General features: G+C 40.5%; 3 protein-coding genes across 6 annotated transcripts; 1 reads left to right on the top strand and 2 right to left on the bottom strand.

Annotated features, from left to right (window-relative positions):
- Nucleotides 1–223: 223 nt before the first annotated feature.
- On the top strand, nucleotides 224–11,506 carry fez2b (fasciculation and elongation protein zeta 2b). Of its 3 annotated transcripts, XM_044377124.1 has the most exons (11): nucleotides 224–650; nucleotides 4,111–4,219; nucleotides 4,472–4,588; nucleotides 5,533–5,674; nucleotides 6,932–7,059; nucleotides 7,421–7,570; nucleotides 7,853–7,933; nucleotides 8,408–8,483; nucleotides 8,633–8,698; nucleotides 9,141–9,168; nucleotides 9,635–11,506. In XM_044377124.1, the coding sequence occupies exons 1-10, from the start codon at nucleotides 343–345 to the stop codon at nucleotides 9,149–9,151; spliced, it is 1,188 nt and encodes a 395-aa protein (XP_044233059.1). In that variant the 5' UTR covers nucleotides 224–342; the 3' UTR covers nucleotides 9,152–9,168; nucleotides 9,635–11,506. The 3 variants fall into 3 exon arrangements, with proteins under 3 accessions (XP_044233059.1, XP_044233058.1, XP_044233060.1); XM_044377123.1 differs by lacking the exon at nucleotides 9,141–9,168 and having other exon boundaries at nucleotides 225–650; XM_044377125.1 differs by lacking the exons at nucleotides 7,853–7,933; nucleotides 9,141–9,168 and having other exon boundaries at nucleotides 228–650.
- si:ch211-57i17.5 (usherin) lies at nucleotides 10,452–18,063 on the bottom strand. Its single transcript, XM_044377126.1, has 6 exons — nucleotides 17,965–18,063; nucleotides 17,177–17,352; nucleotides 16,825–16,929; nucleotides 16,453–16,524; nucleotides 16,184–16,357; nucleotides 10,452–14,821 (listed from the first exon to the last, which is right to left on the bottom strand). The coding sequence occupies exons 2-6, from the start codon at nucleotides 17,231–17,233 to the stop codon at nucleotides 14,732–14,734; spliced, it is 498 nt and encodes a 165-aa protein (XP_044233061.1). The 5' UTR covers nucleotides 17,234–17,352; nucleotides 17,965–18,063; the 3' UTR covers nucleotides 10,452–14,731.
- Nucleotides 18,064–22,606: 4,543 nt separating this feature from the next.
- LOC122965514 (estrogen-related receptor gamma-like) lies at nucleotides 22,607–44,941 on the bottom strand. Of its 2 annotated transcripts, none has more exons than XM_044329640.1 (8): nucleotides 44,552–44,941; nucleotides 40,298–40,549; nucleotides 39,998–40,155; nucleotides 38,468–38,584; nucleotides 32,339–32,449; nucleotides 30,824–31,006; nucleotides 24,598–24,867; nucleotides 22,607–24,475 (listed from the first exon to the last, which is right to left on the bottom strand). In XM_044329640.1, exons 1-8 carry the CDS (start codon nucleotides 44,605–44,607, stop codon nucleotides 24,231–24,233), a joined length of 1,392 nt encoding a protein of 463 aa, XP_044185575.1. In that variant the 5' UTR covers nucleotides 44,608–44,941; the 3' UTR covers nucleotides 22,607–24,230. The 2 variants fall into 2 exon arrangements, with proteins under 2 accessions (XP_044185575.1, XP_044185576.1); XM_044329641.1 differs by having other exon boundaries at nucleotides 40,298–40,537.
- Between the last annotated feature and the right edge of the window lie 9,563 nt (nucleotides 44,942–54,504).

Genomic DNA, 54,504 nt, shown 5'->3' with positions numbered 1-54,504 from the left:
AAAAAAAAAAAATTTATTTGAAATTTTACACACACGCACACATAGGACCAAACGCATGATCCCCTATGGCAACCCTAGCAGTCTAAATATAGGTGATTTTTAATACTTAAACGACACATAAACACAGGCTGGCTGTTTGCCAGGCGGAGATCATGAATTAAAAGGTTTGTTTTGCTCCATCTGAACGGGGAGTGGCGTCCACACCGACGTCACACCGGTCCGCCCACCCCTCTCTTTCTCTCCCACCACTCTCCCTCACCGGCTCGTCCAGTGTCTGGAAGCCGAAAACAGAGCACAATCGCGGGGGTCTAACTGGCTGTCAACCGAGCTCCTACGGCAGTCATGGCGGCGCCGTTAGCCCACTTCGATGAGGACTGGCAGGATTTTAACGAGTTCAAGCCGTCGTTAGAGTCGCCAGACCAGCTGGACCAGCTGAATTCTAATGTGGCCGATTCCTCGTCGGGCCTAGACGATTTCTCCGACCTGGACAACAGTTTCTCCGGCGAGATCTGCAGCTTCAAATCGATGGAGGACCTAGTCCACGACTTTGACGAAAAGCTGACAGTGTGTTTCCGAAACTACAACACCGCAACGGAAAACATTGCCCCAATTAAACCTATCACGGAAGATAATTACTTGAAAGATGACGAGTGAGTGTGCATTTTGATTCAGGTGTTATTTACGTTAACTTTTAATCTCTTCGCTAGCCAGCTAGCTAGCTAGCAACTTTAGCTTCACCAGGCTAACCTGACGTGCTTGTTAACCAGTGAGAGGGTCTTAGTTTAGCTTCAATCAGTGTTGTGCAAAGTTAGCCAGCTAGTGCATGTTGGCTTAACGAGAATACATCTTAGGCAGCTTGTTAACAAAATATATTCCTCCTGTTTCATGCAGATAACTTAGACTCCTGAATTTAAGTAAACATTCAGAATTGGAAATGCAGTTTTACAAGTAACACATACTTAATTATCTGCATATTATGACAACCCGTGAAAGGATACATCCAGAGTTAGCGTTTTTCCAATGATGTTATATGTGTTTGTGTTTGTGTGTGTGTGTGTGTGTGTGTGTGTGTGTGTGTGTGTGTGTGTTGAGAGAGGAGGGGTCATGCCACGTTACCAGTACATGAAATCAAGTACTGGTTGATGTGTGTTTACACATGCTGCATGTCATGTATTTAAATGGAGATGCATATTTGGAATTTATGAAACAGAACAGATTTGACTCGCCTTTCTGCTAACAGACACTAAATTTCATGTTTTATATTTGCTGTTATTACTTTCTGAAAGGTTATACTGTCAGCATCTGCTCTTACCACCTTTAACATCCCTTAAACAGCCCTTGTTATCTCAGTTGGAGGTCTTCAGCAAACTGTTGTATCTCTCAGGCACACAAATGTCACAACTACACGCTCACAACAACATGTTATTACTTCACAGCAGTCAGTCACATCAATCCCATGCCGAGCATAGACACTGAAACGACAGAGCTGCATTAATCACACTCCTCTTGCCTTCTGCTGCTTGAAACTTTGCAACATGGTGACACTGTTAGATCTGATCACACACTGTGTATGCCAAAAGGGAAGTTAGTCATGCACGCACACATCCACACAAAAGTGTTGCCTAAATCTCGGACTTGACTGAATTAGGACACGTGGGACTCCATTACCATAGACACAAGTTATGCACATTTTTAGTGTCTAGTGTAAATTATGCATGATCATGTAGTAAATTAACAATATACATATACATGTGGACAAAGATAATGAAATTGTGTTATGTAAAAAGTGTGTTTTTGAAAGCATAATGCCACCTAAAATGTCAGTTGTCATCCATTTAAGATGGACTTTAAAAAGCAGTGGGTTAGGTCTGCAACTAATGAATATAATGAAAATGGCAATCGTTTTTGTGATTAATCATTTAATTGTTTGGTTTCCAAAATGCGACAAATGCCCGTCACAATTTCCTAAAGCCTAAGGTGATGTCTCCAAATCATTTTTTTATTCAACCCACAGTGCAAAACCCAAAGATGTTCGGTTTATTATCTCATAAGATGAAGAAGAAGCAAAACCTCACAACTGAGAAGCTGGAATCGGGAATGTTTGGTATTTTTTCATGAAAAACTGTAACTTTAAAGACTACTACATCATCAAAAGAGTTGCCAATTTAATTTTCTGTCGATAAATGAATCATTGCAGCTATGCAAGGCTTTCAACCAGTGCATTAGTAATAGTGTCATGCTAGCCGACTTAAATTAATGCTAACATTAAATAAATATCAAGGAGATTACATCGATTACATCATAGATATCTGCCAGGTTTGACAACTCAGGACTTGTGACTGATCTCGAACAAGACCTCTGTAGCTTGGATATTGAATTTTGCTCAGTAACTAAACTCCAACTTTGCCACAAACAAAATCATACGTACCAGAGAGCTTCTCACATCAAAAACTATAAACACTCTTGCTTAATTATGCTTTAAATGTTAGGAGTAATAGAGGAAGGCTGGTCAGATAGGGGGAAAGGATCCACGGTTGTTATAGCTAAAGAAACACAGGAACGAGGGAATAGAATAATTGGACAGCAGCCTGGTGAAACCCAAAGAGCAGCGGCAGGCTCAGTGAGTCTTTTCTGGATGACTGCACTTTTGCAGGACGTGCCCAGGCGCTTAACAACTTCTCCAGCAAGACCATGGCTCAGACGAACAACGGGGATGACAAGGAGGAAGTGAATGTGTGTGTGTGTGTGTGCATGTTTTAGTTAAGAAAGAGAGAGCAAAAAGCGTTTGTGTTAAAGCCAAGTTGTGCATTATATGCGTGCAAGATAAAACAACATCTGCATAAACATATTCAAGCAAGTAATCCAGACAAATTGGCACAGTGTCGAAGCAGAAAGAAAAAATAGGTTCTTTGAAATCTAGACAAGGCTTATTTTTAAATGCAAATGCTCTCAGTGCAACTGAAGCTAATGGTGTATTTTGGCATGGACTCACGTGCCAGAGACAGTGTCATTGCTTGGGGCACAAACAACGTTTCCTGCCAGTCTTTGCCCTATTTAGAACAACCCCTGATCCCCCCCCCCCCCCCCAAGTCCCCAAGCTGTGCATGAGCACTTCAGGGAGAAACATGCAAGTTACGTAAACATTTGTCTGTAAGTGTGTGAGTGTGAGAGAAAGAGAGAGAGAGAGCACGAGAGAGAGAGGGGAGGGGGGGGGTAGGTGGTGGGTATGACGATGCAGAGCCACTCTGACACATGGGTTCACAGCATCCATCCTCGCACTGCTCACAGCGATCAGGGCCAGGAATAAAAAACACAGTGATTTGCATGTGCGCTCGAATTTCATGTTCTCAACAAACTTGATTTTCTGTCACAGTGCCCACTCGAACAACCAAACACAAGCTGTTGAGATTTACAAAACACCGGATGTTTGGAGCTGATACCGACTTTTGGCAAAAAAAAAAACGGATTTTCCGAAATTTAATACATATACTACATCTTTACACGTGTTTTGCAAGGATTCCTCAAATTTGGTAAAAAAGATGACGGAGGCAGAGTATTTCACAGTTGAACAAAATACTTTATTTTGTTAAGCAGATTCCACGCCACCATCTGCTCAACTGTGATATGTTGTCTGCCAACTTTCAAGCCGCAGATTATTGTAAACAGTGCAGTCTGTTGGTATAACGATGATACTGTTTCCAAATTGGCAAATATTAGCCAAACTTAAATAAGAACATATGTTTTGACCACTCAGTTCTTAAACTGTGGGTGTGACAGGAATACATTCAATATGGTCGACCAAAAAGTATGAGGACCTCTGCTTTGAAGCTGAAGCATTTTCATCATGTCTTAGTGGGGAATACTGATGTGTGACTGAGGGGTTGGCACATTCGTCAGTGGTTTCAGGCGGCAGCAGGAACACGGTGAAGTGGTGAGGAGGAAGCCAGAGAACAGGACATAAGTAATGCTGTGTCACAGCAAAAAGAGAAGAAAAGTGTTATCTACTGTGAGCTGAAAACTCCTCACTCATCCTCTGTCTTCTGCTTACAACTTTGTTCCTCTTATTCTCCCATCCTCATTAACTCACGAGCGTCGCCTGCTGTTTTCTAGGGTGTGGAACGCTCTGACAGACAACTATGGCAACGTGATGCCCGTGGACTGGAAGACATCGCACACTCGCTCCCTACACCTGCCCACCCTCAACCTCATTGAGCATGAGGTACTACACACACACACACACACACACACACACACACACAGGCATCAAACTAGTGTAATGTTCTCAAGCACACAGTTCCCTGCACACTGTTCGAAACGTTACTGCCCTGATGAACAGCTGAGACACAGATATAAGAGGTCTGGGCCTTTGTTGTCAATCTGCTTAACCACCTGTTTGTTGTCTCATTCAAGTTGTCTTTCTGTTTCTTTCTGTTTCTGCCCTCCCTTCCGTCCTTCCATCCCCCGTGATCAGAAGTTGGACAACCAGTCTCTGGATCTTTCGGACGATGAGGAGCTGAGGGAGCAGATGGACATGCACTCAATCATTGTCTCGTGCATCAACGATGAGCCACTTTTCACTGCCGAACAGGTGATGTTTCTCACAGTGTTATGTGTTACATTCACTCGGCTGTTTTGTTGCCTAACTGCTATCTATTAATGTAAAAACAACTGATAATCGGGCTGAGCGCAACTAAAGAGATCATAAATAAGATGTCTGCACCGCAAATCCTTTAATTTACAGTAAGCTACTTTGTTTTCTAAGCTGAAGGCCTTTCTTATCTGCAGCAGACTTTGACACAGTGTCAGGATGTGCACATTTTTTCTCAAATTTTGCTCTTCAACCAGACAAATCAAAACAATATTATCTAACTAACCTAAGCCAAGTCATTACTCAAAATTCTATCCTGCTTGTGCATTGATGTTTTCTATTTTAGCCACACAAATACATGCATAACAGTGTCATTTTGGCTGGGGTGTCTCTTAGGAAACCCATAATAGTCCAAATTTGGTTTTTATAAAAAGCAATCTGCTAACAGATTGAACTGACAGCCTGGCAAAACTTCTATGTTCCCTAAAACAAATGATTTTTTCAGGTAAGATTGTAGTTTAGCTACTTAAAGCTGTTTTATCTCTAAATATCTAACAGTGTTACGACTTACATCAGGCTCAGGCGCCACATACACACATTTGGTTTGACTGCACCAAGCCCTGATACTCTTCCTGTGTCTTAAACACTGGCTGCAGTCAGACATGCAGCTCAGACTTGAACAACCTTAATCTTGTGTCTGCTAGAGCGAGCATCAAAGCTTGCGGAGCGATCTGCCACACTGCTCTGTTGTTTGTTAAAACCGAACAGTTAGACAGAGACTTTGATCATTCCGGTGCCCGCCAGGCACCGAGGTAATATTATAATGGAAAACAGAGTTTCAAGCTATAAATATCCAGGTGTAAACTGCAATAACAGCTGGAAAAGAACAAACACATGAGCATTTTTCATTTATCTGTGTTTTTTTTTGGGGGGGGGTCATTTAGGTGATTGAGGAGATAGAGGAGATGATGCAGGAGTCGCCAGACCCAGAGGACGATGAGAGTCCTTCCCAGTCAGACCTGTCGATGCTCTCTCAGGACCTCCACGCTCTGAAACGCTCCGGCTCCAACACCAGCTACGAAGACCGTGAGTACCAGTGTGGTTGTGCACATTTACAGAAGAGAGATGGAATAAAGTAAAGCTTTCAGTGTACAGTTATGAAATTCCCGTCTGTTTGAATGTATTTTTGTACCTTTTTACACTCGGGTGCCTTTTGGCTTTTATCTGAATCACTTAATGATGCGCTATATGTCCCACAGTCCAGTCCATAAAGAAACAACTACACGCGCATCCATCCACGCGATAACATTCTTATGTAATGTGTAACAAATACAAACAGACAGCAGTTGCATCGTTCCTGCATGTTACATAATCAGCGGTATATATTTGGCTCAAACACAATTTTGAACGACAGATCGGTGAGAATTTGCACGCCGCTAGCCTGAAGACTATAGATTTTGTTTGAGATATCTGTATTTACAATTTAATGGTTTACATATTGTACAACTCATAATGAGAGTCACAAGGTTTATGCGCAATGTTTACAATCACTCAGGCATTTACTCTTGCTCAGAAGGTTAAAATGTAACAAGAGGCAACAGATGGTGCCAGAAGACATATTAAAATGTATTTCCTCTAAATTCATACAGAGCTGTGACTAATGATTATTTGCATTCTTTCATGTCTTCATTAATCTGTCTAGTATTTCTTGATTATTTGTTTGATTTTTAAAACATAAGAAAAAAATCAAAACAAGGCGGCATCATTAAATGTCTTATTTAGTACAATGAACAGTCCAAAACCCAAACGTATTTAATTTACTGTAATGTAAGACCAAGAAGAACCTGGATCCATCAAATCTTTGGCATTTTTTGCTTAAAAAATGACTTAAACAATTAATCGATTATCAAAATAGTTGCTGATTAATTTCAATCAACTAATAGTTGCAGCTCGAAATTCATATCACTTCAACCTTTGAGCTTCCTTCTATACTTAAGACCTTAGAATGCACAACAGCTAATGTACTTTGAGCTGAATTGATTTGTTGATTGACAGATGATTCATTGGAAACGGTTTGATAAAAACACATCATTGACGCTATTTTTTAAAACAAGAAAAGGCCAAAAATCTACTGGTTTCTGTCTTTCAAACAGAAACCAGCTGTTAGTGAAGCCTATATCTTTTGGATTTTGGACTCTCGGTTAGACAGTGTAGAGGTGGAGTATTATGTCTCCCAAAGCACAGCTCGATTAAACTATTATTTATTGTGAATACACATCAACTCTACCATGATATCACTTCAAACCCATCCACACAACAACTACATCTTCACACCATCCTCAGGTCTGCGTCAGCTGTCCGTGTCTGAGCTGACTGAGACTCTGGAGGAGGTGGAGACGGCCATTCGTCGTTACAGTGAAGAGCTGATCCAGGCTCTGGCCCTGCGAGACGAACTGGACTACGAGAAGGAGGTACTGTGATTTGTCTTCTGAGTTTTGTGAAAAGCCAAGAAGCAATCCAAAACATTCACAAAGCATTCAACTGACATAATAATATAACAATGCTCGGATAGAAATAACCTTTAAAAACAGGACTTGAACATCTGTGGCGCTCACGGCGTTCTGTAGGTCAGTGAGGGTCAGCGCATCGCTAGCAGCTACAATTTAACCTTTATTTTTGGAATGTGTTGACTAATACGCCTCAATGTCATGACTTTTTCACAAGGTCTTTGAGAGTAAACAAAAATTGAAGTTCTTGAAAAGCACTGTGCAGCGTGATCCTGAAAAACCAACATAAGTAAAAATGGAGTTTTGTACGTTTTTTTGTATACAGGTGAAGAACAGCTTCATCTCGCTGCTGATCGACGTGCAGAACAGACAGAAGGAGCACCGCGAGCTGCTGCGGAAGAAGAAGAAAATCCGAAGTACGACTACGACTGGACCCAACGGCCAGAGGACAGCCAGTACGCACATACCGGGCACGGTGAGTCATGTGGTGACGCAGTGTGGGAGGCATGAACACATATGCCTCCATATGCATGATCACCATGACGATCAGTGAAAGAGAGACACGTGTACACATAGCCGCACACTAAGCCGAGACGCATGATGCATGACCTCAAAATGACAGTTTGCATGGGGAAGCTGCTTTCATATTAGCACCGAGGGTTTGTACCGAGCCTTTTCCTTCTTTCCTTTTTTAATATAGAAACCTCCTTATCTGTCTTTACTCTCTTTTTCCTTCCTTCCTCTCGCTCCCTTGTAGCTCCTCACTCTGGAGGGACTCTCCAATGTCATTCAAAATGGCCTCCGTCAAACTTTTGGCAGCACAGGAGGGGACAAACAGGTGCCCCCTCTCTTTCTCTCCGCTCACATCTTTTTTTTTTTCCTTGCAGATTTATTCCTGTCCTGTGTTGTTTTGTTTTTTTTTTACACTTTCATGTTTGTTTCCTGTTTTAACAGATACCACTGGCATTTGCTGTCATTTGTTCTTCATTATTTTCGTTCTTCTTCTTCTTTTTTTTTTTTGCTTTATTACAGTCATTGCTATTTTTGTAATCATTTGAATTCAACACAGCATCTCTCTGTCACCTGTCATTTTTATTTTCCTGCTTTTTTTACTGTGTTGCAATCTTTGTGCCTTTTTGTTTTAAGCCAGGAGGATACTATTGCACTATCACTGCTTTCTTTTACTCCACATCAGTATAAATTTGCTCTAATAGGCCTCTGAAAGGTAGAAACCAATCACTGAGGCTTTTAAAGTGCGAGACTGAATGGAAATATGTGCTGCATGTGTCTTACATGATCTTTTTGTTTCCAGTACCTGACCACAGTAATCCCTTATGAGAAGAAAGCGGGCTCCCCCTCTGTAGAAGACCTCCAGATCCTCACAAAGAGTGAGTCAGCAACTCCCACACAAACACACTCCTTAAACCATAGTCACAAATTTAGATGTGGTTGGCTCCTACAAAGTTTTTTTTGGCAGTTTTTGCCCAAGTCTATGTTATGTTTCCAAGATGTAATGTACCGCTTTTTCCCCTGTTAGTCCTCCATGCCATGAGGGATGACAGCGAGAAGGTGCCCGCCCTGCTAACAGACTACATTCTCAAAGGTAAAACACTCAGCCTTCCTCAGATCTGTTCTCCATACTTTGATTTCAGGAGAAAAGTGAATAGCTGGGCAACATCAGTCATGTCAGTTTAGCTGTAATTAAAAAAAAAAAAAAACCCTGAGAAGAATGGAAATGTTTTCTTAAGCTGTGTCCTAAATTTAGGTGTGTCTGTCACAGCCAGGTGACTTCTAAATGTGACAGTTCCACCTTAACTTCACACATCCTGCCCCCTGTTGCTTGAACGAGGAAGTACAAAATGAATTTCTCTATTTTCAGGAGGCTGTTTTAGTAGAAAACCAGAATGTCAGAGGGAAGAAATCAACACAAACAAACATAAATAAAAGGGAGGGAGGGGGGGGGGGAATTTGCTTTTCTTGCCACACTTCACTGTTGACCTGTACCTTCCTTGTCTCTCGTCTGTGCTGCATTGTCCTTTGGGTAGCTCTGGTATGAGAGCAGTGGAAACCGAGGTTTGTGAGGCACTGACACATTAACACAGATTCTTCACCTTCAGCCTTCTATTCTGAGCCTTGTCAAAAGCCCCCTCTTCTTTCTTTCTCTCTCAGTTTACCTACGTAGTATCACTATCTCCACCCCCCCCACCCAAAAAAGCCAGCCTCCCCTCACTCACTCACTCACTCACTCACTCACTCCACACTGTAGTAGCTATCGTGCTGTGCAGTGCTTGTGGCTGCACTTACCCCCAAACAAATGAATACACTCATGCACATAACCCCGCCCCCCCTTTACCGGCAAGCTTGCAGTAGCAGCTGTTCACGTGTCTGCTTCTCACCTGTAGCTACTGTTTCCTTTCTCTCTCTCTCTGACCTTACATTTTCCCCCCTGTGGTAGTTGCTTTTTCATTCTCTACAGCTCTCCTTCATGTGCTGTCAAAAACGGCATTGATGATCGACTCATCTGTTCTTGTCTCCACAGTTCTTTGTCCCACATAAAGCCAAAGGAGCAGATCCTGTTTCCAGAACCTTCCACTGGAGCGTCAGAAGAGGGTTCTGGTAATCTAGAAGAAGCAGGATAAAAAAAAATCCAAACTATCCTCCCTGTTTTTCAACATATAGACTTTCTTTCCTTACAACATTTTTTTTTTTTTTTTACTCTGCCAGGTTGCTGTTATTCCTCAGATTTTAACTCTAGATATAACTGCCTGTTCTTTTCATTTGTAATCTTTTTATTGCCGGAGTGCAGCAACCCTGTACATCCTGACTGCATGATGATTTTTCATTAGATGCTAGTAATCAGTATTAGTCTAAACACCTCACTTCCTGATCAGCCATTGACTGTTGAATGGTGAAGGGTTGAGAAATAACCAGGTTGGTTTGTTTTTTTTTTAATTTCCCTTGGCTTCATCAGCAGGCCTGAGTGAGGGGAACTGCAGTCCAGTCTGTCTGTTTTGTGCACGCATTTGCATCTGTGAACTTCACACTTGACGAGGAAAACAAATCCTGGCTGAATCTCCGGTGCCAGGCCGCTCACGGTATCAGGCGCAAGTCCTGTTTTCCCTGTAGGGAAACCTTTGCTTTACTGGCATTTGTTTGATTTGATTGCATAGGATGTCTTGAGGTTCGAAACTCTGCTTGCCGAGGATCAAAGAGCAAACCCTTTAATTTTAAAATCCAAACCTGTCTTCGCATGTTGGTTTTGGGTTTATGCTCAATATTAGCTGTTAGCTGAATGTCGAAATGAAATATTTTGTATACGATTAAGTGAAATTGCACAGTTTTTGAGAGCTTTTTACTTTTTAAAAAACAAAAAAAAGGGAAAAAGGGGAATGACTTAAAGTAATAGCTGGATGAACAAACATAAAGCATATTTTTGGATAAGGAGTTTGTTTTTAGTGAGATTAAGGACTTGCCAGTCACCACTTCTGTGACCACATTGCAACATCATCTGTAAATGCTGTCCATTGACCTCTGAGCCCTCAAGTAGTGACACCCCATCCCCAACGACTTTATCACTTCCCCGGGAGTTGTCATGTCTCCCGTATCACGTCAAAAAATGACCTAGCTAGTCACATCAGTAGATAGATGTGTAGTTATGCTTTTAATATAAGTTGTGGGTTTTCTCTACCTGTCAACCCTTTAATGTTATGTGATTTTTAGGGATCTTATGGTAGCACTTTAGTCTGTCAGTGACCTGGTCCTGTAGTAGTGGAATATGTAGTGGATGTACTTTAGAGTACGTCTCACTAGATTAGTGTTAGATGATGCTTAGAAGATTTAGGCAGTGGCGCAGAAAACAAGAATTGTTGTCATGCATCTTGTTGCATTTGTTTATTATTATTCATCATGAGCATGACAATCTGTACACATAGTTGTTTAACAAGCTTAAAGGGGCATTCCACTGATTTTACACATTATACAAGCAGCTCACGTGTCACGGGGAGGACGACTCGGCTTGTAGAAACAGTTGTATAATGTTTTCTGTGGCTGTGGAGTGTCAAAACGGAGAAAATGACCGTGGTGATGTCATCAGGGTTATCTTGAATTGGGTTAAATTTATAAAAGCAAAGCCTGCATATGACAAACTCAGAGAGTTCAGTTTCAAGGATGTGGGTGTTTTTACCAGGCAGGCAGGGTATAATAAAAATATGCTATCACTTTGCATTATGGGAATTGTAGGAGCCAGTGTTGTTGGAGGTTTCCCCATACACAGGGCTAAAAGTCAGGGTATCTGAGCTTCTTTCTCATCGATTTTTGACCTTTCTTTTTTTTTTTTATCACGTCACTTGCAAGTCTCCCAACCTCATGGAAATGCAATAATAAATCAGTGGAGCATCCCTTTAAAAAAAAAACCATGTAACACCAATCTAGCACTGCTTGTCTGCCAAGTTGAAACACTGAGGTTCAGATCACCAGCCACTACAGGTGCACCACACACTGTCAGATCAGGTCTAGTCTAGCTCTCAGGTACGATCATCAGTGTTAGCAGTTTGAAATCTTGTTCCGAAAGGTACCGAGTCTTTGTTTGTTTCTGACAACATCTTAGCAGCTAGACTTGGATTCGCTGCACTTTTATCTTTTCACGCTCTGGTAAATAAAAAAATAAAAAAATACCTGGACGAACAGATGGAGGTAATCGTGGTCGCCTCTTGACTAAATCAGGGTAGCATTACATTGTTGATTTTGACATGATTTGTTGAAATGTAATTTAAATGCTCAAAGTCCTAGACTATGATTAGTAGTAGTATTAGTAGTAGATGTAGTGGTAGGTGTAGCTAAGGCAGAGACCTCTTTAGAAGCTGCAGTAGCATCTGCTCGTTATAGCAGTCGAGTGATGATGGAATTGATGCGGTTGTGACATCTAGCAGCAAACTAGCTTATTAGAAAATCAGTGGTTAATATGTAGGAATAGGAGAGAATGTCTTGCTTCTCCTGTTTGATTACAGGTTGGTTGCGGATTTAAAGCATGACTCGTGGCCAGAGAAAAGGGCGTAAGAGGAGGACAAGGGGTGTGATAAAGGTTTTGGATGTTGGGGAAGATTGCACAAAGGGATGCTAAAGTTTGAGGGGTCCATTTATTCTTTTATAAAGGAAGGCAAAAACTCGTAGTGCTATGTTTAACTATTTCTGTGTGACCGTTGTTTTGTCAGCTTTGAAAACATTCACAACCTAGCATGTGCTGCATGCACTTTACTGCTGCGAATACATTTCTGATGATGATTTAATTTGTTTGTTTACAGATGTATTACACTAAAGGGACAGGTGCACATTACAATGAAATGCAGAATATCTCAAAAGCATTAAATTAAAACTGTTAATCAGATAGAGCAGTAAAGATCAGTAGGCATGTGGCAGTGAAAACATCCCTCACTTGATTATAATCCGATATTTCAAAAAAACTTCAATGAAAATGGTTTATAACACCAATTGTGTAAATTTATCTTGTTTTATAATGAAATGGCAGTCAGCATGGAGGTCACTGAAGGATCTCGTCTCAGGCCAGAACCTCTCATCTGGTCCTCTTAGCAGACATATCAGTGTAACTACAGTTTAGAGATTTATATTTATATATGTAGAACTAAACAAGCAAGGGAAAAAAAGAGGCTGCCTTTGTAAATGCCTGAAAATTTTGTACATTAAACCAACTCCTTTTTGTTTTTAATGCAATATAATTCCCCAGTTTTGGGTTTTATGTTTACTGTCTCATGTGGTACTGCAGTATATTAACTTATTATGTAAATGTTTCTTTTGTAACCATATTATTGACTGTAATGGTACAAGTGTTTTGTGCCCGCATTGCATTGCAACTCATTTCAAATAAATTAATATGTGAAGACTTTTATGTGGTTTGGGGTCTCTGTAAGGTGTCTGTTTACGTGTTGAGAGTAAACTGTGAGTGGCATTTGTGTATCACTTTTTTATTAGATCCATTCTGAGCCAACAAACTGTACATGCATATCAAAAGGCGATATATAAAACTGTCCAGAAATGCCTGTGTGACCAAAACATCATAGCTCTGAAAAAATGCAATTTAAAAAGAAACCAATGGGTTTTCATCATGGTTTAATTATCCCAAAAGACCCATATTTGACCCATAAAGGAATATTTCATCCATCATTTTGTCTAAAAGATCTTTTTTTTCACTGGAGAGTTTTAATTAAAATGACTTATATCATTATAAAACAAATGCTTTAAAGTTAATTTTTTTCACCTCCTACAATAAGAGATCTTAGAGAACCTGTAGGGTGAAGATAATATGAACCTGAGGTAGTCAAATAAAGTGGACATCTTCAACAGTTTGTCTTTTTTTAGTAAATAATTCCCTCTTTTTTTATTGACAGTGTTTTCTTGTTCATCTACAGTGGAAGGATAGTAACAAAAAGAGGGAATTTAGTAGTAAAAAGATAGAAACTTTGAAAAATATCAACTTGAGTTGACTCATTTGAACTGCTGAAGGCTCATTAGCGTCTAAGAAACTTAAATACATTTTTGCACAGAAGGAGGGCTGTTGGATTTTGTCCCCCATCACATACATTGAAAGTGTATTAAGAAGGGATCTCTTAATGGTCGGTATGAACAGGCGGAATGATTACAGCAAGAAAAATGTGTCTCAATGCTCAGTTGGTCACATGACTATTGTTTTAAGACAAAATGTGAACCTATCTTTTAATATTGTGTGAATTTGCTTCACTTCATCTTGCTAATCATCATCTATATCAACAGGATGGATACCACCAGACTGTCCAGACAATATTTGATCATTAATGTACAGCATGGTTTAAATAAGCATCATTTTCTGTTAGTATGTAGTCCTCTCAGTTTTTACTGGAATGGCACTTGCAAGCTGCATCCATCAAATATATTAAATTCCTGTGGGATTCACCAGACAAACAGTGCAAGTTTTGCAGTTAAACCCTAACCCAGTTTTTGCTATTCCATTACTAAAAAAACATCAAAATTCATATGAAGATGAGCAAAAAGGTTGCCAGTCATGAAGAGCTGGTGGGAAATGAATGAAATGTGTCTGTAAAATAAAGAAGTATGTTACTTGCAAAATTACCAGATAAAATTATTCTCTTTACAGGAAGAAAACATGGAAATAAATTAAGTACAACAATACATGTTCTGCTGTGTTGCCATTTCTTTGGTTTCTTTTGTGTTTTTCTCAGTGCTGCTCTGAGTCTGTATTTGCTGATGAGAACCTTTGGATGTCAAACACATCCGTTTATTTCTCTCAAAGCGCTTGCAGGTGCTTCCTCCTTCCTCTAAATATAAAAAAATCTTTCTTCTAGTTGTGTTAGAATGTCAGCATTTTCCACTTCCTGTAGTCTGTTTGCCACAGTTATTCCATTGATTTTGTCACGATGTTATGTTTGCTGCTCTTCATTCTTGGTTGTAGAAGAAGAAGAAGAAATGTCTTCCACTGTGGCTGACATCAAGTTTTAACAGTGACGCTTTTAACTGCTCTGGGTTGCAGACAAAACAAGGTGAATTTTATGTGAGCACGAGTCCTTGCTTGTCAAAATGTTAAACATCCGGGGCGAGTGTCTTGTCAGGTTGAAAGGTCATCCTGAGGTCACAGGTTGGTGTCAGTGAACATGGTGTGCTCCTTCCTCACGGTGCTGAAGCCTTTGATGGTGTCGACAAATTCCTCGTCGTCCATAAACTATAAGAGAGAAGAACGCGGCTTGTTAAATGGAGACCTCGTTTAAAGTTGCTTTGAAGTGTTTTTACCCCCTCAAATATTTGATGTTGGACTACCTTAGAAATTGTTAAATTCACAATAAGTGTTTTTAATCAGCCTTAAAGGGACAATTCACCCCAGAATCAAAATTACGTATTTTTCCTCTTACCTGTAGGGTTATTAATCCATCTAGATCATTTTAGTGTGAATTGCCAAGTTTTGGACATATTGGCTGTAGAAACTCAACAGCAATGTCTCTTTCCAGAAATCATACAACAGACCTTGTTGTGAGCAGTTTCATGTAGGAACTATTTTCTTTCTATCAAACTACAACCGCCAACCATGAGTAGATGCATGCCTCTTTCTGCGTGGTGAGACAGTTGGCACGTGTAGTTCAGTAGAAAGCAAATAGTTCCTACATGAAACTGCTCACGACAAGGTCTGTGGGTTGTCATCAGTAACCGCGTCATGATTTCTGGAAAGAGACATTGTTTGTAGTTTTTCAAGTGTATTTTTTGTATTCGAGAGAAGGCAGACAACTCTGCGGCCGATATCTCCAAAACTCAGCAACTCACACCAAAACAATCTAGATGGATAAATAGCACTACAGGTAAGAGGAAAAATGTGCATTTTTGATTTTGGGGTGAACTGTCCCTTTAATTATATATATATATATATATATATATATATATATATATATATATATATATATATATATATATATATATATTATTGTTAATTACTTTGAGCTTCAGAATTTCCCTATTTAAAGTGACTTTAGCAACAGTGGTTTAACTATAACCCCCAAGCAATTAACATTAGTGTTAGCTTGTTGTCCTTTGCTGTTATTAGTAGCTAAGCTAAATTATTTGCATTCTACAAAACAGGGAATGAACAGCCTTTTCGCAAACATTTTCTTGTTCAATATTGCTATTAAATGCTATATAGTGCTAATATGTGTCATTCACTTATACTTCTAGTTACTAACAGGGCTGTTTGATCATAAACATAGAAGCCAAAGTAGATAATTAATTTAGTTTGGTGTGAACAGTAACATTTGCACTCTGTTCCCTTAAACACAATGAATTCATTACACCCCTGTGTGTTAATGCGTAGCTTTTTCACCTATTTGTTAGTATATTGGTGTACAGTTGTGAAAAATGTGTCAGGCTTGTGTTTAATGTTATCAAGACACAAGTTCATAAAATAAAAAATCTTTTCTCCGAGAGTAGAAGTATAACAAAATGCTATGAAACAACCCGGCAACATACAGTTCATCTAATCAGATTCTCAGTGGTTTCAGTGGTTTGAACAGGCTCAGCATACGTTTTCAGGCTCTCTCACCATCCCACTGTCATGGCCTGAAATATTTGGGTCCCACGCTTCATCATCTCCTGTCAGCGACTTCCCGTCCATCACCTGGCTGACGCTGCGCCTCAGGGAGTTCACACTGAGGATCCCCGGTTCACCCTGCGGAGGGACTTCATCAGTGGGCTCACATTTAGCTTCCAGCACGTCCTAGTGGGAACGAAAAAAAGAGCAAACATAATCTATATCATGAGTATAGGCAGGGAAAAAACATAATATATGCTTGAGGAGGCTTTGATTTTTACCTCTATCTTCATGGTGAAGCCCTTGAGAGTTACGCTGGTGGAGACGCCCGTTGTGTCAGGCACAGTGTCAAACTGAAAAGGAGCGTGAGTAAAGTTTTGACAATGTGCAATGTACTGTTTATACTGTCTCACTGGCAAAATGTATGAGATATTTGTTTTTTCACTATAATTAGCACTTCTGACATTTATTAGTCTTATCCAGTTGTTTAGTGAGAATTATGAGGCTCATAAACCATTAATTTGACTGGAACTATCCAACAATACAAAACAAAAACAAGATGTTCCCTAATCAAATGACATTTTGGCTTATCATCTTAGGAAAAGCACAGATGTTACTGGTAAGATTAATGACGGCTCTGTCTGCTTTCTCACCAAAATGGAGTTGCTGTGTGGATAAACAGCCATGGGGCTCCTCTTCTGCATGGGCAGGGCCACCAGCGGGGGTCTCTCTCTGGTGAAGGGGGGTTTGTTCAGGGCCTGGTGCAAGATGATGAGAGGAAAAGAGAATATAGTTGATATTTCATTATAAAAAAGAGATCAGGGTAGCTACATACACACTGAAGAGCCTTTTGCTGCTGGTGGTTGAAATTTTATTTCTCTTACTAATGAAAGAAGAGGAATTTTAAAGGTCTTTAACATTCACACTGACCTGTGATGATGGGATCGTTTCCCAGCTCCCCCTTGACAGACTTTATAACACAAAATAACAGACACTGTCTCTTACCTTATGAAGCATGACCCCTAAAACGATGGCCAGCAGTAGCAGGGCAATGCCTGCCATCACTACGATGAACCACAGCTCCCGGTAAACTGGCTGGTCTCCCTGGCCTCCCTCTGCCCTCTCACCACCCACTCCTCCACCTCCTCCTCCTCCTCCAGGAGGAGTGGGGCTCAGTGAATCTAGAGGGAAGAATAAACTCAAAAATAGCATGCAACTTTTTTGTTTTATCGTGACTGTTCCCATTTTTTTATAGTAATAATAAATAATCGTCCAATTATTAAAATATTGTTGTTTTTTGTGATTTAAAGTCTCTATGTGTCAAATCCTCTGTACCCTACTTATGCAGACTTCTACAGAAGTTTACACTTTGCATTGTTTGAGAAAGAAAGGTGATCACACATGTACTGCAGAGGAGATAACACTGTAACTGGAGACATACTTGCTTGCATGGCCTAGTTTCTAGCCTGCAGATATCACCACAGCCCATAATCAGCCACTCTTATCTATTTATATTTCTTCAGACTGAAAGTCTTAAATATGTCAAGTCTCTAGATGTATATTAGTGGATTAAACAGTATATTGGTATTCTGTGATGCTGGTTAATGAGTATAACAGTAGTACTCTTTCATGCTCCTCTCCAGCATTTTCCAGGAAAATGTCTCTTTGAGCCAAATAGAATAGAAACCTGTTTGTGCCTTCAATGAAGTAGGTTTTGCAAACTGACTTATCACTAACTTTATATCCAGGAAGGGACTAGTGAAAAAAAGAAGTGTGTCCACTCAGAGACTCACCAGTGCTGCGGTCCGTGGTTCGGCCTGTGGCGGGGGTGCTGGCAGCCCCTCACTGTGCGATACATCGATCAGAAGGGCAAAGACCTGCTGGGCGTTTAGGATCACACCTGTTGCCCCATCAATATTTTACACCTGATACTTTTACTTGCTGACTTGCTCTCTCCAACAGCACACAGATATGGTGAAACATAGAACAAAACAGAAAGTTAGTTTCTCCTGCTCCAAACATAGTATTTCCTAGAGAACATGAAACATAGTATGTAGTATCTGAGCTATAACAGCCTCGAACAAACTGCATGTGCGTTCCTGTAACCCTCCAAATCTCCCATAAACCTTTGCTTTTCTTCAGCAGTGCCATGGTAACAGCCAGGTGTCACGTTTCAGTTTACCTGAAGAGGCATGGTAGTAGCCATATCACCCGTCTGATCCTCAGGTGTACTGTGTGTGTCCTTTCTTATAAGAATATGAGCCTCATACTGTATGTAAATATGTACTAATATCAACTGATGATATGTGAACTCCACCAGTGTAAAGACAGTGCTGAGTTGTCTATATAAAATATAATTCATTATAGTATGATGTAGCATAAAGAGACTGTGACACATTTGCAAAGCGTGGTATTTCAGGCTGTTATAATAAGAAGTGAACCTAAGTATGTTAGGAAGCATCTGACCTATTGAAGTGTCCTTGAGCAACACACACTCTCCTCTCCCGCTGCAAGTGAGTGTGTGTGTGAACAGAGGATCTCTCCACATGAATTCATAAAGTGTCACATTTTAGTTATTGCTATATTTCAAACAGATGCATCATTTGAGTTTTTATGTCCTGCCATCATGATAAATGTTACAGAACGGCACAGCAGCATGGCTCTGTCTCCTGTCTGTGTGTTGACACTTTTATGAACACAGTCATAATCTCAACAACAGTACAAAATGTAAACTTATCACGTAAGACACAGACCACTATAGCTAAGTGCTCCACTTTAAGAGTTTATGTGAATTTTTTGTCTGCATACAAAACAGAAAAATATGTAACTTAACAAAGGCTACAAGCAGAAATTCTGTGTATTTGTTCCTCTGGCTGTGACCTTCCAATATGTGAAGACTGTTACAAATACTATCTGATTAGTAATGATTAATTATCTTAATTGCCTCATTAGCTAAATCAGTCATTTCATAATGAGAGACTGTAGGACATTCTCTTTTATTTCAACAATGACATTGAAGCTATATAAGCTTTTATGTTTTATTCATATGACAAGTCTAAATCCACATGTAATGACCAATATGGATCCGCTGCCAATATTACTGCAGTATATTCATGTGTTCATGGTTTGTCTTTGACTCCAGCAGCCCTGCTGACATTGCTGGAGGTCATGTATAAGTGGAAATATCTACAACCCTTAAGTGTTTAACTGAATGCCTTGTTTTTAGCCTGTTAGATCAGAATTTTAATTTTCAGTTACATTTACACTACCAGTCAAAGGTTTTAGGACACCCACATTTTTCCATTTTTTAATGAAATTTAAGCAGTTCAACTCCAGTGAATAACCCTAAATGTTACAAAGGTAAGCAGTAAACTGAAACATTTGTTTTCCATTGTAGAAAGAATGTGTGTTCGACTGTTATATCTGCAGAAACTTAGATTAAGTTTAGTTAAACAAAAAGATTCCATGAATTCTTTTCTTAAACTCCAGTTGTTTGTACATTGAGACATTTTGTAAATTTCAATAAAAACTATAAAAATGGAGGTGTTTTAAAACTTTTGACCAGTAGTGTGTTTATTCAAAAGTAATGGATGACATCTGACCTTTGACCTTTGACAAAACTCAGGTAACAAATGAACATTTTATGATAGATGTTCCTTTCAAGCGCCCTCTCTCTCTCTCTCACTTACCAAAGAGTTTTTCACCTTGTATGGGCTTCGACTGTCTCTGAGAATAGCATGACCTCATTGTCCAAACCTGGTGTTCCTTGTAGTATGCTCTATGACCACATGATGGCGCTAAGCAGCTGCTGCATGTTGTGTTGTTGCAGGCAGTGTCCAGTACAATCAAGTCAACAGCATCAGAGAGGGAAATATCTTTTATTTGTCAGCTGCAGTGCTCCTCCAGGTACTGTTGCGCTACTGTCATGCTAACGCTGTAAACAGCCGCACATGCATGCATGTTCAAAAATACACACATGCAGCTGACACCAACTTAACACTCGTCTTTCCTATCAAAGACATCGAGCTGATGGCCCTGATGTGCAAAACTTTCTCCACGTTGTCCTCAAGTGACCTCTAACTGTACACGTACAGTTGTCCGTCTGCTGTGGGGGAGTGATTGGGAATGACAGGCAAGAGGTAGAGCAGCAGCTTTAGTAACATTTTGTCAGGGTGTTCATGGAAGCGCCGCAGGAAGGCATAAAACTTTTAAATGTGCGAGCAGCTCGTGTGGAATCCTGGGATGAATTGAGGGGGTTGGATCAAGACCAGTTCCAAACATTTCTTCTTTGCCCTGAAAGTTGATGAATTAAACATGATTCTCCATGTTGTGCTGGACAATGGACAATGTTTTATTTCAGTCTCATCATAAATTTCTCAGACTCCTGATCCAGTGAAGGAGCGTTTTCTCTAGAAGCAACAATCTCCTTTCTGAAAAGTTGCATAGTACGTAAGAAATAAAGTTTATTTTATTGACTTTTTAATTGATAAATCATTTTTAGGATGAGAGAAAAACAGTTTATCGGGACAAAAACACACTTTTGTGGATTCAGGAAATCATGAAAATTATTGACAACATTATCTTAACAAGTCAGGTTCATTGAAGGCTACAAGATGAAGCCCTGTGGGGTCATTTGAATGCAACACAAGGACGAAACCTCGATGAAAACTACATTTTCTGCACAATCATACAAAAACAAGTGATTATTCAGTACTTTCTCTGAATCTAGTCTCCAGCTCTGGACATTACAGCTCTGCATAAGAAGGGCCTCAACATTAACTAACAGCTCATTTGATTTATTTTTACAGATGAGGTCTCCTCTGTCTAATACCCTAATCAGCATTCATACCTTGCCGTGATGATTCGGGACAATGCTTTTTTATTGAGGAAGTGATCTCACCCTTGAGTGCCAGAATCAGCCTTTTTTACAGCCCATCTCCTCGGGGCCTCATCCATCACCAAAGTGCCTGGGCGACACGGCCGCTAGACACATACTAACTCATTTAAGGAGAGGGACATACGGGGATATATCACTCAAGATCACTAACTCACTTACTGACGGCTGATGTGCTGAAAAATCTCCGGCTTGCTCCAAATCCCTAGTGTGTGATTCGTGAGTGTTAACCACACGTAAATACGGAGATTATTTAGCTTCTGCTGACAGATAAGGAGGGATAAAGGACAAATGGATTCACTTCAATTTTGCTTTGTCTTTCTATCTCTCCATCCATCTTTATGCCTTATGGTCTGTTTTTCTGGCTCCCCTCTTTTTCTCTCCTCTCCTAACTCCTAGAACAAATTCACAATACAGTAAAATGATATTCATTTGACTGAAATTGACATATTTACATAACGTTGTCCACTCAGATAACACTAAAAATGGAAGATACCCAAATGTAATATAGAATTTCTTTCTCATTGCGCATATAAATAACATCACATGCTTCATGTTACAGAGCCAGTCGTGTCTGATTGCCACTGAAAGCTGTGTCCCTCCGGTTAATACTTCCTTTATCGACTGTAAACTCAATCAAAAACCATGTAATCCCAACAGAATATGTGCTTGTGCAATCACCAGTCTAATAAAGGCAGAGCATTGCTCATCACAGACATGGGTTCAAATTACATTTTCAAAAGGAATGGCGTAAAACATGGTGTTGTGATTGATCAAACTGTAAGAAATATTGGCAACACTCTATTTTAACCACCTTCTGTTTCGCATTTATAAGAAATGTACTGTGTAAACAATTAGTAAATGGATTTTAAACACAATATAATGTGACTGTAAGTTGATATAAGGTCACATTTTATGTATTTAATTTTAGCATATATGTATTTTTCAAAATCTCCAAATGTATAAAGAGATAATAGTATCATATTCATTGACAAAGTACTTATTATAGTTCTATTTTAATGATTATTTATCTATAAATACAACTTCATGCTCCATAACAACAGAGAAAACTCCAAGGCAACAAAATGCTGCTGAAAGCCTCAGTAAGAAATCTCGTAAGTAGACATTGAATTAATAATGTTTTGTCAAACTATTATTTATGAACCTTCAGGCTCAACATGTCTTCTTATCAAACTATTATTACCTGTCGCCAAAAACTATAAATATATGAGGAGGAGGAGGAGTCTGTTTCTCAGGATCACTGTATGATGAAAGGATGAGTCGGCTGCTTCGGCCTCCGTCAGCCTCAACAAGCATCAGATGACCAGCGCTCCCCGGAGCCACTGTTAGACTTCATTACAGTACGGCTGTTAATTATAAATCTCCATCCAACTGGGCTCTGATGGCCTAAATGTGCCTAACTTGGAAACGACATTCCATTGTCAGACAGTACGGAATAGACTTCACCCACTTACCAGCTCTTAATGAATTTGTTTCAGAGTGTTATTCTCTTCATTGAGAAAGACGACACTGAGATGATATGAGCTTTGCATTGAGGGGATCATCTTTATTGCCCAAAGAATCCACCTGAGAATGAAATAGCACGGCACAGCTCTTCCAAACAAAGCTTATCTGCATCTTTAAACATCTCCGTTGGCATAAGACATGACGTATATACATCAAAACATACATTTAAACCGTCATATTGCTGCCACATCTCATCATTTTGTCACAAAAATATGCACACATTAGTGTCACAGTACCTTGCGTTATTAAGGAGTAAAATAAGGAGCAAGATTTTTTATTTATTGTACTGAGATTCCTTCTCGAGTTTAAATCCCTTCATTTAATGTGTGCGACAAATTTCAGATATAACTATTCTTCACACAAAACACACTAACAGATTAACAAAGGGCCATCACCAGTATCCCCAAACGTTATGGCTAAAAGGAAAAAAGTAGTGCACAAATTTCATCCTACACATAGACTTCTACCATAGAAAGGACATCAAGCGCCTCCCTACTCCAGATTATACAGTATGGCAGCCATTTTACATAGTTAAAGTTATATCTATGGGTCTACATAACTCTACGACATTATGATCTTCAAGTACGTACTCCACTTATAATCAGGTTGTCTTGAATTTCATGATATGGTATAGGTATCAGTGCTGTAAGTGTAGCAGAGAAGCTAGTAAAAAATTATCTTACAATTTAAAAATCTTCTTAAAAATTATTATCCACTGTAATTGCTTGAATCTACTCTTCATTAATGCCACATTAGTAAATAAAAAAAAAAACAGCAAAACAACAGAAATAAATATCACTTTGTTGTCATACAGTTGTATCATGTTAAGTATTCTTTCCCTGAAATTTTCTGCTAAAATAAGGAGGCCGGTTATTGTTTCATGAGATTATCTCTTCCCTTATATATATATATATGTATGAATGTTTCCCATGTAGTGAATAGATAGATAGATTTTTTTTTTTTGCGATACACAACAGAGCAGGGATGCAGGTTTATGTGAATGTCTTACAGGCCACATTATATTATTGTGGACATTTGCTGGTATTTTTAAAAGTATGAGTCTTTACTCTTTGGCAAGACTTACCTCTTAGGACACATTTACTGTACCTTCTCTATACAAAAAGGATAAATAAAACCATAGAAGGCTCTCTAAATGCACTAGAATGCATATTAACAGGCTTAGAGATGGGTGTAATAATCCACGAGGATCTTCAAGTATCAGGTGGTCGTTTGACAAAAGAAGCTCTACTTTTGGCATGTAATTGTAAGTATCTCTAGAAGGCGATCCTTCTGCTTTTACGCTGTCTGGTCATCCGTCTTCAACATTTGAAGCGGGCCAACGCACTTATTTCAGTGTCACAAACATCTTTGTCGCCGGACACTAAATGCATTTCATTCACTTCCATTCAAACTTTCATTGGAAGGAGGACAGGTGTGGCTCTAAACATGTTCCAACTGCTTGCCTATAGAATATACTTTCCCGGCGTTTGCAAAGTCAAAACTTTATTGTCAAATGCAAGCTGAAATGGACAAATACATGGTGTCAAACCCCACCGTTACCCGTTATCCTTCACTTCCTCTCATCCTAACCGCTGCGCCTACGGTTTAGGACGACTCTAATGGCTGTCTGTGTTCAGTTCAGGCTTTAGCCTCCAGCAGTTCGAGGAACAGTTTGTGCATAGGCACGCGGCCGTCCTGTTTGATGCTGCAGAAGTGCTGGACAGCACGAGCAGCCGTCTGACGGAGGAGAGGAAGGGTCATGATCAGTTTACCAGCTCGCCGAGGGTCCTCTGGGTGGTGTTTGACTTCGTAGTCCTGTAAGGCCCCGTGAAGGACATCCTGGAGTCTCTGAACTGCCTCTGAGTCTTCAATTTGCATGGAGTCTATTAAAAAAGAGATAATTGAGGGATTAAAAATTAAATCATTTAAGTGGACAAAACCTGAAGATAAATAGAAATTAAAAAATGTGCAGATACAGAGCCAAAGAGTCTCTGTAACTCTGTACCTGAGTTAGCGAGAGCGATAGCTTTGAGGACCACAAACTCCTCCTTCTCCAGCCCCATGGCCTTGTACTTCTTCACCAGCTGCAGGATGGCGTTGTTGAGGTCGAGCAGCCCTGCTAGCTTTGACTGCTCTTCATCCATGATGTAGTCCTCGGCGTACACCAGCTTGTCCTCCAACGCCAGTGAGCGGAACACCACTCGCAGGATCAAAATCTCCATCCAGCCGCTCTGCAGGAGACTCATCTGGTCGGCCAGTGAGAGTGAGGGGAAGCCTGGAAACACAGGAGGATAAAAATGGACTAGTTACAGACACTGCGGCTAGTACTTTTTTTGAGTTTAAAATTATGCTGCCTGAGGAAGAGTTCCAAGCTGAAACACACTGCAATCCAGAGTGGCAGCTTGTTCAAGCCTTTTTTCTGTTCGCCATTAAGTGCCTCTATTTGTGCACATACTGAGCATATTGAATTCTCACACTTCTCAGCATTCAGTGGCTCACTTTCTTCTTTGTGTTTTTGCTGACCCATTTGCCAAGCCTCCTTCTACAGCTTGCTTGTTTGTTTTTGTGTGTGTGTGTGTGTGCTTGCGTGTGTGTATTATTTTAAATAGAATGCCCTCATAGCCTGAGAGATGATGTTGTTTTTCTCTTTAAAGCTGCTATAATTAAAGTCCCCCTCCACTCAAAAATGTGTTTTGCTTCTTATCACTTCATTTGGATGTTTGAGTTTCACTGTGCAGAATGATGTATGTGCAGAGTTAGACGGTTGAAAGCTGTTTCACATTCATCTGCTGAAGGAGGAAAGTGCTCAACTTAAATCTGAGTATAAGGCGTGTACCTACGAGCATGATTCGTGACATCACAACTAGTTTGGAGCCAATCGTGGTCCAGTATACAATCCTACACAAGTGTGATGTGGAAACTTGAAGTCTCCAGTGCACAAACACTGAGAATAGACTCTACAGTGAAGTAGGAGCGACATAACTCTGCAGTAATTGTGATTAATTTATATTGTTGTAGCCATATTGCTCCCTGAACCTGCTACTTCTGTTACAATTAGTGACTTCCTACAGTTCCCAGCATGCTTCACAACATGCCTGATATTAGTAGACTCAGCACGGAGAAAGTATTAGCATTTGACATACTAGCAGCAAAAATTGTTTTTGTTGTCCTGTAAAAATGAGCCATGTCCCTTATTTCAAACAGTTTTATGATTGAATTCTGGTCTAATGGTCAATTATATCTGTTCACTGTTGATCCATAAGGCAATTCCGTTTACAGTGCTTCGCTAGCTTGTTGTGCTATATATCACAACCTCTTGACTTTGTACTACATTGTTAATTTCTCAAAGAACTTCAGCACAAAGTCAAGTGGTTGCGATATTGTTACACGGAACTACTCTCCAGAGACTGAAAAGGTTATCGCTGTTATTAATCTTTGGAGCCGTTTCTACACAAACTACCATGACTGTAATCTTCATGGTGAGGGAACATATGTCACCCAGCACAACAGTGTGGCTCAATGACGTGTTTTTAATAGTTTTTGGATGACAACGGAGGAATACAGAGGAATACGATATATCAGGATTTCACTCACACACAATACTTATAAGTAGGATTGTTGGTTTGTCTCTGCACATGACATTTGTTGACAATAAGAAAAATATAGAAAATTGGCTTTAATGAAACGGGCTATATGTGCCTTTAATATCTTCAATAGTGCAGTTTTCTTGCAGCAGAATGATTCACTCATAAGCAGGTCACACTGCAAAGGGCATAACAAAGGACAGAGGGAGTGAATAGGTGGTGAATTTAATTACACTCTGTGGGACACACCCACTTTGATTGAGAATTACACCCCGCAGGAGCATGATTAAACCCGCTCACGTCTCCTGCATAAACCTGCATACACACACTCACACACACGTTTACTGTAATTAAAGAGATGATTTTACAGAGCGAGGGGAGGAGGGGGAGGTGTTTGTATTTTTGACACCATCAGTGATTGTTATCTGGATCCACTGCTCTTTACAATCTGTGGGGACGTCAGTGGCGCCCATTTCCCCACTATCGCTCCCTGATTGATTGGAAATGCTGTCTGTGTACAATTTCATTGGCCGATAGGGATCAGTATTCTGGCACTGGACCATCGATCAGGGATAGAGACCTGTGGGAGTGTGTGATGAAATCTCAGGCAATATATTGATAGATTTTAAGGACAAGTGAAACCTTCAATAAAGAGAAAAGACCTAGTTGTAAAGGGACAAATGGTTTTTTCCAAATCAAAGGGCACTGAGGGCATTAAGGAGTGTTGACATAAAGGGAGAATTGTCTTGGCAGAGTTAGGTGTATCATATCAACAGTAACAGTCACACCATAGTCGCTCACACACACACACGCACACACAAACACACACACACACACACACACACACACACACACACACACACACACACACACACACACACACACACACATTTGATAGCCAACTTGCAGTAGACTCAAAAAAGGGCCAAAAGCAAAGAGGGCAGTTGGTCTTTAGCCAGCTCATCTGCCAGTCTGGCCCCTCAGACTTCAGACCACATCACTGTCAATCTGCCTGATAAGAGCAGACACAGAGAAGGGGGGAGCAGCCAGGACAGTAGCCCCATGACACTCACCTCCCCCTGGGCAAAGAACTCAGATGGCCCGGGCCACTTTGCCCAGGACCCTGGTTCTCCCAGCGATGAGGGCCGTGTGGCCTGCCACTCATCCAGAGCAGATGTGACATGGCCATTACGCTGCTAGGAACGAGCAGTCTTTTTTATATATCCTTTTTCTATTTGTATGTGTCTTTTTTCTTTGTTTTTTGGTTAGGGGATTTTTTTTGTATCCCAGTGGCCAAGCTGTCTTGGTGTCTTTTACCTCCTCAACCTTGAATGATGCTATTGTCCCTTCCTTTCATTTTGTCTTCTGTCATTTCATCTTAAGTCATTCTCATTTTTTTTCCATTACTGTCTTTTCTTCCCCTCATTTATCTGTCTGTTTTCTCCTTTTCTGTCTCTGCCTCTGTATTTCTTTTTCAGTTTTTATATAATAAAACAGAAGTTTTGTGCTCAGTTATGTTAGCCCAAATCTACTCAGCCATTACTCTCACTAGAAGTTGAAAATGTTTTCAGTGATACATGTAACCACAAACTTACAATTTATGTTTATCATAGATTAATGTAATCATATATTTTTTATTAAATAATGAAGCATTTAGTCTTCAGAATGTAACAAGTAAATAAAATGCTCATCAGATGTAGGCTATCTGAGCAGAAAATAACCTTACATACTCTGACAAGCAATGCAACCAAAAATTAATGATGACAAAAAGAGACAAAGAAGATTAAGAGTCTACAGCCATGCTAGCGGCTCTGTAAGGCTGGATTTAGGCATAACATGGAGCTAAAGGCTAATGGTAGCATGCTAACATGCTCACAATGACATGCTAACACACTGATGTTTTAGCAAGTAATGTTTCCCAAGTTTAGCATGTTTTAGTTCAGCGTGTCAGCTTAAATTCTTTCCATACATTTAAGCTGCCTGTTCATTCACTTCAACTTGTCTGATGTGAGTGCACCTTTTGTTACATTTTATCTTATTATTTGTGACATTTACAAAAGTTTGAGTAGAATTAGCTTGACAGCTGAAATGAAAATGAAAACATGGCTTTCTGGCTCTCACAGCCAAACCCTCCACTGGCAAAGGGCTACAAATACACTCATCAGTTGGAGTCCATCTGTCTCGTGCGTTGACAGCGAAGAGCCGACAACGGGAGAAAGAGACAGACAGTAACAGCCCCGGGGGGAGGTAATGTTCTTCTTCCTTTTCTAACAGAACAATGGAAATGCTGATGAGGGACACCAAACACCAACACACACTCAAATGGTTGCTTCATGTCCACTTTGTAGGAAGAAATGCAGGGACAAATATAGTAGAGAGATACAAGCACACACACACACACACACACACACACACCTGCTTTGTTTGTATTGTAAGCATTTCAGAGACAAGACATCAACAAAAAACCCAGGTGTTCCCTGGTGATGTTTTGGGTGTGGATAACCATGGCTGATAAAGCAGGCAGGGCTTCAGTTAGAGGAAAAAAAGATGATAAGAAGACGAGACAGAAAAGAAATCAAGAGGGATCTTGGTCTTAAAAATAGTAGTTTGACAAGTCGTAGAGAAAGATGATGATGCCTTTAGTAGACTGCTGGAGCCTGTATCTACAGAGAAACTAATCGATTATTGAGTCTTTTTTCAATTAACCCCTATAATGATTTAAAATCTGATTTCCCCATTATATTTTCGCATAAACCTGCAGAACTTTCATCTCTCCCTTCTGGCAGTGAGAATAATTACACAAACACTGTCGACATCATCAACGCAGACCCCTGATGCTTTTTACTTGAGCAGGTCCCTGCCCTGGTGACACCACGTGGTTGGGGCGCACTGAAGACAGTCCGCCCTGTCCGACAGTCACAAACCAATCATTGCTGGTTGATGTAAAACGCATCACTACCTGCGTGCCAGTGTACTCTGGTGTACTGCGATGGCGGTGATAGGCTTAATCAGCTTTGTGTGAACTCATTTGGCAAGGGCCTGAATGTAACTGATGTTCATTTATACGTAAAAGTCCCCGGTCCTGCTTTAAGTAGGGGATTGACAAGGTTAAAAAACGCATCAAACTCTACGATTTATGACAGTATCACATATACTGTCTTCATATTTTTCATGGCTGCATCATTTCATCAGATGGAAATATTAGCTGTGTGTCGTATGAATCATTTTATTTCTCCAAAGGTCAGCCATATTTGGTCTGTTTGGAAACTTTTGCATCTGTACTAGAATTTAAAATAAAGTTCTGTGGATTTGAGCAGCATGAGTTGGTAATCACTGCTTTTAATATATGAAATGTCTAAAAATGAGACAAATGCCCATCACAAGTTCCAAGGTGACATCGTCAGATTGTTTTATCTATAAACCAAAACTTGAATATATTCAATCAATGTTGTAAAACATTGGAGCATTTTCGCTGAATAGATGACCTTTGATGACCTTAAATGGCCCGAAACAATTTGATGATTAATAAATTATTCAATCGAGAGAGAATTAATCCACAGCAATGTCGAAAATCAATTACTCATTTAAGTAATAATTGTCTGTTTTATATCACTGTAAACTGAATATATTTGGATTGTGAACTGTTGGTTGGATAAAACAAGAGATTAATAGACATCAACTTGCATAATGTGAGATTGTAACAGGCATTTTTCACTATTTTATGGTATTTTATAGACTGAATGATTAATCAAGAAAATATTATTTGATATTGAAAATAATCAGCAGCCATAAATTGTTATCAATTGATTTTCTGTCAACTGAGCAACTGATTAATGGACGAATCATTTCAGCGCTAATCTAATTATATCAGTATTCATTATTTGTTTAATTAATTCAGGCTCCATATATTTTATCTTTCCAAATCTTCATCAGACTGTAGTTTTAGGAGAATTTGTCCATTTCTAGCCCCTCGCACCCAAGTGTGGCCCAAAACACACATCCCAAAGCATGAATTGTGTCATTTGCTTCTGAATACATGTTTAAGCTGACTGTAAATGTCTCAAAATCCCAAAATCAAACCAGACCCGCACTGCGAATCTCTGTAGCCTCGTCTCTAAACACCACACATTATTACAACCGTCAACATACCAGCATACCAAGGTTTTAATCCCACTAAGCTGTCAGAATGTACTTCCCCTCTCCTTTCCACACTCTCATCCAAAAGAAAAAAAAAAAACACTCTGGACATCCTTTCTGCTGTTGCCGTGTCAGAGTGAGAAGCTCAGCGTGTTCCAAGTGTCAGGAGGATTTCCGTAATTCAGACAGCACAAGGAGACGACTGCAGCTCAGGAAGTGAATTAAAACTTCCAGGTGGCCACTGGTCATCTGGTTGATAAATTAGGAACACACACTGGCCAGCAAAGGGCATAGCACACACACACACACACACACACAGACAGACAGAGGCTGACTGACAGATAACACACAGGCACGCCAACATGCCTTCTCTCCTCTGGGCATCCAGCAAGTGTCTTGGCAACCACGAGTCACAACAATCCCTCCTCTGATCTGATTATAGACTTAATGTGAGCTATTGTGCGTGGTAGACGGTGCGAGTGAACAGGAGACTGACTGACTGACTCTTACCTGGGATGTGTTTGGCCCAGCCGATGTTGACCACCAGCTCTCTGTCAGCCAGGTCACACAGCGTGGTCAGAGCCTTGATGTCGCTCTCGGGTACGGTGGGATCCGGCATGGCGAAGATGCCTTCTGGCTCGGCCACCAGGAGCAAAGACACCACCTTGTTCTCTACTGCACCACCAACAGAGTCTAGAATAAAGTTGGAGAGAGTGTAAGAAAGGAAGTATTATATTATTATATTGCATTATATATGTATTATTATTGAAACCTTTGCTTAATGTGGTTAAGATCAAGATCTCTTTTGCACAAGAGATCTGAATACATAACATAACATATACATAAATACAGAGAGAGCAACACAACAAATATAACCAGTCACACAAAAGTATGAAAAGGCTTTAGAAACAATCACAGGCATCTCTAAAAAGACCCAAAGCTGCGAGCTTAAAATCATCAAGTGGGATGAGACGTTCAAGCTGTAAAATCCTTTTTTTATTCAGCACATAAATATGGGGCAAAGTACTAGAAGGCAATCTCCCCAAGTTGAGCATTTCAGTCTGAGCTATCAAAAATGTAATTTATTCAAGCTCACGCACTGAGGAAAATTGAACAAACACAATCAACAAGTGACGTCCATTAATTTCTGAGTGAGCAGAGATACTGGCTAATGTGTAAAGTCACATCTGAACATTAGCCACCAAACACCAATAATAAATCTCTGCTGACTTGTTTCCCTACCAATGCATACCAATGTAGTTCACTACGCAGTTAGGCTTAATGCTGCTACAGGCGGCTAGTTCCTGTGTTTACTTTCGTTGTCAGACACTTATACTAAGAATCTGAGCCTGTCAGTGGCAAAAACAAGTGGACGTACTTTGATGGGCGCAATTGCCCCCAAGGATTACATTGCAGCCTGTTTCGCAGCTGCCGACTGCAGCGCTCTCACTCAATACTGGACCAATTCCAAAATTTTTGGCCCCATTAATCATTTAGACCCAAAATGATGGGAAAATAGGGTTGGAAATACCAGAATTACCCTTTAAGTGTTCCTTTATGGGTTGAGGAAATTGCCCTACTTCTAAAGCTAAATAAACCATTCAAAACCCCACAGGATTATCTGATAAATGTACCGCATTATGTAAAAAAACTTTAAAAAGAGTTGTTTTTATGCCTCATGAAAAGTTTTGGAGATACATGGTTGCCACAGGACCGTAACATTTTGCTTTGTAAATTAAACAAGACATCCAATACAGCATTTCAAAGCGTCCCACTCTTCACTCCACAAATTACAGCTGGCATTGATTAATGCCAACTCATTAGCAAATACTAGCTATAAAAAGACTAAATGTCACGACAAACAACAACACAGAAAACATGATTTGATTGTTTTGAACTCTCAGACCTCAACAGATAAAATCAGGGCCTCTCATATCTACAATAGAGGAATCAATTAACATATAATGGTTACTTAACAGAATGTACAGTCCTGTTCATAATGCATCATAGTTAATGTAAACTTACATGTTTTCTTCTGGGGCAAGCTGTTCTGTGGGTGCAGATATGGGCTGTTCTCAGCGTCTATTCTCCTCTTGTACTTCTGTCTGCCGCCTCGAACCCGGTCCAGACGCACACCTACAGAAACACAAACGCATGCCATTGACGATGCATTCGGTGTAGCAGCTACATTCTGAACACAAATGCAGAGAAATGAACACTAACCTACATTCATACTGGATACACACACATACACAGACAGAAAATATTGCTTATAATTAAATTATAATGTCTAATGCTTATAATATCATTTGATTTCGACGAAAAAAATAATTAAATGCTGGATTAAACGATAAAATACATCTACATTGATCGATTTCAGAGAGTAAACTATGGTGCTTGTAAAAATACCACTTAAATAATATTCAGTTTGGAGATAAATTGTTCATTTGTGTGAATCTTGCATAGATTTTGGAGGCAGTTTAATCCAAAAGTAGCCGAATTCAATCAGTGGTTTGGACTGATTACAGTTTCAAACAGGTAATGAGTTATCAGTAAGAGGCTTCATGCCAGGCGTACTTTCCTAGATCCAGTAAACCATCAGGATGTTGCTCAATTATCTGCCCTCCACTCACACATCTAGATGATCCCAAGGAGACTGAACGGTATATATCTAATGTTGGCACAGCAACACGCATCCTGAAACATGACCCAACTTCTTCAGAGCAGCTGGTGACAACTGCTCCTCTTAACAAGCATTGTGGCACAGTTGTCACCATGGCGATGGGGATTTTAAGAGTGTGCGTGTGTGTGTGTGTGTGTGGGTAAGGTGGCAGTTAGAAGAGGAGAAGCTGGTTGGATTTAAGCTCACGGAGGAGAAACACACATACTGAGTCACAGTCGTCCAGCCAGTGTGAATGTGACTCAGGAAGCCTTTAGTAGTGGTGTTGGATTACCTGTTCTACAGTGTAAATGGCCATAGTGGCTCTGAATAGACCTATAATTGCAGTCGCGTCTGGGAAAGACACTCTGAAGGTATTATTTGCCCACTTGACACCTCACAGTAATACTCCATCCCTTTGCACCAACAGCCTCCTGTACATATTCTTACTTATCCAGCTTTTTTATGGAGGACGTCCATGAATATCTACAACAAATCAAATACAAATAAAAATCGGACATGTGAAATGTGTTGTATGGTTGCATCAGTTTACAGGAACGTTTTTGCAAACATTGGTTTGTAAAGCTATTTTGTGTTATTTTATTTTTTACAGAATCATCATTCTGTTTTAATAATTCATGTACTGTGAAGACAGATACGTGGAAGGCTGGATGAAAGGAAAGGGCCGCTGCACAGTTGTTGAGCTGTTGGGAATGTGGCTTGTAACCTTCACTGTAAGCCAACAGGCTCTTTCATAAGACCATTATTAATTATCATGCTCAGATGTTGTAAAACAGAATACTTCCACAAATAAAGATGGGCAATTTTGACTGGAAGATGTTCTGTCTTTCAGTAAATACACTCTCCTACCCACCACCTTAAAGATCCTGTAAATCTATTTTCTATATTTCAGTTTCTTGAACACTCTGAGTGATAAGGTTCTACATAAACACAAACGTTTCTACCAAAGTTAGAATTTTAGTTCTTTTTCATGAGAGTTTTCCACCTTTGAGATTTTCTCTTGGCTTTTCTGACTATTTTACTACTACTTACTACTTACTACTTACTTTTTGAAGTGGGCCGGGCTCAGTTAGGAAAAGGTACTTGTCACATACCTTTGTGCATCAAACAGGGTTTAGCAATATTTGAATCAAAGACAGTTTTGGGTTTGTTTGCCATGTTGCCAAGACACTGTCAAAGCTGATCAAACCACATAATAAAGCAGATTAACTGAGTTTTTGAGTATTAAACTCTTGATCTTGAGAAATTTTAAGATCTTCCCCTTGAACAAGGGCTGGACAAAAAATTCATTGAAATACCAACATTATAAATATGTTACCAACCCAAATTTAGTTTAGTTTCCAATAAATATTATTATGACTGTTGAAGGATACAGAAAAAAAACAGTAAGTGGAGCTTGAGTTGGCATTGTGTTTGGTCAAGTTATTTCAAAGGTCAAGAAAAACGTTTGACGCAAAAGTGCGATAAGAGGATGAAATGATAACAACTACTGAGCGTGCATGTCAACAGATTAATCTCCATGAGAAGTGAGCAAAGGCCATCCACCGCTGTGATATGGTTGAAAGCCCCGGAAATGGCTAGTAAGTGGACCTTGAGTTGGGATTTTCTCATCAAAATAAATAGCTTGAATCCCTTATAATTAAACTTATAGGTTCAACTTATGGTGTTCAACCAACTATTGGCCATCATTTTTTTTTACATACATTACTCAAGAGCTTGCACTTGAGAAGAAGAGTGGGGTATTAAATAAGAGATTGGTTTGGTAGGTTCAATGCCCCCTGACCCTCAGGTGATATCCCAACAGGCAAATAGCAAGTGTGGATTAACTTGTGCACCTGGCAGTTGCCACTCCGAGGTGTGAGATGAGGGATAGGGGTGCTGCTTATGTGTGTGTTGTCATCAGATTTAACACAAACAGTTGGCAAACACTGGATTAAATCAAACAACTTTAGTGGTTCGATATGCAGGGAAAGCGTGTGCAGTTGTATTTGTGTGTGTTTGGATCTGCCAGAACACACACACACACACACACACACACACACACATCAGAGCTAAGTGTAACTCTTCACAGTGGAATGTGCTGACAACCAAAAGGCCAAGAATAGCTTTGGTGGATAACAAAACAGACACACACACCTCCTCCCTGTTCTCCTGTACAGCCCATCAGAGTTCGATAGACATTGATCTATTTTTTGCCACTTTCATCACTCAGCCTTCTTCACATGAGGGGATTTACAAGTTCCCAAAATGGCAGGATCAGAAACATGGACATCAAACCGCCGATCCGGCCTGATCCAGGTTACCGTGTTCGGTGGCATCCCTCCCATGTCTCCGTTACTGCTGCCACCACCAGCATGTGTTCACTATAAACAATCCCACGCTCTTCTCAGATGTTGTGACAAATGTACACATAGCTGCCAGCACCATTACTGCGTCAGTTACATTCCCTACCCCTTCTGCCTCTGGAAAATCAGCAGCAAAAAGCACACACAGTCCCTTCGCTCTGTTTGGGTGCTTTTCTGAGAATACAGATTAACATGGTATGATCAGTGGTATGATTAACACACCTGAGAGCCAGCAGGAAGTGGGGATGAGACAGTAACAAGGAGAAAGGTATTGCTGCACCACTGCCCATATTTCTTAGGAACATAAACTGTTAAACCATAAAAATACAGTACACACAACTGCATGCGTCTGATAAACTGCGATTTTAAAATACTGAGCACATTTTGTTAACATACATGTTTTTACTGCCCTTAGAGGCGACAGCAACTGTCGAACTGAGCACTAAACACGGCTTAATCAAATCCTGCCTGGGGTCTATATGTCTTTTAGCTGTGTATTTAATACGGCACTGACTCTCCCCATTAAACCTCACAGCTCCTCTGTCTCAGGCTTTACTGCGGCCTCTCCAGGGAAGAGGGGCATTACGAGACACGATGAAGCGCGTTACGAGGGCGCTTACGACGGGAGTTACGAGGGGCAGTTCGCATTTCATGGAGGTCCAGAAATCCCACAAGGCATCTGGAGGAATTTACGAGGGGGGAGGGAAAGCAAAGGGGGTGGCAAGAGAGGGGGAGTCAGAGGCGGACCGGGATGCTGTTGATGCCCCTACCCTATTAAAAGCAGCTAATTTAGAAAAAGGGCAGACACACACACACTGTCACACAAAAGCACACAGAGGTGTGTGCATAAATGTCAGTGCAGACTGACGTGTTTAAACAAACTCGTATACACAAACTGATACGTGTGTAAAGATGCTATAATTCTCTGTATCTATAACTCACACACACATTTGTGAACATGTACAGCAGCAATAAACAGATGCTGCTGCTGTGTGTAGCCTATAGAAATGAATAGGTGGTTTTAAAGCACAATTCTGGTTTATTATAACTGGGATCTTATTTTTGTAGTTTTGGCTATTATTTCTACTGCTTATAATAACATTGTACTCATGAAAGTAAGTGCTGAGATCTGGGAACATGGCGGCATCACTAGAACAAAGTCTGACAGGGCAAGAAAGGAGGACTCGGACAATTACAGAGGTTGTAATCGAGTCAACAATTTAGTCTCACCTGTTTTGTTGTGTTGGATGTGACTGTTGTAAATAAATAAATTTGTTTTTATGTATCTTTGTGATACATATTTTACACTGCCATTTTGGGCAAGTCCCCCTTGTAAAAGAGATAATGTATGATTTTTTGGTTAAAAAAAGGTTATATATATATAAACCAAAAGTGAGTGCACCAGCAATGAAAGTAATCCCTATTGCACAGAAAAACTGTATGTGCATAACTACGATATGAGAATGTCTACAATGGACAGTTTGGGTAATAATTTTACCATTCTCTTTCTTTTCTCTGCCAACCTGGGACCTTGTTTGAAGGGCTGGCTACACCAGGGTTTAAAACAAAGACATGCTGTGGCAAAATCTATTTATTTGAATGGAATTGCCACAATCATGGGGGGAAAGGTAACATCTGCATGCATTTTTCACATTGAGTTCAACTTTGGTAAAATTGGATCCACAGATTTGTGCAAAATGGAGGAAGTTGACTAATCTTGTTAGCTGTGTTGTACCATCCACTTTAATTCAACCCTCCTCTGTCTGAGTATTAACTGCTCCACACAAAAGAGGAATGGCTATGACAGATATGAAACAGGTGTTGTACAAATATGTCTTTTGAATTAACCGTGCAAACACATTTTCCCGCTAGCAACCGGTTAGCTAGCTTTTATTTTCCCTCTTCAATAACAATTAAATACCAATTAAATGCTTCATCTTTACATTAAGTATCCCTCAGCCCTTAAATTTTACCCACCACCCACCCACCCACACACACACACACACACACACACACACACACACACACACACAGGTTTTATCTGCCCTCCACTTTTATTATCATCAGCTGGCCCTACACAGCATGCAACAAGTGGTCGGTACAGTAGGAGGTCACTAATGTTTTCCTTTTTGAGTCACTTCTAAATCTGGACAACAATATGTCACCAGACAGGCACACAGTCAGACTGAAGACCTGACCGCTGTCACCGGTGGAATGCGTACATGTCACCGTACTCAGTCTGCAGTTTTGAGCTTATATACTGTAGTATTTCATTGGGAAAATTAACTACATACAATTTGGAATGTAAAAGCTCATCACTAAAATAATATGGTATATTTTTTTATTTAACCCAGTGGATTGTGTGCTTGGGTATGAATACACTAAAAGGTATAGAAATAAGGTTCAGGAATCAGAAAAACTTTATTGTCCATCACAAAGCAATGGGTTGGGTTGCTTAGGTCACTTGTCCCATTAAAATCCCCACTTGTAAAAAAAATTCTCTCAAACGTTTAAAAAAATTCTTTTAATTTTTGCAAAGTCTTGTCCCAGAAGCCCCTAGTAACAACTCCCTCCATTATCTCACTAGCTGCTGCAGGGTTGCAAACACACTTACACACACACACTGGCAGATTTCCAGAAGCTATTTTGGAGGGACGGTGGCGAAGCAGAGACTGACACAATTGAATAGTTAGTAGGCCTCTCCTCCCTCTCAAGGACTAGGCTATGCATTGTTCTGCTCTGTGTTTACTACACATACACACACATCACAGCTGGCACACAGGGCTTGAAGTTTAACTGTCAAAAGTTTTAAGTTTCACAACTACAGTACATGCCGTCTCCAGTTTATCGAGTGAGATATTAGGAGAATGTGGTAATCGTAGGGTGTCAGTAATAAAGTGAAGAAATAATCCTGGTATTGTTTCCAAGAATGCACAACAAAAGAAACCCCACTTGGACTGTTGTTAGCCTTCATCTTCTGGATGCTTTTTCTCTGTCTCAGTTGTGTAAAGGACGAGGTTTGAACTCCTGCCAAGTTTACCAACCAATCAATCCCATAAAAAGCAACTCAGTGTGTTTCAAACATTGTTTTGTCCCAGGTCTAAAAGTGAATTTCAGTGTATGGCTCACCCTCTCTCAACATCCCCACAGCCAGACATTTCACAAATCGACAGGCTTGGCAGGACTTCCTCCTTCTCTTGGTGATTTCACATTCATTGGACGCTGGGCAGCTGTACTCAATATTACCTTGAGGAGAACAAGAGAGAAGATAAAAAAACATGTTCTTTTAACTGCTGTGGAGACAATGGAGCAATAATTTAACATTACAGTCTATGACAAAATTCTCATTTAGATATTGTGGTTCACAGCTCTCTCGTTAAAAGGCAAATTTTACTAAAATATGCCAGAGCATTAAAGGGACTTTAAAGGGGTACTACAATGATTTAGTATTGCACTTTCATAAAGTTGGAGGGCTTGTGAGAAACAGAGTATAAAAAGAATGGTCAAAATCGAAGCAATAGAGGCTAAGATATCCTGACTTTTAATCCCTAGTATGGGTCAAGCTCCAAAAACGTTGGATCCTACAATTCCCATAATGCAACAGGCTAGAATATTTTACTAGACCCTTCCTCGCTGGTAAACACTCATGTCTTTCCAACTCCACACCTCCAGTTTGTAACTTTGGCTTTCTGTCATAAATTTGTGGTCTCAAGCTGAAACTGAGATAACCCTGATGACATCACCATGACATCATCAGGGTTATTTTCACAAGCTTTAGAACATGAGAGTCACCATCACCAAGACATAATACAACTGGTTTCACAGGGTGTATAGTATTCAGGGTGTATATAAACTGAAGTTCATCGGTAAAATTAGTAAAGTGTCAGTTTGAATTTTTGAGAACAGAAATTATTGAAAAAATATTCATTTTCACTCACATTAAGTGCAATCATATCCGAGAGCACATGTTCTCAGCACCTAAATGAAAGTAACAGCCATGGCAGCCAAATGCGCATGTTAAGCCTGATGGCATTCAGCCAGTTGCAGGCGCTCTCAGCTGCCACCCTCGATCAGAAACAGGAAGTATCTGATGAGCTAGATATCAGATCTCCCCGTTTGATCTGACAGCCACTTAGGTAGCTTGACCTCTGAACCCACCTACAGTTGCCAACTTCGAGAGGCCTAAACGCAATGCAGCCTGCCAGGTCCTTGACCTGGGACGCAAGCCGACAGAGCACAGGACAATCCCTTTAAAACACGCACACTGCATACCTCTGGCTCCCACTGCTAACGGCTTTCAGTGTTGGAGCGAATGAATACATTCAGTACCATATGTTATCTCAGGCTTTTAAACTCACGCATGTTGACTATATACACGATGCGATATCAGCTGTTTGCAAACAGGTCTTTATTTAAAGGCTTTCTGCAGTTTTAGAGGCAGGAGGCGGAAGCTGTGAGCTAACTGATCGGGGCTTGTTTATACCATAACAAACGCTTAGGGTACAACTGCATCTCACCGTGTTGCTTGTAAAACAGGTTTATATGATGCAGGAAAGCATTATCAGCCATGCACAATAAACTCTGTTACTAAGTATAAAACGGAGCATGTTCATGTGCATAAATGTGTGTTTTGTGTGTGTGTGTTTGCCTTTTTCTTACCCTGGATGGTCCTCTTGAAGAAGGCCTTGCAGGCCTCACAGGAGGCGACACCGTAGTGGTACCCTGAGGCCACGTCACCGCACACCAGACACAGCCGCTTGGCCACAGAGCCCAGCATGAATTCACACTTCACTTGTCCCTCTTCCTCCCCAAACCTCCTGGATAGGGATGGAAAGAAAGAATGGAAGAAATGAAGGAAAGAAATATGGAAGATTATGCTCATATATTAAAACGACTCCTTTTTAAGATCAGAAATTGGTGGCAACATAAAATCAGGGACACCATGATGCATACACCAACCTGTTTGTTCCTCCATTGTTCGCCAATGCTGCTGGGTGCCCATAGAGGCCTGGTGAGTCCAGCCCATTGCTGAGACCATGGCCCTTCGTCAGGAGCCCATAGCTGGAGTTTGTGTCCGAGGAAGAGCTTCCAGGACTGGGCTGTGCCGGGCTGACGTCACCCTGAGAGCTGGGGCTCGGGCTGGAGGGCTCACGCTTTATGGAGGAGGGACAGGTGGGGTCCAAGCCCCTCACTGACATCCTGCCCAGATGTCTGGAGGAAACAGGGCAGAGGGAAAATGAGGAGAAGATTTAATATATATGATTGTGTGTGCACATTTACATATTCATGATAGTGAGAGATTTCTGACTTCCAGGTCAGCATTATGTTATAATGAGTCACCCTGGTATTGTTATTAATATTAATAAGTGGTAGTTGGCGTTCAGGACTGTGGGCTGTGGTTAGTTTGATTAAGGCAGGCATCATTTACACAGATAGAAACCACTACTATGCATCTATGGGTTCATATATCATCTCGTATAAGCACAGTTGTGTATTTTGATTCCTCTGGTCTCTCTAATTTCTGCAGACTTTTTTTTCCCGTCATCAATCTCCCGATGCTACGACTACATCCACCTTTCTGTCTCCACGTCCCTTCATTCATGCATCCATCCATCCCAGTCTATCTAAACCAGCCGTTTGTGATTTCCCACATATGCAAAGCTGCTGTCCATTACACTGCTTTGTTTTCAAAGGAGGAGATTGCTTAAGCAAACCTAGGGAAATGACCAAACCAGAAATCATCCGTATCATCATCACTATCATGTTCAATCCAAATTTGCACATCTTTCTATTTTTTTCTGCCTCTTTTCTTCTTTCTATTGTCTCTTTGTGTTTCTAAGTACTCAACCTGTCAAACACGGCTCAGTTAACAGGTCAGTAACAACAGTTAGCAGCTTTTATTGTTAGGAAATGTTAAAATATGTGGCAAAAATCAATTCACTGACACAAACAAACGTTTTTCAATCCATTAAGGAGAGAAAAAAATATACATTCTTGTGTATTGTATATGGAGAGTCAAATCAGTCTTGTGTTTTTGCATTGTGAAAACCCTTCTATAATAATTTCTTGGAAAGGGCATCTTCTAGTATCCGGTGTGCTCCACTTTTAGATCTGCATGTCAAAGTGTTTATCATTACTCTATTACTGGATCAAGATGTGACCACAACAGTCTCTGTTGAGGAGGAGAAAAAAAAAGGATCTGAAACCAGCTGAGGTGTACAGCAGGCTCGCGGGCATGTGATCTGCGCTCAAACACGCGTCCAGAAAACACACGCTCGCATCCTGGCGTCAGATGTTTGTGTGCGGATGTAAAAATAAAAATCAGAGACAGGCTTTAGATGTGTGTTCATGTGCTCAGGAACATGTTCAAGCTCCCTGCACACACAATTAGTTCATCCACATTCCCACACACACACACACACAGACACACTTACAGACACATTTTAAAGCATGTGTCTTCATAAACACCCCGACACATACTTTCATGCAACTGTGTGTCGCCAGGCCAACTTTAAAAAACCCTCTGCTGTCTCTCTCCACCGCACACTGTAGACACACACACACACACATGCACACACACCATCCACACACTCATACGCCTCTCCCACTCTAATCTTGGCCCACTGAGGTGGATGTTAAGTCGGTCTGTTTCCTGCCATGTAAATCAGTGTTCTCTCAGCCACAAGTCATTTGGTAGGCAAAGACACTGGCTGCTTTTAACCACCCCCTGAGTAAACCATGGCCACGCGCTACTGACCCCTCTAAAAACCCACAAAGTCAGATACACAGACACACGATAAGAGACTGACTCACAACAAGTAAAGATACCAAGAGAGAGCCAACAAGAGGAGTAGTAGAGGACAACTTTAGCAACATTATTATAGCATCTCAACTGTTTTAAGTAGAGCTAATTATCAAATCTAATTCATTATCTGAGGCCATTTTAACTCCCCCCCACCCCCCCTCCAGTTCTTACCTCTCCAATCCACTTTGAAGACTATAAAAACAGTACAGTGAAGAGTGAACAGTTTCCTTTTAAAATGAGTCACTGGTACCCTTATTGGCTATCCATCACAGTCGTCCATATTGCTGTGTCAAGTCTCTGACAGGTACGGAGTGAGATATACTTTGTGCTCTCCCATTATAATGCATCACAGTGAGGAAGAGGAGGAGGAGGAGGGAGGGGGGGGGGGGCTGTTGGCGTTTTGCTTTCATAATGAAATGGCATTTGAGTGGGGTGATCAGATGTGATGTGATATTCACTCTGACAGATTACTAATCTACAACTCCACATAAAAGCCTATCAAAAGACGGTCGGTGCAGCACGTCCAGCCAATGCAGCAGGGATAAATCAGGGAGAATGTGTGTGTGTGTCAATGGGTATTCAAAGTTATCATACCTTACCCCCCCATCCCCTCACTCCCTTTGTGTCCCAGTATCCAAAACAACTCTAATTGCACCTTGGCAACAAAGGCTAAAATGCAGCGTGAAACGACAGAGGAGCAGAAAGACAGAAGAAGAGAGGCGAGAGGAAATTACGAGAGAGGCAGACAGATAGAGGGAGTGTGAAAAAGCCGGGAAGGGAGAGACAGAAAGGGGCAGTCCTGTGGCTCATTAACCTGTGGGTGTTGAAAGACAAGAGAGAAGGCAACACTCACTTTCAAATGAGCAGAGTCATAATGCAGACAATGACCCCACCGGATGAAGGAGGAAGGAAGGGAGGGAGGGAGAGGGAAAAACAGGAGAAAAGAAGACAGAAAATAAGAGGGACAGACTGACAGAGAGGTATAAAAAGCAAAGGAAATGGACAAATCAATAGTCCTTGGGGAAGTGAAATTAAAATGATTCTCCCAATACATGCAATATCACCAAAAATGTTGACCTACACTAACCTTTCAGTGCTAACCCTAAACCTGAGGAGCTGTTATATAGGTCAGTGGGGTCTCAGTAGGGTTTGTTTGGTTTTTTTTACTTATGAGCCAGTAGGAGATGAGCAGGGATCAGTGGCACCCCCAGCCAGCCGTAAGAGCCTTAGTCAGGCTTTGGACGAAGCTGTTAGCTGGGAGATGAGGTTCCTGTGCCTGCAGCGTGGACCCGCAGGCTCTGGAAACATGGATAGCGTGCCACGCAAGGGATCATCTGCGGCCGTCACCGCCTTTTCACCCATTCTTTATCTGGTTTGTCTGTGTCGCCAGCAATCATCCGACCTGCGCATCATCCGAATGTCTGCTTCTGTCTCTGTTTTCTTGTCTGTCTCGCTCACAGTTATCTTTTTCTTCTAATGTAAAAGAAAGTTCATTTCCCGATCCCTAAAATGCTCAATGAGATGCTCTCAGTGAGGCGAGTGATTACACCACAGCTGATAGAAGCATTGCAGTGATGATAATGAACTTTTTTTTTTTTTTTTTTTATGATTACAGAGGAGAAAGGCAATCAGAAAGCAGTCTCGGGGTAATTAAACAGCTGCTTTGCATGTCTTTTCACAGGCTTTCATTTTGCTTTGTTCATGTAACTGGGGGAAATGTTCACCAGCCTTGGGTTGACCCAGGCTGCAGGACTAGTTTCCTCCAAACTGGCCTTACCCATTCACCATCACTATCAACAAACAAACAGGTTGAACAATGACTGACTGTAAGCAATGCAAACACACCTCAACACCTGTGGAAATATTTGACCAAACTTCCCCAAAGGAAACATTTTAACACCTCTTCAAATCTCTTTTTATTACACAGCAGTAACTCTATATGCAAGTAGGCCTACAACTAGTAAATAATAGCAAAAAATGAGACTTTAAATTGTAATGACTGGATATGCAAACATTGCAGTGGTCAAATCTTTTCCCTTAAACTACAAATACTTTATTTTTTGTCTTATGCTTTCCTTTCTCCATCCCACTTGAGGACCCCCAAGTCTCACACTCACACAGCTCTTTTATGTGATAAATATTTGTGGAAGTTTACACAGATGTGTTAGGCATGATTACCATCCGTCAGAAGGAAGTGTTGTGAGCAAGTAGAAAACACACTGATACAAAAATCTCTGCTAAATATGTTGGCAGAGGCAGAAACATTTATGACATAAACGCAGAAATCAAACATCCTATGAAGAAGTTGTTCATTATGACTTCAAATATCACACACAATATCAGCTCCATTCACACCTGTGTTACACTTTGTGCTCTGTACACTCATTTTACAGTGAAAAAGTACTTACTCTGTGTCAGAGTGGTAGGTGAAACACTCTGGGAGGTAGAGGTCGACTAAATCCATGTGCACTCTGCCACCATACTCCGAAAAGGAGAAAAAAAAAATGTCTGTGTCCGGGGACGATTGTTTCTATGTGCCTCACCTTCTCTTTTCTTCTTAATCTTATTTGTTTTTCTTCCTTCGTCTCTACAAATCTGTGACTCTCACTGCACTGTTTCTCTTTATTCTGCCTCCAAACTTGGTCTCCATCTACTGGCCTCTCCTCTGTTGTCTCACACTCTCAGTTCCTCTCATTGTCCCTCGTGTCTGTCTTCTCTGTCACTCACACGTCTCACCGACAGCCACGGGGCCACTGGCTTCCTTTGAAGTCCTGAGTGTTATGACTAGCTGGCTGTGTGACAAGGGTCTCCAAGCAAAAGCCCGGCCCTCATGAATATCCAGCCACATTATTTGAATGGCCTCTCCCCCCAAGAACACTGAGCTGGCACTAGATTGGCTCTCCTCTGAGCCAATGAGAGCCAGCCTCTCACTGGGGCAGGTGGATGTTGGGCATTTAACTGGTTTTATTTGACAGAAAGAACTTTATACAGGGATGTGGAGGGTAAATTCACATTTTTTATTAGAATATTTTGTTGTCATGATACTGGCTGATATAAAAGTAATCATTTAACAGGGGTAACTTTTAAAAGTATCTCATATACTGGCCCCAAAACACTTTGATATAGGGACTCCATCCAACTATGGCACACATTTGTAAGATCTTTGTGACTTTAAATTACAATTTAATTGTTTTTGTATTTAAAAAAAACTCTGCTATGTTTCAGACATTTTGTTATTTGGCCTTCTTTGTTTTAGAGGGTAAAAGTAATAAAAGAAACGCAATCAGAAGTCAGTTTTTGGCAGTAAAATCATTGGTTCCAGCCTCTAAAATGTAAAAATAGGCTGCTTTTCTCTATTACATATCATTTTAAATTTAATATCTTTTGCTTTTGGTCAAACAGAGCAGGCAATCTGAAGATGTCCTATTGTTTTCTTAGAAAATGAGATGAGCAGTTTTCACTATTTTCTGATATTCTAGACACTAGATGACTTGATATAAAAGGTGACACTAGTCAGGACAAATTTTAGATATGACCTGAAGGATCTCCAATGCATTGTCTGAAATAAAATCACCATCTCCTCACATAGATATGAAGAAACATATGGACAAACACACAGAGAGAAACACACTTTGTCGCTAAGCCTTAACTGATTTACAGCTAGCACAGTACTTTGATCTGATCTAATCAGCTATGGCTGTGTGCCTAATGTGATGCTTTTGCCTTTCACTGACAACACACACGTGCACGCAAACAGAGAGGCACAGTAAGTAGTGCTTGTCACGCAACAAAAAGGTTAACAGGTGCAACAAGATATGGTCAACAGAAACAGCATCACACAGAAAAACAGAATATGTGCTAATTTAATACTCAATCTATCAATCAAAATTTATTTATATAGCACAAGTCATCAAATGCAACTCCAAGAGCTGAAGATTAAAAAAACAACATGAGTTTAAATAAAAGCAATTTGCATGAATAAAGTATAATATGTAATTAATATATATAATTTTAAAAGTTTGATCCTGCAAAAGAGTTTCAAATATAGTTCTTTTTCAGACACTCTAGGGCTGCAACCAAAAATTATTTTCATTATCGATTAATCTGTCAAGCATTTTCTACTTCATGGCGATTCATTTTCTGTCGATCGACCAATTGTTGCAGCTCTAATACACTCACATGAACCGACTTTATGAAATTTTGCATCCTATAATTTATTCTGATTTTACTGAAATCCTATGAATAGAAGATCTATGAAATAATACCTTTAATAACAACAGGAATACAACAACTCACCAGTCCACTAATGAATGTTGTCATTTCCCCTGTGAGAGTGAAGTTAAGTAGCCTGAGTCTCAGTAAGTCTTATGCAACCTGTGGTCACATATGTCCTAATCCACTTAAAAGAAAGATAAACATGTGATCCGTCAGGGTCCATGTCAACACAAACCATAAACACACGTTTGTACACACAAACACAACAGCTTTACAGTGTGTTTGGGGTTTTGAGATACATTTCTGAGGAATTATGGGCCAAACTCGTAAATTTGTTCATAACAGCACAGACTGAGATGTGCTGTGATTCTCACTTACATATCAGTCTGTGTGGATGTTTGTCATGGATTATGGTACAAATTATATCAATATTATCTTGGATTAGAGTGAATAAACATGTTCTTTCCACATTTTTCAAGCTCTATCTCTGATGTGATATATTAGTATATGACTCAATATCAACGTCCCTTGATATTGAGAAGGTAGAGCATTGGAGTATTGGCCGTCACATGCAGTTTTGTTCAGCAAATTCCATCTTCAATTTTTTTCAAAGGAAATTCATCATGTTTTCCTGACTATTTTTTCAGTTAACTTCCTCAATAAAATTAGACAAAGTAGCGGAAAATGCACCCTGTGCCAGTTATAATTAATCCCCAAATGATCACAGTTTGTAACCACATTTTAATTTAAAAATGTTTAGATTTCAAAGGGAGTTTGGCACTCATAAGCCTCAGACTTTCTGCTCTTTTCCTTGTTATTCCCGGTCTGTCCCCTCCTCTCTCTTGGACATGACGTTGTGTTTGTGCGTTCCTAGCTGACCCCCGCCGAACCAATCTCTACAGGAATGAAATCACCTGCACTAATCTGTTGCCCAGATAAAGGCCAGACAGCAGACTGCATGGAGTGGACCTTATCTCATTATGCACCACATGAAACAGCTCGCCAACAGAAATGCATACTGCATGAAAGTAGCCACACAACACAAACATAGGAGCGCAAGCCCATGCAAACACTAAGGAGAGAGTACATACAAAAAGCCATAAAAGATAGAGTGCGATTTCTAATGCTAGATAATTTTATCTCAATCATAAAACACAAAGAGCCAGACACTGAGTGCTACTATCATATCAAATCTCCTCAAGTTAATGTATTACCTTAAAAAAATTATCTACACTGAGGAATTATCTTATATAAACCATTTAGGAAACTAAATGTTGACGTTAAAGCCAAGTGGCTCTTATCTCACAGTGGCTTTTAGTTTGACTGCTGCCATCAATGAATTCGCTTTCACGTAGTCATACATACATAAGTGACCAAGTACAGAGATTAATACTTTTATCAATGGAGCTGATACCTGACAAAGGTTGATATTTTCCTTGGCACCAGTGGAGCGGTCTTAAGACTCACCACAACAATAGTAAGGCACACTTGAGTCAAGCCAGAGCGGCGTCTAGTAGTAAACCACTTGAAGGCAAGAACACTCCTGAGTTGTTTATTTTTTCTGATAATTCACTCATTACTGTGTACCGTTGCACAAAAGGTTTCTGTCTTGCATTGCAGTGGCTCTCTGTCAATGTTTGCCGACGTAATAGCACTGAGGGTTGAAATGTGAATATAAAGGTTGCAGCTGGAAAAGATGTCGCATTCATTGAACTCAATCAGCTGGTTAAAGAGTTATCATCAAACAAGCTCAAAAAAGAAATTCAGATTAGGGATAGAAAGAATGATTTTCAAGGTTTTCATCTACTTTTTACATCTGATTGTCCTCAAAATGTATTTGACAGCGACATCTTCGGTTTGCTTGTTTGGTACAACCTAAAGCTCAAAAGACATCTGTATTTAATTTAACTGATTTAAAGCAGAGAAAAGCAGCACATCCTGACATCTGAGAAGTTAGACGAACAAGATTATTTTTTAGCAAGATTCATTTTCTGTCAATTGTTTCTTTGGTTAATCAACTAATTATGCACTAATATAGATTTCATAATACCTTCTCTGGAATCTTATATCAAGGAACCTGACACCATCTTTTAATTTTATTAATTTGGAGTCGTGTTTCTGGCAATCTGGCAAATCGAGGTCCGATATACACCCTGCTTTTAGGTCTGGTTTTGTCTCGGCTGTTGAGCTGCTCACCATCACTAACTGTGTCTGTCTGCTGTGTGGTGGTGGGCAGATACAAGAGTGGGAGCAGGTTATTAGGGCTTTTTCACTAAAATCTGCAAACAACACTGATGAGAGCTGTAAGAATGAACCAAAACAGTAACATTGTGGTGGAAAACCACATGTCCCCTTTTACAAACACAGTGTCATTTGATACATTTTTAATATAAAAATATTGATTATAGCAGCTGTAAAGTCATTGATACCTCCTATTGAATGCCAAAAAGTGTATCTAGAGGTAAAAATAAAAGAGACAAAGAGGTAACTTGAACAGTTGAGCTCAAACAAAAAAATTTACAACTTCGAGCACACAAGAAATGGATGAAACACAGATGATGAATCACAAATACACTCAACAACGATATGACAATGACAAGAGGACAACGACGTGAACCAAAGCAAAATCTGCAAGAAACAGCAAGAAATGGGAAACTAAAGCTAAATGCAGCAAATGAAATCAAACACGCACGGCTACCGTTGACCATCAAACATATTTTTACACCACTGGAGCTGAACTGAAGACAGGAGTTCAATAGCTGCTCCGTGGGGATGCTGCCTGTAAAAGAGCACCCAGCTGCAAGCTATTGACCCCGCACCAGATGCATCCAGTTTTCTATGAGGGAAAAGTAAAAGTAAGGGTGAAGCTGACACCCTTCGTAGGCCTGAAAACACACCCGTCCACAGCCACAGAACGTAAACTCACAGCCACAATAATCTCAGCCTCCGGGGACAGCTGTGGGATTGACTTCCAAAACTGGACAGTCACTCTGCCAATTCAACCCCCACAGCACACACACACATACACACACACAAGCATCACCCTCAGATCTAGTAAGTGTAATCTGCTTAGTTTATGCCTGACTCGCAGTCATCCATCAATTACTGAGACAGTGGGAAAGACTATTGACACTGTGTGCAAACACCATTGTCTCGCTGAACCGACACAGTAGCTCCCAGACACTTAAATGGTTTACAAAAGAGGGGAGACAGATGGAGAAAAAGGAAAAGAAGACAAGGGGAGGGAAACATGAGCTAAAAATATATAAAGAGTGAGATAAAAATATATGTAGCTTCCTCCTATAGGCATGCTTTACAGTTTGATGCCTTTAAATACATGGATGGAAGGTAAATGATACATGAAAAGATGGATTGACTGACAGATGAGCACTCGGAATAGGATCCGTTTCATGGTATTGATCTGTACCACACTGTACATGGATCAGAGGTCATACATACACACACAGCAGGAATCACGTGTGAATAATCAGTGTCTTTCCAGAAACCTTAGAAATCCTCTGAGAGAGGCTTAAAGCAACGTAACCATAGAAATGTCACTTAGAGCTACTGGGACCGGCTGCTGCTTCTGCTGCTATCCTCAGCGGGTCAATGGTCTTCAAATGATTTTCACTTATCTCTGGATCTGGGATCGAGGTCCCACTTGGGAGGAAGTGAGTCAGCTCTGTGAAACATATATGCACGGGAGGCAGGATTTCATTAAAGCTAATTTAGGATGATCTTAAATGTTTGAGACTAAGAAAAAAAAAAAAACAGGGCTGCTGTACAGTATGTTTTACATACTCTAATAACTTGCCTGGACTGCCCCCTAGTGGACAGACTTTTTAATGAGAGCTGATTATTTAAAAGCACTGTTATTAAGGACTCTTATGGAACATGTGTGATTGAAGTTTAATCTTAATTTTTTTCCTCCGTCCCCCATCATCATGCCATGTTGTCATCTGGCAGGTGCGATCTAGAGGTTCTTAAGCGATTATGTAACCAAGCCTCTCCTAACAACATAATGTGGATTACCACAGCACAGCCCCATCATATCCTCAACAAGCGGTATTGGATTAACTGGTCAGCTTCTGGCCTCCATCTCTGCCAGTAGCCTTAAGTCACTTCCTCTGTTTTTCTGTGCGTTTTGAATTGGAAAAGGAAAAAAACAGGGGAACATCTCTTATTTCTTGTCCCTCTGTGCGAATGATGTCCTTGAGTCTTTGTGAGTCTTCTATTCAGGTCTTCATGGTAGAGGAGGTTGAGTGTTTAGTGGCACCTGGAAGTTGCTCAGTGTCATCTCTGATCCACATCCTTCATATCTACACTTTTTTTGTCTATACTGTACATAGGATATCTATTGCATGTCTGTCCATCCTGGAAGAGGGATCCTTTTTTTGTTGGTTTGTTTGTTTGTGGAGTTCTTCCTCTGCCCGTTTCAAGAGTCAAAGGGTAGAAGGTATTGTATGTTGTACAGATTTTAAAGCTCTTTGAGGCAAGTGTGTGAATGACTGATGTGGAAAGTAACTAAGTGCAGTTACACAAGTACAATTTTGAGGTAATTGTACTTTATTTGAGTACTTCCATTTCTATTTTTATACTTTTATACTTACTTTACACACCACTACATTTCAAAGGTAAATATTGTACTTATTTATCTGACAGCTGTAGTTACTTGTTACTTTGCAGATTAAGATGTTACATAAAAAACATAAGTTTAGATAATGAAGTGCATTGTTTAAGATTAAACCAGTATTTTTCATCGTTTTAGGCTTGTGACCTATTTCCATTTCTTTGCCTGTTTCAGATGTTTATGATCTGTTCCATCCTTGCTGCATTCAATAGAAACACCGCTGCATGAACTCCTCAACACTTGAGCCCCTTTAACTTTCTAACACTTTGTTGATTGTTGCACTCCTTTGTGGTATTTTTAATGCACTTGTCGACTTCCAATCGTTTCCCACTTACAATTTTTTAAAACCTTCCGTCTATCTCTCTTTCTCATTGTACTTGTGCCTAGTCAGCTACTCGAGGCTCTTTTGAGTCACTGTCCTCTAATGCTTGATTGTCTTGCTTCGCTTGTAAGTTGCTTTGGATAAAAAAAGCATCTGCCAAAGGACAAAATGTAAATGTAAACCTCTTACATGGCTTAATTTAAATAATTGTTCAAGGTCCAAAGAGGTCAAATTATCCATTAGTTTACCCCCCAAAAAAGCAAATATTAGAGAGAAATCCCCCAAAATTAATAAATTTTTGTGTTGCAGCATCTTCTTTTTCTTCTTTTTTTCTTCCTCTTTCTTTCAAGAACCCTCAGATTTATCTTGCGACCCTTTGGAGCAGCTTGCCCTATAGGTTGGAAACTACTGGACTAGAAGCAACCAAACTGTATATAAAGTAGTTAGAATTAGCTCCACCTCGACCAGCTATAACTGTAGAATCATATTTACACATTTTTGCATCAGCATTAACGGTCTAATACATAAAGATATATCAGTCACCCCATTTTTCTACAATTATACTACATTTACCTGATAATACTTCTGTACTTTCACCTAGGATTGTAAATGCAGGACTTTTACTTAAAATGCAGTATTTTCACATTATGTTATTGGTACTTGTACTTAAGTAAAGGATCTTCTTCTCTATATAAATAAACTATTAAATACACACACATACACACACACACACACACACACACACCTGGTTCCCAGACTTGTCTCAGGTGAGGAGCCACCGGTGCGGGCCCAACACACACACAGAATCCTGGGAGTCAGCACCGCACACCTACTGCTGATGTCAGGAGCTATTATACACACATTCACATACCCACCCACACACACACACACACACACACTCACACAAAACACAGCAGACCGTCTATCTCATCATACATCACACTTTTATCTCCACAGGTGGCAAATTTAGTCCTCTGGCTTACTGTCAGCATGTCTACAATAAACAAATCAACACAGACGCACACAGAGACGAGCTATCCTGTTAATTTTTTTTTTTAGAGTCCACCACAGCTTTGTGTGTTCACCTTCTGGCTTTTCTCTCTCTATCTAACTCTCTGTCAGCAGCTCCACAGGTGAGCTAGTCTCATTTCACCACACTGACTCACACCACAGAGAGCTTATGCCAACACACTCAGCCCTCGTCTTTCTAATCCTTTACCACCCTGTCCTTCCTCGTCTGATCGTACACATTCACTCAGAGGCGACGCTGGGATTTCCTTGTTTTTGGGCAAGATGTGACACCCACGCCCTCACCCTCCTCCACCCTTCTCCAGGCTTGGAGGTGGGTCCCTCTGGTCATACCTCAGCCAGTTAGCCCACTCAGCACAGTCCACTGATTCCCAGCCACGCCAAGGTACACCAGTCCAAATGTAATTTTCTGCAAGATTACACATGATAATGACTCGCTTTTGGAGGGTCGCCATAAATGATGACTTCCAATTATAGATAACTATCGATCTGTCAACAGAAGCAGCGAGAGAGGGGAGAGAGAGGCAGAGCTGGGGAGATGTAATGTTATGTTTGCTGACATCTTTCTTGATACCACACACACACACACACACACACACACACACAAAGACACACAGTGGACGTTGCTGCAGAACAATTGCTCAACTGCTTACAAAGTCTTACACTTAAGGCTTAAAAGCAAGTATTGATGCAAGCCAATAAAAAGCCTGAGAGACGAGTTCACCTGGGAGCAGAGTAGACCTTCAGTACATCACCTGGTCAGATACACGCATACACACCACTGTTCCCCACATGCATTCAAACACCATACTGGACTGTTTCTAAGCAGACAGGGACAAAAACACATCTGCTGCAATTAAAAGAGTCCTGTATCTTACTTCTTTCCGTTCACTCGTCCTTATTGTTCTGCTTAATACTCACTGTCAGTTTCATCCACTGGGTTGGCCGGTCCTCCGCTCTACAGCTGCAGTCAGTCAGTCAGTCAGTCAGTCTCAAGGACAAACGCTCTCCTCGCCTCCAGTCTCTGTAGCTCAGCGATGCAGCAGCAGCACACACACACACACACACACACACACACACACACCCAGCACACACAAATACATAAACTCACACACACACACACACTTCCCCTCTCCTTTCTCTCCTCTCAGCGTCTCACTCTGAGAGAGTGTGTCAGACAGAAAGTGTGTCTAAGAGAAGGGGTAGGGGGGGAGTAGACTCTGTGTGTGTATGTGTGTGTGTGTGTGTGTGTGTGTAGGGGGGTGGGGGGGGACACAGCCAGCGTTCCCTTAATGCAGAGGGAGGTGGATAGAAGGAAGTGTAGAGGACACACAGCGCTCCTGTATTCCCATAGATACAGAGGAGGGATTTCTATTGCAGCCTTGCATAGATGGGAGAGAAAGAGGCAGGGAGGGAGGGAGAGCATCATATTTCAGCGATGTTGAGTCAGCATGTGAATGTGATGCATGTGTTGATAGAGTTGGTCAAATTTAGAGGGCATGGTCTTACGGGCAGTTATGGATAAATGCCGTCATCAAAGGAGGTGCGCGAGTGTTTGCGCGTGTGTGCCGTCTGAGCGACGAGAGGTTCTTCTGGTTTGTGTTTAATCGGCAGATGTCATGATTGATGTGAGGCTGAACTGGTTTCATAAAATATATTTCAACAGGTTTACAGGTTTCATTTCAAGGACGCATCTCTGTGTGATAAGTGAACACATAATGTGAAAAGGAACAAGGTGGGAAAAGTCATTTCAAACAACTGTTAGCAGCTAGTGAGCTCCTATCAAAAATTGAACCAGACATGGATCCAAATTAGAGCTCGACCAATACACTGGCAAAGATGATACTGGCTGGCTTTAGCTTGTCTCAGGTATATTGATGTTGGCGTAAATGTCAGCCAGTCCAAAAAGATATTGTAGCACATAAATGCCAAAGGTATGTTTGAGGTCATTTAGAAACAGTGTCGCTATTCCATATTTTATCCATTGAAGAGTACTGATAAGTTTATTTTTTTAGCTGTGTAATAACCGAGTTTATAGGATCCTTATCAAAAATGTTTGTGGTACAATATACACACATGTTAAAGTCAAATATTAGCCAATATATCACAATAGGATGTTTTTAATGCTCAATATTAGGATTTGTAGGAATATTGGTTTGGTTTCA

The sequence above is a fragment of the Thunnus albacares genome, chromosome 16 (genome assembly GCF_914725855.1).
Source record: "Thunnus albacares chromosome 16, fThuAlb1.1, whole genome shotgun sequence".
Taxonomy (NCBI): Eukaryota; Metazoa; Chordata; class Actinopteri; order Scombriformes; family Scombridae; genus Thunnus; species Thunnus albacares.
This window is presented reverse-complemented; position numbering and strand designations above follow the sequence as displayed.

Excerpts from the sequence above, each read along its gene's own strand:
- fez2b (XM_044377123.1), top strand. The coding sequence starts at position 343 with ATGGCGGCGCCGTTAGCCCACTTCGATGAGGACTGGCAGGATTTTAAC. Across the intron at positions 651-4,110 it reads AATTACTTGAAAGATGACGA|GGTGTGGAACGCTCTGACAG; the intron begins GTGAGTGTGCAT and ends GCTGTTTTCTAG. Across the intron at positions 4,589-5,532 it reads CACTTTTCACTGCCGAACAG|GTGATTGAGGAGATAGAGGA; the intron begins GTGATGTTTCTC and ends GGGGTCATTTAG.
- si:ch211-57i17.5 (XM_044377126.1), bottom strand. The coding sequence starts at position 17,233 with ATGGCAGGCATTGCCCTGCTACTGCTGGCCATCGTTTTAGGGGTCATG. Across the intron at positions 16,930-17,176 it reads TAGGGGTCATGCTTCATAAG|GCCCTGAACAAACCCCCCTT; the intron begins GTAAGAGACAGT and ends ATCTTGCACCAG. Across the intron at positions 16,358-16,452 it reads GCTTCACCATGAAGATAGAG|GACGTGCTGGAAGCTAAATG; the intron begins GTAAAAATCAAA and ends CGTTCCCACTAG.
- LOC122965514 (XM_044329640.1), bottom strand. The coding sequence starts at position 44,607 with ATGGATTTAGTCGACCTCTACCTCCCAGAGTGTTTCACCTACCACTCT. Across the intron at positions 38,585-39,997 it reads CTTCAAGAGGACCATCCAGG|GTAATATTGAGTACAGCTGC; the intron begins GTAAGAAAAAGG and ends GTTCTCCTCAAG. Across the intron at positions 32,450-38,467 it reads TGTGGGGATGTTGAGAGAGG|GTGTGCGTCTGGACCGGGTT; the intron begins GTGAGCCATACA and ends GTGTTTCTGTAG.